The sequence below is a fragment of the Medicago sativa genome, chromosome 2, assembly GCF_051527215.1.
Source record: "Medicago sativa cultivar Bolivia chromosome 2, Bolivia_mono, whole genome shotgun sequence".
Lineage (NCBI taxonomy): Eukaryota > Viridiplantae > Streptophyta > Magnoliopsida > Fabales > Fabaceae > Medicago > Medicago sativa.
The window spans coordinates 17,064,958-17,133,116 of NC_140750.1; the positions used below are offsets into that span (position 1 = coordinate 17,064,958).

At 34.6% G+C, this 68,159-nt stretch overlaps 9 protein-coding genes across 12 annotated transcripts; 4 read left to right on the plus strand and 5 right to left on the minus strand.

The window, feature by feature from the left end:
- The first annotated feature begins 10,483 nt into the window (after nt 1-10,483).
- Nucleotides 10,484-12,761, plus strand: LOC146945054 (uncharacterized). The gene is made up of 2 exons (XM_085743436.1): nt 10,484-11,518; nt 11,774-12,761. Exons 1-2 carry the CDS (start codon nt 10,546-10,548, stop codon nt 12,547-12,549), a joined length of 1,749 nt encoding a protein of 582 aa, XP_085599562.1. The 5' UTR covers nt 10,484-10,545; the 3' UTR covers nt 12,550-12,761.
- A 1,735-nt stretch (nt 12,762-14,496) lies between these two features.
- Nucleotides 14,497-15,267, minus strand: LOC146945055 (uncharacterized). The gene has a single exon (XM_085748020.1). It carries the CDS (start codon nt 15,265-15,267, stop codon nt 14,497-14,499), a length of 771 nt encoding a protein of 256 aa, XP_085604146.1.
- Nucleotides 15,268-20,187: 4,920 nt separating this feature from the next.
- LOC146945056 (protein MEI2-like 4) lies at nt 20,188-24,190 on the plus strand. 2 transcript variants are annotated; one of them, XM_085743438.1, is made up of 9 exons: nt 20,188-20,709; nt 20,830-20,868; nt 21,138-21,162; nt 21,508-21,621; nt 21,711-22,126; nt 22,254-22,412; nt 23,312-23,602; nt 23,799-23,889; nt 23,984-24,190. In XM_085743438.1, exons 1-7 carry the CDS (start codon nt 20,557-20,559, stop codon nt 23,384-23,386), a joined length of 981 nt encoding a protein of 326 aa, XP_085599564.1. In that variant the 5' UTR covers nt 20,188-20,556; the 3' UTR covers nt 23,387-23,602; nt 23,799-23,889; nt 23,984-24,190. The 2 variants fall into 2 exon arrangements, with proteins under 2 accessions (XP_085599564.1, XP_085599563.1); XM_085743437.1 differs by having other exon boundaries at nt 23,799-24,190.
- Nucleotides 24,191-29,026: 4,836 nt separating this feature from the next.
- LOC146945057 (uncharacterized) lies at nt 29,027-30,563 on the plus strand. Its single transcript, XM_085743439.1, has 2 exons — nt 29,027-29,292; nt 29,519-30,563. The coding sequence occupies exons 1-2, from the start codon at nt 29,076-29,078 to the stop codon at nt 30,292-30,294; spliced, it is 993 nt and encodes a 330-aa protein (XP_085599565.1). The 5' UTR covers nt 29,027-29,075; the 3' UTR covers nt 30,295-30,563.
- A 3,123-nt stretch (nt 30,564-33,686) lies between these two features.
- Nucleotides 33,687-35,970, plus strand: LOC146945058 (uncharacterized). Its single transcript, XM_085743440.1, has 2 exons — nt 33,687-34,703; nt 34,975-35,970. The coding sequence occupies exons 1-2, from the start codon at nt 33,749-33,751 to the stop codon at nt 35,748-35,750; spliced, it is 1,731 nt and encodes a 576-aa protein (XP_085599566.1). The 5' UTR covers nt 33,687-33,748; the 3' UTR covers nt 35,751-35,970.
- A 339-nt stretch (nt 35,971-36,309) lies between these two features.
- On the minus strand, nt 36,310-37,156 carry LOC146945059 (putative germin-like protein 2-1). 2 transcript variants are annotated; one of them, XM_085748816.1, is made up of 2 exons: nt 37,063-37,156; nt 36,310-36,845 (listed from the first exon to the last, which is right to left on the minus strand). In XM_085748816.1, exons 1-2 carry the CDS (start codon nt 37,154-37,156, stop codon nt 36,310-36,312), a joined length of 630 nt encoding a protein of 209 aa, XP_085604942.1. The 2 variants fall into 2 exon arrangements, with proteins under 2 accessions (XP_085604942.1, XP_085604941.1); XM_085748815.1 differs by having other exon boundaries at nt 36,310-36,836; nt 37,045-37,156.
- Nucleotides 37,157-40,305: 3,149 nt separating this feature from the next.
- Nucleotides 40,306-41,884, minus strand: LOC146945060 (putative germin-like protein 2-1). Its single transcript, XM_085748819.1, has 2 exons — nt 41,723-41,884; nt 40,306-41,073 (listed from the first exon to the last, which is right to left on the minus strand). The coding sequence occupies exons 1-2, from the start codon at nt 41,832-41,834 to the stop codon at nt 40,547-40,549; spliced, it is 639 nt and encodes a 212-aa protein (XP_085604945.1). The 5' UTR covers nt 41,835-41,884; the 3' UTR covers nt 40,306-40,546.
- Nucleotides 41,885-47,923: 6,039 nt separating this feature from the next.
- LOC146945061 (putative germin-like protein 2-1) lies at nt 47,924-48,837 on the minus strand. Of its 2 annotated transcripts, none has more exons than XM_085748821.1 (2): nt 48,744-48,837; nt 47,924-48,505 (listed from the first exon to the last, which is right to left on the minus strand). In XM_085748821.1, the coding sequence occupies exons 1-2, from the start codon at nt 48,835-48,837 to the stop codon at nt 47,970-47,972; spliced, it is 630 nt and encodes a 209-aa protein (XP_085604947.1). In that variant the 3' UTR covers nt 47,924-47,969. The 2 variants fall into 2 exon arrangements, with proteins under 2 accessions (XP_085604947.1, XP_085604946.1); XM_085748820.1 differs by having other exon boundaries at nt 47,924-48,496; nt 48,726-48,837.
- Nucleotides 48,838-59,640: 10,803 nt separating this feature from the next.
- On the minus strand, nt 59,641-60,072 carry LOC146945062 (uncharacterized). Its single transcript, XM_085748021.1, has one exon. It carries the CDS (start codon nt 60,070-60,072, stop codon nt 59,641-59,643), a length of 432 nt encoding a protein of 143 aa, XP_085604147.1.
- Between the last annotated feature and the right edge of the window lie 8,087 nt (nt 60,073-68,159).

Below are 68,159 nucleotides of genomic sequence, written 5' to 3' on the forward strand. Positions count from 1 at the left end.
TACACACTCATCAAACAAATAACTAATACCTATTTGAATCTAAGAGCTAGAAAATACCTTCATTAATGGCTCAAATAATGTTTCAAGTTTTGGTGTCAATTCTCCTTGTGCTAGTGGCAGTGGAAGCAGCTACTCCTCCTGGAATTGCTAAAGATCATGAATATGGCCATGCAAGCTGCAAGATAAAGAAATACAAACATTGCTATAATTTAGTGCATGTATGTCCTAAGTTTTGCCCTAATGATTGTACTGTGGAGTGTGCCTCTTGCAAACCTATTTGTGTTGGGGGCACAAATCCTTCACATGATTATCCTACCCCTTCTACACCCCATAACTCACCTTCATCCTCATCTTCTTCATCCTCATCATCTTCTTCTTCCTCCTCTTCTTCTTCATCACCTAATAGCTCTTCTCCACCACAGAGCCAACACAATTCATCCTCTGCACCATCTTCATCCTCTTCCTCTTCATCATCGTCATCTTCTTCTTCCTCCTCTTCATCACCTAAAAGCCCTTCTACACAGAAAAACCCACCACCCTCATCGTCCACACCATCTTCTTCATCTAATTCGTCTTCCTCTTCATCATCTTCTTCTTCATCATCTTCATCTTCATCTTCATCTTCCTCTTCTTCTTCATCATCATCATCACCTGAAAACCATTCAACACCACAAAGCTCACCACCTTCATCCTCTACACCATCTTCTTCTTCCTCTAATTCATCTTCCTCTGAATCACTTTGCCCCAGCCAGCAGCTTGCCCTGCTTGAACAGCCTTCTGGGCATCCTTCAATGAAGCCATGCTAGCACCAGCCCTCCGGGGTTCTGCACCCTCAACAGTCAATCCTTGAAATGATGTCCCTTCAGCGGACCCTGCTTCAACACAAGAGAACGATGATACTTGGCTAACTAGATATGCTTCCTCACCACGCACAGTGACAATCTTACCATTCCTCATGAACTTGAGCTTCTGATGCAAAGTGGACGTGACTGCTCCAGCGTCATGGATCCATGGTCTTCCGAGGAGACAGCTGTAAGAGGCATTGATATCCATGACCTGGAAAGTAATCTGAAATGTCTCGGGACCAATGGTAATTGGCAAGTCCACTTCCCCGAGAACATCCTTGCGGGATCCATCAAAAGCTTTAACCAGATAGCTGCTACCCCTCAGAGAAATTCCATGATGGCTCAATTGCCTTAGTGTGGACTCAGGCATTACATTCAACGATGATCCAGTGTCCACCAAAACGTTAGATATCATATCAGACCCACAGTGCACCGAGATATGTAGAGCCAAGTTGTGGTGCTTCCCTGCTTCGGGGAGCTCATCGTCACCAAACCCCAAGTTGTTGCAGGCAGTAATATTACTCACTATCCCATCAAATTGATCCACAGAGACTTCGTGGTCAACATAAGCCTGCTCCAGTATCTTCATTAACACCTTCCTGTGGGCTTCTGAGCTCATGAGCAGAGACAGGATGGATATCTTTGATGGAGTTTGTAGCAGCTGGTCAACAATCTTATAGTCACTTTTCTTGATAAGCCTCAGGATTTCGTCCAGATTGGACTCTTCTATAGATTGGCCTGCTGGGCCGGGGTTCTTATCAACAGGAGGAGCAACTGGTGGAGTTATCGTGGCAATAGGTGTCACCACCTTCTTTTGAAACAAGGGTGGACGGACTTTTCCGCTTCTCAGAGTTGTAATTTCACCGGCAACACTGTCAACTGTAGCTGGGGATACCAGAGGCACCTCCACCCCGTTCTCAATCATGGTTGCATTGTACTTGTAGGGAATTGCTTTGGTAGAGGTATAAGATACCGGACCAGGTAGCCTGATCACCAAAGGCTCAACATTCTTTGCCTGAGATACACTTTCAACAGGAGAGTCATGGAACACTGGTACAATCACACATACATCACTGGTAATCAAGTGCTTGTCATCCATCAGACTCTGGATATCATTTTGCACAACACCACAGCCCATAGGATTCCGAAGACATTCCGGACAAGAAGCATGATCATGTTTGAACAGAGAAGCCTGGCAAAGTTTGACATGTAATGGCACCAAGGGAGTAACGACATTGCGGACATCCAATATGGGATCCTCTTGAGGAACAGGGACCCTTTCAAAGGCCTCAATCATGTTAACAGCAGCATGGTTTGGGAGCGGATTGTCAAGGACATGAGGAACACTATTCTCAAAAGTCAACCGTCCCTTTTCTATTAGGTCTTTCACAATATATTTCAGAGCAAAGCAACCTTCAACATCGTGACCTTGAGCACCCTGGTGGAATTCACATGTCAGATCCTGTCGGAACCTGGGAGGCAATGGATTAGGCGGAGGCTTGCCTGGTCTAGTAACACAGTGTCCCTTGGCCAGTAGAGTGGGGAGCAGCTCACCATACCGCATTGGTATTGGTGGAAAAGAAGGTTTGGGTCGGGGACCCTGTTGTTGCTGCCGTTGCTGTTGAGCAGGAGGCTGTTGTTGTACTTGCTGAGCGATGGCATTGACGGGCACTGGTGGTTGACCCGGTGGTAGAGGATATTGCTGGTAGAATGGTGGAAAGAAAGGATGTTGAGAGTACTGCATGTAGTGATAGGGCAGAGGTAATTGTGTAGCGGCTGCAAATGGGTTACCAGACACCATTCCTACGTCAGATTCTTTCCTCTTGTGATGACCGTTACCGTACTTCTTTGGCGCACTGGCTGAAGATTCACCTTTCTCAAGGACAATAATACCATCTCGGACAGCCTCCTCTAGACGAGTTCCCATTGTAACCATATCAGAGAAGTTGTTTGGGGCAGAGACTATCATTCTCTCCTTATATTCCTTCTTCAGAGTCTTCAGGAATGTTTGTGTTAACTCTTCCTCATCAAGTCGAGGAGAAACACGGGCAGCTGCCCCTCTCCATCTCTGAGCGTACTCACGGAAGGTTTCATCTGATTTCTGAGACAGAGCCTTGAGAGAGTCCCTATTTGGCCTCAGACGGGTATTGAATTCATATTGACCTTCAAAAGCAGCAACGAGTTCCTCAAAAGTATGGATGTTGTCTTTGCTCAAGCTAGTGTACCAATCTGCTGCATCATCTGTCAAGCTACTCTGGAAGCAATGGATCATTAGTGCATCATTATCTGCATAGTTAGCCATCTTTCGGACATACCGGATGACATGGTTGTGTGGACAAGAAGTCCCATTGTATTTGTCAAATTCTGGCTCTTTGAATTTCTTAGGAACCTCAAATCGGGATACCAAGCATAGATCACGAGCTTTAGCAGGAGCACCATTGTTTCCCCGGCTAGCCTTGACCTCACGGAGTTCTCCAGCCAACTCCCTTAACTGTCTCTTCATAGCCTCCATTGCGGGATCTTGTCCACGCGGAGTGTCAACATCAATCACCTGTTGCACAGTGTGTACAATAGGGTCGGTAACAACAGTGGTTACTTGAGGCATAGCAGTGGATACAGGAATCTGTCCTTGACCAGCAAAACTAGAGACACCAGCAGCAGTATTAGGAGAGTAGTAAGCTGAGAGGCCATAAGGACGGCCGTTGGGCATAACAAAACGAGCATCAGTAGCCACAGTAGACAGTGGGATAGAGGGAATCACCTCAGCAGTAACCGGAATAAAAGTGGCTGGTTGTTCCTATGCAGCCATCATAGCGGACATAGCATCATGAGCCTTAGCCAAGTCTTCTTTCATAGCAGCCAATTCGGCACGGAGCTGAGCATTTTCTTCTTCAAAATTAGCCATCATCCTTCTCTTGTGAAATCTTGTTTAATGAATTCTGTCTGGTTGGTAGACTTTGCGAATACGAGCCACTTTTCAGACTGCGGCGGACAAAACCAGGAGGCAATGAGCACGAGAGAAGCTTTTTGTGACCAATGAATGCATATGATGCATGAAACGTGTTAATGCATATGCAAAAAAGACTCTTTTTATGTTATCGAAGGGTTTTAGACAAATTAAAAACTTGTAAACATTACTAAACAGCAATTAACATAAACGAGAACAACCATCATATAGTTTTACAAGACAATTTCAACATAAACAAATGGAAATAACAACAGGAAATGGGAATCCTCAAGCATAGGAAGTGGAAGCATCATCCTCAGACTCAGACTTATAGTCGCAGTATCGTGCATAGAAGTCACGGGCACCCCTAGCCCTCTTGGAGTCTCTCATAAGCAACCTATCTTTTTCTTCAATCTCTCTCCTAGCCTTAGCTAACTCCTTCTTCAGTGTCAAGGCCTCATGAGTCTGCTGTTCATCCTTTCCATCCAAAGTCATAATCAAGTTCTCAGCCTCATAGTATCTAGTCTTCCACTGATGCTTCTCCCGACTCTCCATAGCTAGATGCTCCTGATACATCTCCTGGGTAGGTGGGAGTAGAGGCAAAGGCATGGTAGGAACAGATGCAGACACATATCTCATAGAGGGGTAAGGCATACCAATCTCCTCAGCTTGGTTTATCACCCACTGTGTATAGGCCTCATGAGCAATACCGGACCTTACACCCATGTGCTTCACCTCTTTCTTCCGAAGCTTGGACCAAGCTCCTATGAAATCCTCTCTTATGCCTGTGGGAGCATTAGAGTAGTGAAAGAAGTAAGGAGCTGTAGCAAGATTGATGGGCTTATCTTTCATCGGGAAACCAAATTGTCGCAAGGCGAGCTCCGGGTTATAGTTGATTCCACCCCGGGTACCAAGAAGAGGTACATTAAGAAACTTTCCACCACCAAAGATAATTTCCTTGACTCTAGAAGCGGGAGTGAGCCAAACCACTTCATTAGGAGTGAGAGCCATAATCCTCTGTGAAATAGACCAATTCTCCGTATTGGCGTGGAAAGACTCCGGAAGGTGCGAAGTAAACCACCTATAGAGGAGAGGCACACAACAAAGAATGTATCCACGACCCTTGCCGGAACGATCATGAATAGCATGGTATGTGTCAGCTAGCAAAGTAGGAACCGGATTCTTGGAGTGGAAGATCATAATAGCATTCATGTCCACGAAGCCATCAAGATTCGGAAAGAGAATAAGCCCATAGATGAGAAGTGCAAGAATAGCCTCGAGAGTGTCCTGACAGGTGGTATTGAGATTGGCTTTCCCAAGAAGATACTCTGAAGTGAACCCTCGAATGCGTGCCTTAGTGACAAGATTCTTGGAGACATCGGTGGTCTTGAGGTAGAGATCTTTAGCAATAACCAATGGAGTAAGAGGAGGCTCAAGTCCTGAGAAAGGTACCCCCTTAGCAATAGATAGACCCATCAAGGAAGAATAAGCCTCTAGAGTAGGCACCAGCTGAAAGTCCGGAAAAGTGAAGCACCGATAGTCCCGATCATAGAATTGCACCAGAGTGTGCACAAGCTTCTCATCCACATTAGTCTGAAGAATAGAAAGTAAAGCCCCGTAACGACGTCGGAAACCAGTCGGATCCTCAATCTTGAGTGCCAAATCTCTCAAACTAGCCAAATCCACTTCCTTGAACTTGTAGGAATTAGTCCTCTTCATTCCTACAATGTTTACAAATTCAACTTGTCTAAGCCCTTCGATAACAATGCATGGAAAAAGTTTATGCATGTATGCATGTATGCATGAATGCATGATTATGTTCAAGTTCGGAGAAAACATGGTGGGTTGAAGTTCAAAGTCGAGGGGTCATGGGTGGACACGGTGTCCGGTGAAACTAGGGCTTTAGGAGATAGTAACCGGGTTCTAAAAAGGTTCCCAAGTTGCAACCTCTCCGACATATATCATGGTGTCACGAGACAACACTCGCTCCATGATTATCCGTGGAAGGTCTAACTTGAGTGTAGTATCGCGTGACGACTAAAACTCGAGACAACACTCGGTTTAGCCTCCGCACTACGTCCTAAAAATGGCCATGGCTGGGTTTGGTTATCTACGGTTCATAGCGTCATAGAACAATTAGAAGTAAAGTGCCTAAACGTGAAAACACGCGCCGACAACATCACCCCCAAAATGCCTCAGCTATGTGGGATTGATCGCATAATCCAAAACACGAGGCAACCCCCGGAATGAATTGTCGATTATATCCCTCCTAAATCCTAAGTTCACTCAGCCCGGGTGCAGGACTTTTGATATTCTCACCCCACACGTTTGCAAGAAATTAAACATTTATTCACATAGGAAAGCAAGTAAAAGAAACAAGTAAAAATACAAGCGCAAGCGTGGAAATAAAGACTAGGCGTAACTTTCGAATATTTATCCCCAGTGAAGTCGCCAGCTGTTTTATCTTGGTTTTCGGGTGTCAAACATTGATTACGTTTGAACCTTTTAAACCGGTGATATCTTATTTTTTCTTGGGAAGGGAAAAAGTAAGCAAAACCCTTGAGAATCGAGGTCCGGGAGTTGTTTTCGCTACGGGAAGGTGTTAGGCACCCATAACGACTATAGTATCCTATAGGAACCGTCTTTAATTTCTACGCGCGCGCTTTATTTTAAAATGCTATTTTGAAAGTGTTTATACCTAAAAGGTATTCTAAGTGAAGAATTGGAGGGAGAAGAATGTTTTTGAATTTTTATTTTATTTGAATTGAAGGAATTTTGATTCCTTGCCTACGTACCCGTTTAAGGGATCAAATCCACCGTAGTTCTCTTCCAAAAATGTTTTTGTTTTTGTTGGTTGATTTTAAGTTTGAAAATTGGAATTTGAAGAATAGAAAGGGGCCTCAAGGGCATGGGATTTAGAAAATTGTGAGGTTGAATTAGTGATTTGCAAAAGAAAGTCAAAGTATGATTATTTTCATTGGATTTTTGATTAAGAAAATAAAAGGAAAATTCAATGGGGTTTTGGACCCCAAGGTTTATTAAGAAAAAAACTTGAGTGATATTGTTTATATTTTTTGGAAAATTGATTTTTCTAAGTATAAAGCCTAACCATTCATCTAAACATACAATCCTAAACATACATCTAAACATGCATATTCTAACTATGAGAATTACAGGGACAAAGTGAGTCAAGGACTATGACACATTCTTAGGCATATTTTACACTTTATTCATATACTAAAGTAATCACATAACTTGTAAAGCAAGAAATTCACAAATCATTTCACAAGACAGTAAAACAAACACAAATTCAGAGGCATATTCATCACAAAACCACACATCAATTATCCATATCACATGTCAAGGCATCATGATCAAATCATAGCAAGATTTCACAACATTTAACAAAAAAGAGTAAAATATTAATCAAGAAACATCACATATATTTTTATCAATTTTATCATGTAAAAAATATCAAAAATTCATCAAAGAACACGTTGGAAACACATAGTAACTTTTTAGGAATTTTTACAAGACTTTTTAGGCAAAGCGAGGGTGCATATAGCAATTTTTCAGCAAGAAACGCAGAAACAGGGGGGGTGCACGTATCAAAATGCCACACAGGCCATGGCAGTTGGGCCTAAGAACGAAATAGGCCGGGTTGGAGTTGGTTGGGGACGGGTCAACCCGGTTCATGGGTAGTATAAACCCCAAGAACCGGTCCACACACTCACTTTCTCACCCACACTTCTCTCTCTAGGTTATTTCTAGAGAGAGAAGCTCTGCAACACCTTAGGACAGACTTCGCCGGAGACGAATGAGGAAGATGACCGGAAAACACTCCGGTGCGGTGGTCGGCCGTAGCGCCGCCACACCGGAGTATATTTTTTTGCTTTTTTTCGAAAATTTTTACACGTCTATCTTCCTCTCCTTCTCCTTGTTACAGATTCGTACTTAGATTCCACAAATCAAGCTTCAAATTGCCTAGATCTACAAAAATTTCGAAGAGCCAAAACGGAAAAACGAAGAGCAAGATGATGTTTGTTACCTTGTTTCTGAATGCTGGAAGGTTCCAGAACGTCAATCTTTGCTTGATTCACGTTTTGCTCCTTTCTTTCCTTCGACTTGTCCTCGGATTCTTTTTCTTTCACGATCTGGACTTGTTGTTGCAGTATTGTTGAGACTTGTGATGAATCTCCTTCACGGATTCTTGCTCACTGTGGTTCGAATTCGTGAAGTTGTGATTCGGTTGTGAAGAACTCGTGCTGTTTATGAATTTGTGAACCTTGCTTTCGAATTTGTGTTGTTATGGATTGGATACTGGAATTTTCGATTCTGGTGGTGATGATTGTGTATGGATGATTCGGTGATGATGATTATGTGTGGATGATTTTTCTGGAAAAGTTGTTAGGGTTTGTTCTTGATGTTCTTGATGAACATTCATCAAGTTCATCAAGAGTTTGGTGCTTTGATCTGAAAATGCAGAGAGAGAAAAAGTAGAATCTGTTTGTGATGATTTTTTTGGAAAGTGTGAAATTGACTGGACTTTGACTGTGACTGGGCTTATATAGCTGACACATGTGACTGCTGGACCAATAAGCCACTGCCATGTGGCGTAACTAACTCTTGGACAAATGAAAAACTGACACGTGTACAGGACTAATGACTTGGACAAAGGACTAAAATGCAAATTTTAGAAATTTAGGACTTAAAAATAAAATAAAATGAATTAAAATTGGTAACCGGCAAATAACGTAAAGTGAAACGATTCAAATTGACAAAACGGACTAAAACGAACCAATGGCCTAAATGAGGTACTTTAAAGTAACCTCTCTCTGCCGAAATTTCGTGTGAAATGACCAAAATGCCCCTAGGGCTTAAAACGACTAAAAATGACTCAGATGCAATTTAAAAATGGATTTTTAACAGAAATTGAATCAAAGACTCATACAAGCAAAATTAAAAGACTCAGAGACAATTTTTTAGGATTTAAACAGAGTTTTGACACATGAAAAGACCAAAATGCCCCTAGGGGCAAAACTGACTCAAAATGACTTCAAATGCAATTTTTGGCAAGGGTTTCGACATAGAATGAAACAAAGACTTATTCAAACTACTTGAAAAGACTCAAACAAAATTTTGAAAGACTGAGAGACATTTGACATAGGAAATGACTAAAATACCCTTGCATGTAAATTTTGTAAATAACATTGAAATAAAATGCAGAGAAAGATGCAATTGATCAGAGACATATCAGATGACTTATAATGCAAGAAAAGAAGAATTGAACAAGTATTTTTAGGTCCAAAATCAGGGTATAACACATTGAAATAGATTTTTTTTTTTTGTTGTAAAAAGGATAACATTCATGACAATTGGAAGTGGTTGCCTGACCCTATTCAAGGATATTCAGCGCGTGGGACTTATCATTTTCTTACGACATCTGCTGACAAGTTTTTGGATAGGGCTGCAATCATCAAGTGTGGCACAAGCACGTTCCTTCCAAGGTTTCTATTTTTGCTTGGCGACTACATCGAGACCGTCTTCCTACAAAGGCTAATTTGGTGCGTCGGTGAGTGCTTCAACCTAACGATATCATGTGCATTGGCGGATGTGGCTATTCCGAGACGGCGGGCCACCTTTTTCTTGCATGCGACAGCTTCGATGCCATTTGGAATTTCTTTTACTTTGCTATGCCAGTGCCATTTGTTGTAGGCACTCGTTTCATTGTAACTTTGTAATTCTTGAGGGGTTCACTCTTGGCACGCCTTGTGTGGGGTGAATCACCTATTGTTTTAGTAATATATCTCATTTTGGCTTGTTTAAAAAAAGATAATAATGGTTAGTTTGGTATTTATATTTTCAGTTTTGATCAAAATCAAAAGTGCATAAAAAACACCATTCATAATTTTCAAACAGCGCAATAAAAAGAGTGGAAAGTGGCCGTCTTTTCGCTAGTTCTAGATAAAACTCAAAATTTTCTGATATAAGAGAGGATAACATAAAACTTAGAAAGTAAATGTGAAATTTGATGTGTATATTATTGGAGGTCTATTAATTTAGTTAACTCCTCCAAAAACAAGCTTATTTTCTATTTATTTTTGATTTTTCCCACAATATTGTCTATTCATCATAGACAATAATCCTCTCACCCTAAATTAAAAAATAGAAGTAAAATCTAAAAACTACATGTAGATATATGATAGTTTATGTAAAAATGTCTACTTCAAAATCTATGTAAAAATGTCTACTTCGGGTCTTCAAAATCTCGTTTTTTTTCTTTTTGGATACAGTCGCTGGCACGGCCTCTAGGTCCTAAATTGGAGGCCTCTTCAATAAAACCTCGAATTAACCTGAAGCTACAAAATTTGAAATTAAAAAAAGGCATCCCTTTTTTGTGGGTGCAACAACGGATATCTTTACTTCATTTTAAAGTGACATATACACATTACATAACCACTTTTAAAGTGAAAGAAGCAAAAGCTAAAGCTTTATCCTGCCTGTATTTGTATGAATAATGCCAAATTAAAGTGACTTGAGAAAAATTTAATCTCTCCTTAAGGAACGTACCATGTGTGAAAAGATGTTGTCACAAAGAAGAAAAGAGAACATTTTGAGAACTCTTGCCAATTGTTGTTATGATAGATTCTCTTCCATGCCTATAAAAGGCAATGCTCTTGGCAAGTTATACACACTCATCAAACAAATAACTAATACCTATTTGAATCTAAGAGCTAGAAAATACCTTCATTAATGGCTCAAATAATGTTTCAAGTTTTGGTGTCAATTCTCCTTGTGCTACTGGCAGTGGAAGCAGCTACTCCTCCTGGAATTGCTAAAGATCATGAATATGGCCATGCAAGCTGCAAGATAAAGAAATACAAACATTGCTATAATTTGGTGCATGTATGCCCTAAGTTTTGCCCTAATGATTGTACTGTGGAGTGTGCCTCTTGCAAACCTATTTGTGTTGGGGACACAAATCCTTCACATGATTATCCTACCCCTTCTACACCCCATAACTCACCTTCATCCTCATCTTCTTCATCCTCATCATCTTCTTCTTCCTCCTCTTCTTCTTCATCACCTAATAGCTCTTCTCCACCACAGAGCCAACACAATTCATCCTCTGCACCATCTTCATCCTCATCCTCTTCATCATCGTCATCTTCTTCTTCCTCCTCTTCATCACCTAAAAGCCCTTCTACACAGAAAAACCCACCACCCTCATCGTCCACACCATCTTCTTCATCTAATTCGTCTTCCTCTTCATCATCTTCTTCTTCATCATCTTCATCTTCATCTTCATCTTCCTCTTCTTCTTCATCATCATCATCACCTGAAAACCATTCAACACCACAAAGCTCACCACCTTCATCCTCTACACCATCTTCTTCTTCCTCTAATTCATCTTCCTCTTCATCTTCTTCTGCTTCTTCTTCCTCTTCCGCAACTTCCTCTTCCTCTTCATCTTCATCACCTAACAGCCCTTCTACACCACATAACCCACCACCGTCTTCATCATCTACTCCTTCTTCATCTTCCTCTTCCTCTTCTTCTTCTTCTTCTTCTTCCTCCTCCTCCTCATCTTCTTCTTCAGCCTCACACAAAACTGCTAGATGTTGGAACAAGAACTACCCAAAATGTTACAATATGGAACATGTCTGTCCTAATGCATGCCGAGGCGGATGTGAGGTTGACTGCAACACTTGCAAACCAATTTGTAGTAAGTCTTTATATATTTGTTTACATCTCAAAATTCGCATTGAAGGGTCCTGCCTTGCGTTAAACTTGGAATCAATTACATAAAATTTTGCATGAATTTAGTGACTTATTAGACAATAATGATTTATTAATATTTATAACTAGATAAAGTTAAATTCTAGACAAAAACTAGAGACAAATTTCATTTTTTTTTACTTCTTATGTCAAATAACATAACAACTTGACTAATTTTATGTTGAACACACATGAATTGCAGAGTGTGACAAACCAGGAGCTGTTTGCCAAGACCCTCGTTTCATTGGTGGTGATGGAATCACTTTTTACTTCCATGGCAAGAAAGACAACAACTTCTGCCTTGTTTCTGACAGTAACCTCCACATCAATGCTCATTTCATAGGTAGAAGAAACGAGAACATGAAAAGAGACTTCACATGGGTCCAATCCATTGTTGTTCTCTTTGACAATCACCAACTCTTCCTTGGAGCTCAAAAAACAGCAACATGGGATGACTCTGAAGACCGCCTTGCCCTCTCCTTTGACGGAGAACCCATGACCCTCCACGAATCAGAAGGTGCAAAATGGGAATCATCTAGTGTTTCAATTGTTAGGGCAACTTCCACAAACGACATTATTGTCGAAGTTGAAGGAAGGTTTAAGATAACTGCAAAGGTTGTCCCTATAACCGAAGAAGACTCGAGGATTCACAATTATGGCATCACCAAAGATGATTGTTTTGCTCATCTTGATTTAGGGTTCAAATTCTTGTCTTTAAGCAATGAAGTGAGTGGTGTGTTGGGCCAAACATATAAACCTAACTATGTGAGTCGTGTGAACATTGGAACAAAAATGCCAATAATGGGAGGTGGAAAAGAGTATGAAACTACGAGCTTGTTCTCCGCAGATTGTTCCGTAGCTCGTTTTGTAGGTAATGACGGATTCAACAATGATATTGCGATGGTGGAGAATTTGAGTCTCCCTAGCATGAGTTGCACAAGTGGAATTGATGGACACGGAGTTGTCTGCAGGAGATAATTTTGTTCTCTAAAAGAGGTCTCAAGTTTACCACGCGTGTGAAGTGATACTTCAATAATAAGAGGATTTTCTTTTTGTTTAAATACAATAATGAATCAAATCATCAAATAACTTGGATGATTTTATGCTTAACATTCGAACATAATGTACTATTGTATGTCTTACATGAAATAAAATATATTTATAAATAAAATATATTTGTAATGTTTATGTCAATGATCATATTGTTTACATGAAATTTATATATATATATATATATATATATATATATATATATATATATATATATATATATTGTTGAAATTGAATCAAAATTGATGATTGAAATTCGGCAAAAATCATGTTGCGATTTGAAGAAATCGTTGCGCGATTTGGTTCAGATTTTGGAGGTTTTGGCTCGTCTTTTTCGTGGCACGAAGAGGACAAATCATAACACGATTTTGGACAACGTTCAGTTCGTACTGTGTAAGAACTTCCAAATTCAGGCACGATGGTAAGGAATCGTTACACAATTTTCTTGGGACTTGTGTACTATACCTAAGGTTCCATTCTTTGTTTTAGAGTTTAAAGAGAGAGAAACTTGGGAAAGCAACTGAGGGAATTTTAGGATTGAGTATCTTTGGTGAGAGTTCTTACTTGGGTTGGGAAACATTTGTAAACACCTTGGGTAGTGAGATCTCATTAGAGGAAGGATAAAAAGATTGCTTTAGTGTTTTCTCTTAAGATTCATTGTGATTTGTGAGTGTGGGTTACTTGAAAAATGGATAGAAACCCAAGTTTACAAATCCTTTTGTTAGAAAAAAAAGCCACTTTTGTAAACTTGGGTAGTGAAATCTCAATTTTTATTTTTTAATGGAACATTTCAAAAATAGTTCCTAAATTTACAAACATAACCATGTGTTTAAAATTTATTTCAAAAATTGTGCTGACAACAATTACTATGAATGAAGCATCCACTCAAAGATTATCACTTCAAAGGGAATAAAAATTGGGACCAGGAGTCGCCAACTGCAAATATCATTGCAGAGCATTAGGGACAGTTGGCTCATGCTGCGAAAATTGGCGAACCAAGAAAGGGGTATGAAAGAGAGAGAAAGATTACAGAAAGTAGGGGTGTTCGCGGTGCGGTTTGATTCGGTTTTGAGGCTAAAAGTCATCCGAACCGCAAGAGAAATAAGTATGCGGTTTGGTTTGGTTCGGTTGACTTTTAAAATAAAATCCGAACCAAACCAATGCGGTTTGGATTTGATCGGTTGATGCGGTTTTTTTAGACAATATTTTTTTTGTTTTCAACGTTAAAATCAAATTAAAAAGATAAAACACAACATATTTTCAGCAATATTTTAAATTTCGTCCAACATTACAATTTTATTTCCATCCAAGAATGTTTCCAACTATGTAGACCAAATTAAAACGTGGACAAAAAGTAATCCTATATTGTAAGAAGTACAAAATACTAAAATTTTAATCATTCTCTAAGAGTTCAAGTAGCACATAAATACATTTTTGATAGAAAAAGCAAATAAGAAATTTAACAAGAGAAAAAATATGCCATTTTATTAAAGTTTCCATAGAATTTCTATGATTATTGATCTAGATGATATATATTTAATTAATGTTTTTCCTATATTGCGGTTTGGTTTGGTTTGATTTGGTTGGTAAAATAAAAACCGCCAACCGAACCAAACCATGCGGTTGAGTAAAAAAATGATCCGAATACATCCGAACCAAATGCGATTTTTTGCAGTTTCTGTTTGGATTGGTTCGGTTTGTGGTTTTTCTTTTGGATTGGTTCGGTTTTGAACACCCCTAACTTAAAGCATGAAGGTTGATGGTGTGAAAATTGTGAAGGTTATTTTCTCTAATCTTCGTGGAATATCTTTTAGGAGGTTTCCTTAGTAATTTTATATTTCAGCCTTATTTTTTTTTTTTTGAGCAAAGGCAAGATTAATTCATTTCATTAATAATAAGCGGATACAAGTAATCAGGAACATCATTAAAAAGGTAGGGGCTAGGATGAGATAAGGAAGCTCTAGCTATGTTATGAGCTACCCTATTTGCTTGCCTCCTGACATAGAACACAGAATAATTAATGTGGGATGCTAATAAGGTCTTACATCTAGAGATGATATCTCCAAACTCATTAAGAGGAGTAGAGGTGGAAATAATAGCATCAACAACTAGCTTACAATCAGACTCAAATATGACAGACGTCATGCCTTGATTGTCTGCGAAGGTTAAGGCTTCAAGAAGGCTTAGAGCCTCGGCTTCTGAGGGGGAAGAAAAATATAAAGAATACTTAGATAGACCATAACACAATGCCCCTGAAGAATCGCGAAAACAGATGCCAAGCCCTGTGATGGTATTGTTGTTGAAGAGGGCACAATCCACATTGCATTTTATCATGGAAGGAGGAGGTTTAACCCAGAGCTCAGCCTGAGGTATAATCTGGTTGGGCTGCCTTGCTCTTTGTAAACACTGCCATTCATGAAGTGAATTATGCGCTCGTTGAACGATCAAAGATGAGGGAGTGTCAATGCATTCCCATAATTTAGAGTTACGACTTTTCCACAAACTCCATAGAATCATAGATGTTGTTGCCTGGGTATGTGAGTCCAACCTGCTAAAAAAATCAAAAAGAAGAGATGTGAAATCGTTAGCATCACGCAGCAACTCTCGCACAATACCATCCAATCGGACATGCTCCCAACAATTCATAGCTTTTGGGCACACGAAGAATGAATGAATGTGGGATTCAGCCAAGACGTCGCAATGAACACAAGTATCGTCAATAGGTAAACCTTTCTTGATCAAACGGGTGCGAGTTGGAAGACAACAGTGAGCCTAATTTTATTATTTGTTTGCTTTATCTTCAGTTTGTTATTTTTGGCCAATTAGAGTTTGTTATTTCCCTATTTAAGTTTAACAGTTGTGGCCAAAGAGACATAACTTTTGTTCAATCAATAATATTTTAGAGGATTTTCTCAATTTCTAGTGGATTCCGAAACCCTATTTTCATAAGTTTGTCGCTTGCGAACTTGTTCTTGAATTTTCAAGGTAGGTTTAGCGCTTGTTAGCCTATGTTATCAGAGCAAAACTCTGTCAGATCAGATGGCGCCTCAGATGACGGCGTTAACCACAACAATGGCGTTGATAGCTAAGCTTGCGACATCATCAACAACAAATAAAATCAAAACAGGAGATGTGAACCAATTAAGGTTCCACGTGATAGAAACAATCAAATTATTGAGGATTCGACCACAAAGTTCAATCTAGAATTGAACGGTTATATTAGCGTGAGCAACAATGGCATGGATTGCGTCATCCAAACAGAGGCGACGCCGCAAATTGAAAAAGAAACAGGCGGCAATTGACATTGATGATGAGTATGGTAACTTTTTCGTTTCTCATGATCTTCAAACGGAAGACATCTTGTTAGAAGCTGAAAGATATGGAAATAAGATCCTTGTGACGGATGAATTACTCGATGGTCAGATGGTGGACGAATGGGAACCGATATCATGCGATTATGTGAAAACACCATTAGAGGTCTACGAGGAATTGCAAGTGGTGGAATACCTTGTTGATTATGAGCGTGTTCCTATAGCTCATGAAAAATCACCTAAGGAGCTGGATTTTGATACTTTGGCGCAAGAAGGGGAATCCAAATCCAATCAAATTCTTCCATTTGTGTCTCTAAGGGACAATTTAAGCTAATGAATTACAGAGTTAGAAAATTGATGATCACCCTGATATATGTCAAGCCACAGTTGGTATCCGTAACTTTTTTGCATTTCACTCAATGTGATCTAGAAGGGTGGTCTCCTGTTCATTGGAAGAGTCAACATAAATGGAAGCTCTTTATCAAAATAAGAACTCGGGGCCGAGTTCTTCATAGGTGGAGGGGACTGATGTAAGGGGGTTTCCTTAGGCTTTGTTTGCGAGTTGGGTTTTGGAGGGGAAGTGAGGGAAATGAAAGGCTTATGGAGAGGTAAACCCTTGTTTACGAGTTTAAAAAACAACGGAAAGGTTTTGGGGGGTTTAGAAAGGTTTCATTTGTTCAATTTTAAAGTTCCCCCAAATTGGGGGGTTTTGGGGGGTTAAGCATACAAATTGACAATTTTTCCCTCATAATAATTCAAATTGACAATTTTAGATATAACCTAATTATTACGATCTCTTATCAAAACAACTTTTTCTAAACAGCTTATTTATCAAAATCAGCTTATTACAACCTTTTTTCAAAAATCAACTTATTTATGCAAATTAGCTTTTAACGACCTCTTTTTCAAAACCAGCTTATTCAAAACAGCTTATTCATCAAAAACAACTTATTACGATCTCTTTTTCAAAAAACAACTTATTGAAAACAGCTTACTCATACAAAACAGCTTATTACAATCTCTTTTTCAAAAACAACTTATTCAAAACAACTTATTTATCCAAAACAGCTTATTACGACCTCTTTTCAAAAAACAGCTTATTCAAAACAGCTTATTTATGCAAAACAACTTATTACCACGTCTTTTTCAATGAAGCTTATTCAAAACAGCTTATTTATCCAAAACAGCTTATTACAACCTCTTTTCGAAAAACAGCTTATTCAAAACAGCTTATTTATGCAAATCAGCTTTTAACGACCTCTTTTTCAAAATCAGCTTATTCAAAACAGCTTATTCATCCAAAACAGCTTATTACGATCTCTTTTTCAAAACCAGCTTATTCAAAACAGCTTATTCATCCAAAACAGCTTATTACGACCTCTTTTTCAAAAACAGCTTATTGAAAATAGCTTATTCATCCAAAACAGCTTATTACAATCTCTTTTTCAAAAACAACTTATTCAAAACAGCTTATTTATACAAAACAGCTTAATACGATCTCTTTTTCAAAAACAAATTATTCAAAACAACTTATTTATACAAATTAGCTTAATACGATCTCTTTTCAAAAAACAGCTTATTCAAAACAGCTTATTTATGCAAATCAACTTTTAACGACCTCTTTTTCAACATCAACTTGTTCAAAACAGCTTATTCATCCAAAACAGCTTATGACGACCTCTTTTTTAAAAACAACTTATAAAAAACAGCTTATTCATCCAAAACAGCTTATTACAATCTCTTTTTCAAAAACAACTTATGCAAAACAACTTATTTATCCAAAACAGCTTATTACGACTTCTTTTCAAAAAACAACTTATTCAAAACAGCTTATTTATGCAAAACAGCTTATTACCACGTCTTTTTCAAAAACAACTTATTCATCCAAAACAGCTTATTACAACCTCTTTTCAAAAAACAGCTTATTCAAAACAGCTTATTTATGCAAATCAGCTTTTAACGACCTCTTTTTCAAAATCAGCTTATTCAAAACAGCTTATTCATCCAAAACAGCTTATGACGACCTCTTTTTCAAAAAACAGCTTATTGAAAACAGCTTATTCATCCAAAAGAGCTTATTACAATCTCTTTTTCAAAAACAACTTATTCAAAACAACTTATTTATGCAAACAAGCTTATTGGATGAATAAGCTGTTTTCAATAAGTTTTTTTTTGAAAAAGAGGTCGTATTAAGCTGTTTTGTATAAATAAGCTGTTTTGAATAAGTTGTTTTTGCAAAAGAGATCGTATTAAGCTGTTTTGTATAAGTTGTTTTGAATAAGCTGTTTTTTGAATAAGTTGTTTTGAATAAGCTATTTTGAACAGCTTATTGGACAATTAACAACATAAATAAGCTGTTTTGAATAAGCTGTTTTTTGAAAAGAGGTTGTAATAAGCTGTTTTGGATAAATAAGCTGTTTTGAATAAGTTGTTTTTGAAAAAGAGATCTTATTAAACAGTTTTGTATAAATAAGCTGTTTTAAATAAGTTGTTTTTGAAAAAGAGATCGTATTAAGCTGATTTGTATAAATAAGCTGTTTTGAATAAGTTGTTTTTGAATAAGAGATCGTATTAAGCTGATTTGTATAAATAAGTTGTTTTTAAAAAAGAGATCGTAATAAGCTGTTTTGGATAAATAAGTTGTTTTGAATAATTTGTTTTTGAAAAAGAGGTCGTAATAATTTGTTTTGCATAAATAAGTTGTTTTGAATAAGTTGTTTTTTGAAAAGAGATCGTAATAAGTTATTTTGGACAAAAAAGTTGTTTTGAATAAGTTGTTTTTTGAAAAAGATATCGTAATAAGTTGTTTTGTATAAATAAGTTGTTTTGAATAAGCTGTTTTTTAAAAATGAGATCGTAATAAGCTTTTTTTTATAAATAATCTATTTTTTAAAAATAGATCATAATAATTTACTTTTTATGAGATAAGTTGTTTTAAATAAATTTCAAGATAAATTACAAAGTATAACACAATGTATTGTTTTTAAGAGAAAAAAAAGGGTAAAATAGTAAAATTATAACATAAGCCCTTCATTTCCTTTCCTTGTTGGTTTTTTAACTCCCAAACAAGGGGAAGGTTTTCCCTCCTTTCTCCCTTCCCTCCCTTTCCTTCCCTTCCCCTCCTAAACCTTTCCTTTCCTTCCCCTCAAAACTCGCAAACAAAGCCTTAGTAATTTTATATTTCAGCCTAATTTTAATATTTGTTTGTTCTATTTTCAGTTTGTTATTTTTGCCCCATTAAAGTTTGTTGTTATTTCCTTATTTAAGCCTAATAGTTGTGGCCTAAGAGACATAATTTTTATTCAATCAACAATATTTTAGAGAGTTTTCTCAATTTCTGGTGGATTCCGGAACCCAATTTTCACAAGTTTGTCACTTGCAAACTTGTTCTTTTCAATCTAGATTTAGCGTTTGCTATCCTATGCTTCCGTGCTGTACTGCGTCACTTCCTCCCTTATCTTTCTTTTCACAACGCTTCTACTTTTCCTTTTAATCACTAGTAGCTACCAGTTGTACTGAAATGGAATCAATTGCATACTAGGACTTGTATTTTTCGATTCAAATAAGTTTTTTATTGTATTAGTTCATTAATACAATCAGTGGCATTCAATACATAACTCTCTCAACGTCCATATATGTGAAAATTTGCACTATTAAGGCATACATAAGAGTTTTGAATCTGCCAAGATTATTCTTGTAAAGGTTGAAACCATAAATCAATGATTTGGCATATATTCAAGTTGCAAATACTAATGAGGGTAGAGTGTTGAAATTGTTCGACCAGCTTCATCATAAATAGATGATGATTAATCTAGTAATAAACAAGGTGAAAAGCGGTCATCTTGTAACATCCTAAATCCCAAAACTCAGATTAAAAACATTTTAAGTAAATGGATGTAATTTGCCATTGCGGAAAATAGAGACTTTTAAAAACCTTTAACATACATTCTCATTTCTCAGTTTGTCTCAGGATATCACTAATCACATGCAGGAGTCACGTCACACATAATTAAGGTTAATTAAGTCATAGACACTACAAGAAAATCTTCAATTCGCGACACTTCATCTGCGACCCTTACCTTAAAACTGCCTCAAAGTATGCATTTGCGACAGTTTCTGCGACCCTTAAGCCCAACTGCCGCAGGTTTGATAAATATTGCGACCCTTACCAAACAGCCGCAGGTTTTGAGTTATACCACATTCACACTCTTTCCCAATTTATTCACTCCCCCTTTTTCAATTAATTCTTTTTTTGTACTGCTTTACAAACCCAGAGATGAACCCTTTTCTTCTTCACGAACCCTTTCTTCCCTGCATCCAACCCTTTCTTCTTGAACAAATCAAGAACCATTCCTTTTCTTCTTCAAACCTAGAGACCCCAAACCCTTCCTTCACTCGAACCCATCGTACCGCATCGAACCCTCAAACCCTTTATTTTGTTCCACCATGATGCCGTCCTTCCGTCCAACCCATCCGTCGTTGAAATCGTCGATCTGCATCACACTAATCACAAAAGCGCCGATGTTTCAATGCAAACCCTTTCTGTTCATCCGCTGAAACCCACGGTCGAATCCTCTCAAACCTGAAGTTAGCTAAAAAAATAGCTTATGAACAATAGAGAAGAATGGATTACGAAGAAGATGAAGAAGAAGAAGTAGGTGAAGAAGTTGAAGCTATGAAAGCTGTTTATGAAACCGATTGTGTCATTATTCGTTCCATTCCTCCTCACTTCCATTTATCCCTCAAACCCAGAACCGCTGATGTTTCCTATGATCAGGTTGGTTATTCATTTTTCCTTCAATTTTCGATCACCCTTTATCTCAATTTCGTAATTTTCAATAATTCATTCACGCCCAAATCAAAAATTTCATTTTTTTATTATTATCTTTCTCTGCAGTTTGTAGAAATTGTTCTCGAGGTTAAAGCAACATCAAAGGTATGCTAGAGTATTATTGTTTGCATTTTATTGACTTATTTGAGGTTAATTACTGGCATAAGCACTCTTGAGAGAACTTTTGAAAGCAACTTATCATATTATACTGCCTTATCTGAGCTTATCTACTTCTATAATCACTTTGAGAGGACTTATTGATATAGGTTATCACATTGAATTGCCTTATTTGAGTTTATTTGTCATTTAGTGTAAGTTTTGTGAAAACAGCTTAAAACATTGTTCACATTGAATTGCCTTATTTCACTTCACAGATGCGTGGACTGATTGCAGCTCAAGGTGAATTCAGGTTCTCAAGGAGAAACCCTCAATCTTTGTTCTTTTTGAATGGAACCTGATATTTAGTAAGAATGGAAACAGATCTGATACTGATACCAAAAGTTAGTTTTGCTTTTGTTTTTTCAAAGACTATATTTTAAAAAGGGTCTTTTTGTTGATTTTCTAGGTATAAACCACTAATGCCAATTTTAGTGGATTTTTTGCTTTTGTTTTCCTTTGTATTGATATAGATATAAATTCTTGTTATGATTGTGCAGAAATAAAGTCATAGACATGAATTGATGCAATACTTTGTTGGTAAAAATAACACATCCAATTATTCTTTGACTTTGTTATGTCATGTAGATTCTGATCAAGGAATAAAACCCTTTGAAGATAGTAAAGAAGATGATATAGTTGCCTCTCGGCACGAAAGCAGCCTTTTCTCAAGTTCTCTGTCAGATTTGTTCAGCAAGAAATGTGAGTTTTCTTTGCAAAATTGTATGCTAAAGTTTACTGTGAAAATTGTTGGCTAATCTGCTATTCTTTGTATGCTTCTGTTTGTGTAGTGCGATTATCTGCAAATAATGCTTTATATGGACATTCAGTGGATACAATTGCATCATATTATGAGGAAGAGAAGCTTTCTGACTCTCTTGAAGAACTTGAGGCTCAAATTATTGGAAATCTACTCCCGGACGAGGATGATTTACTTTCTGGAGTGACCGATGGGAACAACTACATCATCTGTGATAGCAATGGCAATGACATAGATGAATTAGACCTTTTCAGTAGTAATGGAGGTATTGATCTTGGAGATGTTGAAAATTCACCCTCTATTGAAAGGATTTCTGAATTCATTAGTGGAGTTCGTAATAGCTCAATCGCTGGAGAAAACCCTTATGGCGAACACCCTTCTAGAACATTATTTATGAGAAATATTGATAGTGATGTTAAAGATTCTGTATTGAAAGCACTTTTTGAGGTATGTTTTTTCTGATTTCTTTGTTCTTTAGTTTGTATAGACATATTCTTCATTTAGTACTTAATATTGTGGACTTTGATACTAACTTATTTTCTTCTTGTATTTGAATATTGATATGGATTTGAAGCAATTTGGAGATATTCACACTTTTGATAGAGCTTGCAAGCATCAAGGGAATGCTATGATATCATATTATGATATTAGAGCTGCCCAAAATGCAATGAGAGCACTCTATAATAGACTCTTCGGCCACAAGAAATTTGATATTCATTATTCTATTCCAAAGGTTGGATGCCGCATTTTTAATTCCTCGATGAAACTTACTCTTAGTTATTTTTTATATGTCTGCATGAATCAGTTGTGATAGTAACTACTAATAGTTAGAGATTGTTTCAATTTATTTATTTGAATTTATCTACTGAAATATATATTTGTAGATTGTTTGCGAGAACGTTATGGAAACAACATACGACATGTCCATAAGATGTTTTCAACTTAATTTTATAAATTCTGCATCATAGATGCACTTATCGAATGCACATCCAAAGAGTTTTACAGGATCACATGGTGGAATATTATTGAAGGCTGAACTTAATGAGTTCTCTTGCATAGGAGTATATTAATTTGGAAGATAATGCACTACATAACTATTTCTTTATGGTGTGAAGTTTGTATACTGTGATAAAGATTTACTATACTCTTGCATAGAAACATGATTATCACAATTTCTATGAATATACTTTATGCTGAAAGACAGGAACTGCTACATGCCTTGAAAAATAGTTTTGTAAGTAAGTGTAAATTTAGTTTGATACATGAAATGAATTGAGTGAAATGCATAGACCTGAGTTATGCACACTACTATAATGAATTGAGTGAAGCATATATGGCGAGAGGAGTGTGTTGTTGTGAGCTATACGAGGATTAGAAAGTTGCATCAAAAATTCATTCTTTTGATGATTAGTTGCATCATTATATAAGGCATTTATCGGACTTGAAATATGATCATTGCCTTTGGATTAGAAAGTTGTAATCAATGTATACTATGATCAGATGCATTGTCTTTCATGGTCAATTCTTTGTCTGTGCTTCAATTTTTTTATTTTTTTTGCTTTGTGTCTCTGAATGCATACAACTATTTTATGAGAAAAATAAAACGTGTTTCTTTTGTAATTGGCTTTTTAGGTAAATGTGTCATCTCATATTGTTGAAATGAAATTGAACTCTGATAGCCTTGAAATTGACACAAAAGCACCTTGAGCAAGACAAGAGGGAGTTACATGGTGATAATCAGGATGGAGAGACCACTGTTAACATGCTTGATAATTCATCTTCCATAAATGCTTCAGACGAGAAAAATTGCGTTCCAGTCATGGAAAATGGTTGCGATTGATAACTTCTCTTGTTTGGTTAGGAGAGAAGTTGTGCAGAGAGGCTGAAAAACAGTCAAGTCCCACAGCTTTAGGACAATTAAATGTAAGCTTCACAAACCTTCGTGTATCATTTATTTGAATCATAGGACTTGGGTCAGTTGTAGAGTTACCTCTCATCTGAAAAAAAAATATCACCTGCATAATATAGGTTAGGCGTATGTCTTAACTTTGAAAGTAATGATAGAAACACTCACTTTAACACGCTTTTTTAAACTCACACTCAACATGATTCATTATAGGTCCAATAGCCAATTAGAAGTTTGACACGTGTTAACTTATGGAGATGAAGAAGGGGATTTGTTCATGGTTGGAGATGTTCCTTTAGAATAAGTAAGAACTTTGTCTCTGAAGAACAAACTATACATTATGTCTTTTGTACTTTAGGATTGTCTGATAGGTTGTTTTCTGGTTACTTGTGTTTAAGGATATGCTGTTGAGGATTGTTTGTTTGGAAGGGGGAGAGCTATTAGACATGATACTTTCAAGGTTGATTGTTTGTTTGGTAATATTATTTTGAATGATTACCCACTAGTGTATTGGTTTTTCAATGTTTAAACTATGTACTTTATCTATTGTTTTGATTGCTACTCTTGAAAGAATTATATGAATGAGATTTTGATATTTTTAGTTATATATTTATGTATTTTAAGTATTTAATAATATATTTATTTAAATTGGCAACAAAAACTGCCCCATTCAATTTTATTTTTTTTTTAAAAAAATTAACATTTGCGACTGTTGGTGAAGGGTCGCAAGCCCTTTTTTTTAAAAAAAACTTAACATTTGCGACTTTTGGTGAAGGGTCGCAAGCCCTTTTTTTTAAAAAAAACTTAACATTTGCGACTGTTGATGAAGGGTCGCAACACCTCCTGCGGCAGTTGGTGTGACTGTTCTATGAAGGGTCGCAAAAGACAGTTGCGACCCCAACAAATGTGACTGTTGGGGAACAGTCGCAAATGTACATTTGCGACCCTTCTAACAGTCGCAAAATGCAATTTTAAAAGTCGCAAAATGCAGTTTTTCTTGTAGTGAGATAATTTAAACCCAAAAACATGAGCTGCCTCAAACACGGGAAATTGTCCCAAAATATTTAGACATGTCCAAGCATAAACTAACGATAAAGTATTAGACAAAACATCCTTTATTATAAAAGCTACACTTGCCAAGCTGGCATGTTAGCCCTTGATCCATCCTCATTTTCCCTCCCTAATACGTAATTAATGTTAATCAACTCAGTCAACCACTCCCTACATCTCAGTCGTAGATCTCATAACCTTTCATCTCTGCTTTTATGGTTGCAATGAATAGTAATTATTACCAATAGACGACTATGATCATTCACATTTAAAACTTTCAAATCTCACTTACCACCAATCAATTAATTAGCGTGCTACTGTTGTTTAATGTCCATGCACGTTATTTTGGTTTTTTCAGAACCGAAACCCTACAAGTGTTATCTTCCTTTAAGACTATCCTATAAGTTAATGACATGTTATTTTTGTTTAGCGAGGACGGATCCATGCCACTGTTCGTAAATACCTGGTGCCAACGATTCAAAAAATGGTTGAAGAATGAGGAACATATAAGCTAGAGAATGTCATGGTAGGATTTAACGAGGGGAATTACAAACTCTTGCCACACAAGTACAAACTTAACATGATGGGAAATACGAGATTTACTAAGGGGAATGCAAGCAATGTGCTTCGGAACGTGTTTGAATTCATGTCCTTCAAAGACATTTTGATCTCTCAGGAAGAGGACGTGGTTGCTGGTATGAAATCCTACCTTTTAGTTATACGAATTTGTTTTTAGCGGTTTATGTAAATGATAATGCAATTTTTTTTGTTGTTGATGTCCTTGGTCATGTAGTCGAGAAAGATAGTGTAAGAGAAACCGAGAAGAATGGAAGAAAAAGCAAAGTCATTGATGTTAACATCGGCGAAATTTTTTTCATACCCAGGTTATCTCTTTTACCATCTGATGTTAAAATTCCTTTCAAATTTCAAAGAAGTCAGTTTCCAATATCTGTTTCATTTGCCATGACAATCAACAAGAGTCAAGGGTAATCACTTAAAAATGTTGGAATTTATTTGCCGAGTCCTGTGTTCTCGCATGGTCAGTTGTACGTTGCAATTTCCAGAGTCACTTCAAAACATGGTTTGAAAATACTAATCTTTGATGGAGATGGAGAGAACACTAATACGACCTCAAATGTTGTTTATCAAGAAGTCTTTCGGAATGTATCTTGATGGTTAATGTTCAAACTTTTTTGTTATGTATGCTACCATTTCATTTTGTTGCTATTGTTGTCTTAGAAGGGAACATATTTTTAAATTGTTATAAAACTTCTATTAACTATATATGTTTACATTATTGCAACTAATTCGATTAACATCTACAAGGTATGACCCGTATGGTAGCACGTGTCAAGAGTCTAGTATTAATAAATCCTTTGATGTCACTATGAAAGTGAGGGTAAATAAATCCCAATAATAAATATTATTAGCAATAAATTCAGTTGAGGATAAAACACAAGACTAGTAGCTTGTTTCACAAGTTATCATTAGTAGTGTTAATTTCATTTGTAATTTCATCTTAATTTGATGGCTTAATTGTATGTTTGATCCCTTTTGTTTATTTTAGTTTTCAAGTTGGTTCCTTATGTTTTAAAAGTTTCAAGTTGGTCCCTTACGTTTTAAAAGTTTCAAGTTAGTCCAAAACGTTACTCACGTTGGAATAAGTTAGTCCCTCCAGTCACTTAACGTTTAAAGATTCAGGTTAACAATATGGGTGTGAAACTTAACTTATTTATAAAATCAGTTTTAAAACATTTGTTTAATTTTTTTTTGTTTTATTAAACTCAACATCATGTCGCGAAAGGGACTAACTTATTCCAACGTGAGTAACGTTTTTGACCAACTTGAAACTTTTAAAACGTAAGGGACCAACTTGAAACCTTTAAAACATAAAGGACCAACTTAAAAACTAAAATAAACATAAGGGATCAAACATGCAATTAAGCCTAATTTGATTTACATTTAGTTAACTAGATTGTTTTGATGAGCTGGCAAAGATAGCTGCTATATAATCTCTTTCACTTTTTTATTTTTTTTGAATAAGCTCTTTCATTGTGTAATCCTAACTAACTTTTTTCATAATGAATTTTTCTCCTCTTTTGCATCTTCTTCATTGTTAAGCTTTGCTTTGATGGTATCATAGCAGGTTTGAACCTGCTCTACTTTCGCTAAGCATAAACATTGCTTCAGATTCAGATCCTTTTCATCTTTCTTGATCGAAATTCGATTTGATATCGTTTTCGTTGAAATTTTTCTTGTGTTCTGTGTTTTTCATAAATTTTCGTTGAAATTGCGATTTTTTTTCTTATTGTTCATTCTTGCTTAAGAATTGAGTAATCATGGTGAGAAACAACAATATTCAGAATCAAGATCAAGGTCTTGATCCGTATTTTGTTCATCCTTCAGAAAATTTATCCACTATTAGTGTAACACCGCAGCTATCAGGTGACAATTATTATGCTTGGTCTATGAAGATGCGAAGAGCATTAGCAATGAAGAAAAAATTCAAGTTTCTTGATGGTTCAATTCCAATTCCTGAAAAATATGATTTGAATCGTGCTACATGGGAAAGATGCAAATAACTTGGTACATACTTGGATTATTATTTCGATTTCTCCTTCAAATGTGTTGCAAATATTTTTTGCCCATACTTTTTAATAATCCTGGCTCCGCCACTGATATGGAGTAATATTAAACCAAGGATAAATTTGACTAGAAATCACCCAAGGATAAGAGAGAGTTTACCTTGGGAATCAGAGCACCACCCCCGTTAATAGATTGTACTAAAAGTGTATATGAATTTTTTTTTAACTAAAAGTGAAAGAAATAAACAAAAGAAGCGGGTCAAATTGTAGTTTAAAAAAATTATCTTTGAACATGTATGTAAGAATCCTTTTAGATAAGAATATATAAACTGTTTGATGGACCGTTTTAGGGTGACGATAGAATAATTGTATCATATCATGTCTCAATTCAATGTTTGATGATACAACATGATCTGGTAAGTTAATCTTGAAATTTATCATATTCAATCTCTATAGTTAAAAATGCTTATCTTGAATATGAGTTGGGTTAGAAACCAGCATGATAAAATTTAAAAATCATTTTCTGGTTTACCCCTATAAAATTTAATGTAAAATATAAAATTTTAAAAATAAAAAAATATAATTGAAAAAAATTATATTAAATTAATTAAAAATATTAATATTAATAATTAAATTTTAAAAATATGTATGATTTTGTCACAAGGGTAGCGCTCTCTCTCTCTCTCTCTCTCTCTCTCTCTCTCTCTCTCTCTCTCTCTCTCTCTCTCTCTCTCTCTCTCTCTCTCTCTCTCTCTCTCTCTCTCAGATATATATATATATATATATATATATATATATATATATATATATAATTGGAAAAATTGATATTAAATTAAAAATGTTAATGTTAATAATTAAATTTTTAAGGAAAATGTTAACTAGTGCCCCTGGGGGCACTGATTAAGAACTTTAAATAGTAACTTTTTATAAAAGTTTGTGTAATCAGTGCATTGAAAATTGAAAACTTTTAAATTTTAAAAGAATAATTACTTTATTTAGTATGCTTAAAGAGTGCCCCAGGGGCACTCGTTAACAAGACCCAATTTTTAAAATATGTATGATTTTGTCATAAGGTGGTTTTGTCCTTATCTAAAATATATAATCGAATTGTTGTGGCACAATATGTTGTGGCACAACATATGTTGTGGCACAATAACTCATTCCACTATATCAAATCCCATTGTTGTATTATAATTTTAACTAGGCCTATGTCGTCTATTTTTTCTCCCATTTTTCGGTGTTTATTCTTTCTTTTTACTATTTGTTTTCCCTTCATTTATAAATCTTATTAAAAATTAAAGAATTGCAACAAAAAAAAAAGTGGTTGAATACTTTTTTTACAAGAAAGTGGTTTATTACTTAGAACTTCATTCACGTTATTGGATAATAATAATAGTGGCACAGCCTATCTTTAAAAAAAAAATATAGTGGCACAGCCTCAATTTGTGCTCTGCAAATAAACGGAAAACTTGACGCTACAAAATATTTTTAAACTAAAAAATAATTCACCCTTTATTCTGGGTGCAACAATTCCTATCCCTTTACCTAGTTTTAATTAAAGTGACATACAATAATACCATGCATGTATGTATATGAGTAGTGTATAGCCAAAATAAAGTGTCTCCAACTAATTTTTTGTTAAATGAAACATCAACTAAGTTTATATCTTAAGGAATAACCATGTGAAAATAGAAGACGTAGTCCTAAAGTTTTGGAATTATAGCCGTCTGTATAGCTTCTTAATGTCATGATATATTCTCCTCTATACCTATAAAAGGCAATGCTCTTGCATTGTTTTTCTCATTCATCAGTTTCCAATATCTGTTTGAATAAAAAAAACCTAGAAAATCTTTCAATGGCTAAATTAATGGTTCAAATTTTGGTGTCAATTCTCCTTGTGCTAGTGGCAGTGGAAGCAGCTACTCCTCCTGGAATTGGTAAAGGTCGTGAGCAGGGTTATGCAACCTGCAAGATAAAGAAGTACAAACATTGCTATAATTCGGTTCATGCATGTCCTAAGTCTTGTCCTTATGATTGTACTGTGGAGTGTGCCTCTTGCAAACCTATTTGCTGTAAGTCTTTATATATATATTTTGTTACATCTCAAAATTTGCATTCAAAGTCTTGCATTAAGTTAAACTTGGAATAAATTACATCAATTTTTGCATGAATATATGGTTTACTAGATAATAATATTTACAAGTAGATAAAGTTGATTTCTTGAAAAAAAAGTAGAGATAAATAACAAAGTAAATTAACTACTTAACTTATTTTATGACTAACGCACATGAATTGCAGCGTGTGACAAACCAGGAGCTGTTTGCCAAGACCCTCGTTTCATTGGTGGTGATGGAATCACTTTTTACTTCCACGGCAAGAAAGACAACAACTTCTGCCTTGTATCTGATTCCAACCTCCACATCAATGCTCATTTCATAGGTAGAAGAAACGAGAACATGAAAAGAGACTTCACCTGGGTCCAATCCATTGTTATTCTCTTTCACAATCACCAACTCTTCCTTGGAGCCCAAAAAACATCAACATGGGATGATTCTGTAGACCGTCTTGCCCTCTCCTTTGACGGCGAACCAATCACCCTCAACGAATCAGAAGGTGCGAAATGGGAATCATCTAGTGTGTCCATTGTTAGGGAAACTTCCACAAACAACATCATTGTTGAAGTTGAAGGAAATTTTAGGATAACTGCTAAGGTTGTTCCTATAACGGAAGAAGACTCGAGGATTCATAATTATGGTATCACAAAAGATGACTGTTTTGCTCACCTTGATTTAGGGTTCAAATTCTTGTCTTTGAGCAATGAAGTGAGTGGTGTGTTGGGCCAAACATATAAACCTAACTATGTGAGTCGTGTGAATATTGGTGCAAAAATGCCAATAATGGGAGGTGGAAAAGAGTATGAAACGTCAAGCTTGTTCTCTCCAGATTGTTCTGTTGCACGTTTCATTGGAAACAATGGATTAAACAAAGATATTGGAACTGTGGAGAATTTGGCCCTCCCTAGCATGAGCTGCACAAGTGGAATTGAAGGAGAAGGAGTTGTCTGCAAAAGATAATTTCATTTTCCAAAAGTGCACGCAGATGATTTAATTGTCTAAAGGATATTGGAACTGTTGGAAAAAACTTATAATTTTATTAATAAGAATAAAGTATCAAATCATCAAATAAATTGAATGATTTTGGTTTAACCTTAAAAAATTGTGGATTCATGTCTCTTTATTTTTTCTTGTTATGTACTCATGTCTCTTACGTGTAATGAAAGATATTTATATGTTTTGTTTTAAATGTTTATCTTGTCGAATGCAGACCACTCTAAGTTTCAAAATGCTTTTTCTTTTTTTACATAATTTTTTCTTCATGACCAATATTTTTAGACGAAAGGAAATAGATTAAATAAAAATAAAGTGTTACAAAGACTTTGGGGTCGCTATAAAATTGGAGATCCGACTTTCACAGTGAAAATAGGTCTATAGTAAACTAAAAACACAGTTTTTCAGAGGAATATTGACAAATATTTAGAACTTGCAATTTTTATGTTGTTTTTGAGACTTGGAACTGAATTTTTCCAACTTGTAATGTTTTCGAAGCCTTTTAAAATCTTGATAATCTTGATTTCATGCCTTCCAATTGTTTCACGAGGTGTTTTGTTTGCCGAATTGCATGATTTATTGATAAAATGACTCCAAACACATTTCTGAAATTGCCCTTGAAACCATGAACAACTTCTCTAAAACTCCTCTATAATTACTTCAAGTGTTAAATATGTTTTTAATCCCTATAAATATATCAATTTTTCATTTTAGTCCCCCAAAAGTTTTCAATTTTCACTTTTGGTCTCTCCTTTTAAGTAAACTTCTTATTTTTGAATAAAAATTTGTAGAAAAGTTTATAATATTATAAGAATCTATCCCTAAATAAATTATAGTTTTTTAACAAAATATGAATTTTTATATTTTTGGCGGTTAAAAATTCAAATTTAATTCATGTTTTGTTAAAGTTTTTTTTAGAGTTTTTTACAATATTCTGCACATTTATGCCTAATTTCATTAAAAAATACATGAATTGACATAAAATAAAGACCAAAAGTGGTGATTGAAAGTTTTACTAAGCCTAAAAGTCAAAGAAAATTTTTAGAGAGACTAAAATGAAAATTTGATATATTTATAAGAAACAAAAGCATATTTAACCCTTACTTCAAATGTCTACTAAACTAACCGAAAAACATTTTAAAAATAACATAATATAACATGACATCAAGTACATAATGTAATTTTTTATCATTCAAGTAATTGAAATCAAGGAGAGAGCTTGACCCCAAAAAAAAAATCAAGGAGAGAGTACTTATCTAAACAGAGTGTCTCTGATTTCTTTTCTGGTTTGGATCCAACATATGTTTAGATAAATTGAAGTTGAAATGATTATGATAATATGCATTATCCTAAGTTAGGGATTATAAGAGTGGATTTATCGTTAATTGTAAGGAGCCAAAGGTTATAACTACAGTGTGATCTTTAAAACACTTGCCATGCCAAATATGGAAAATACGCAGGCATTTTTGGTTCAAAATATTCAGATTGAAAAAAAAGGAAAATTCTATGGTGAAGTCATAAAAATGACTTTTCTGGTGAAGTTAGCACTATAGCATCAAAAATGCAGTGAGTAACACCCCATTGTTTGTACAGTGGCATCAAAAGTTCAGTCCCCATAGTATCATCAATTCATCAAATTAACAAGACTACACTTAATTAATCTAATTGTATCCTACTTTGTTTTAAGTGTAACACCCCACAAAGTGTAACACTTAAGACTATCACATAATATCATCAACTCTATTTGCATGTTAAAAATGCCAACGATAAAGTAGTACCTGTAAGTTCAAGATGTTGCAAGAATTACTAGATGAATTACTATTGATCATTAATCAGTAATCAACAATTTAAAAATGAATCAAACATTAAGATAAAAAATAACTTTTCCAAAAAAGTCAGTTTCTTGACTTCACCATAGAAGCTCCCACTATATAAATACATTTTCCGGTTACGTAAAAATTTATCTTTTAGATTTATTCAGTCAATGATGTATGATGCATATGGTCTATAATATAGATAACATACATCATTTAATGAATGAATTTATAAAATTAATTTTTGTATATAATAGTGATCGAAAGATGTATGTACTATAATCATGATTCAAAACCCTCTCGAAAGATGTATGTACTATAATCATGATTCAAAACCCTCTTGCAAAAAATTATTCCACCAAATATTTATTTTGGTTCTAATGAATAAGGTCCTAAGGAGGTCAAATGTTTGATTTTTACTCTCCTCTAAACGAAAACTTGCAATGCTAATATTTGACATTTAAAAAAAAAACTGAAATTATGGGTTAAATTTTATTATACCACCAAAAAATAATCAACTTTGCTGTTTGTTGGTGCTGAATTATATACCTTATATAACTATTTTTTAAGGGAGTGAGTTTATTGAGTAAATAATCGTAGGAACTCATACAAGCTAAACATAATCAGTTGAAGAGGAATACGACTACAATAAAAACTCAGTAAAATAAAATCCAAGTAAAGTTGGAAGAAATAATTTGACAACAATTCTTTCAAAAAATATATATAATATTTTAACAAAACATAAATTTAATATGAATTATTTAGCACCACCAATAAAAATTTATATTTAATTCATGTTTTTTTTAATTCTAATTTTTTTGGGAGAGAATGTCATAATATTATATCAATTTTTGAAAAATTTCATTAAAAAATATGAAGGTTGAACATGAGTTGACTAAAAAGTATGAACTATTTTCATGGATGAAAATTTAGATGGACCAAAAGACCAAAGAATATTTTAGAAGACTAAAACCAAATGTTGATATATTTAAGGGGACCGTTTACTCATTTAACTTTTTTTTAAGTGACTAAAATCTACATTTTTTCCTCGGAAATTAATCTAAATTCTTTGTTTTTTGTGAGGGTCAAAATGAAATTAAGTGGAAATAATTTCATAAAAATCCCATTTCCTTATTTACGGGTTAAACAAAATCCCTTTACCTCGTTTTGAAGGGGTGACGGCTAGCGTTTAGACACAATAACTCAAAATTTTATTATCATGTTTATTTTTGAATTATTTGTTTTTTGTGAGGGTCAAAATGAAAGCCTATCCCTTTCCTTATTTCCGGGGTTAAACAAGCCTATCCCCTTTACCTCGTTTTAATCAAAGTGACATGCAATTCTCTGATGACTTTAGAGTTATAGAAGCAAACCAATAGCTTTATCATGCATGAGTAGTGTATAGTCAAAAGAAAGTGACTTCAACTAAATTAATATCTGAAGGAATAGCCATGTGAAAATATGCTATTTTTAGCCACGTGTATAGCTTCTTCACGTCATGATAGATTCTCTTCATGCCTATAAAAGGCAATTGTTCTTTGGCAAGTTATTCAAACTCATCAAACAAATAACTATTTGAATCTAAGAAGAGCTAGAAAATATTTCCAATGGCTCAAATTATGATTCAAGTTTTGGTGTCAATCCTGCTTGTGCTAGTGGCAGTGGAAGCAGCTACTACTCCTCCTGGAATTGCTAAAGATCATGAGTATGGTTATGCAACCTGCAAGATAAAGAAGTACAAACATTGCTATAATTTGGTGCATGTATGCCCTAAGTTTTGCCCTAATGATTGTACTGTGGAGTGTGCCTCTTGCAAACCTATTTGTGTTGGGGGCACAAATCCTTCACATGATTATCCTACCCCTTCTACACCCCATAGCTCACCTTCATCATCATCTTCTTCATCCTCATCCTCTTCTTCTTCATCCGCTTCTTCTTCATCACCTAATAGCTCTCATACACCACAAAACCAACACAATGCATCTTCTACACCATCTTCATCCTCTTCATCATCATCGTCGTCGTCTTCTTCTTCTTCCTCCTCTTCATCAAGCCCTTCTACACCAAAAAATCCACCACCTTCACCATCTACACCATCTTCATCTAATTCGTCTTCCTCTTCATCCTCTTCTTCATCTTCATCTTCATCTTCTTCTTCCGCTTCTTCTTCTTCTTCATCGTCGTCATCACCTGAAAGCCATTCAACACCACAAAGCTCACCACCTTCATCCTCTACACCATCTTCTTCTTCATCTAATTCATCATCCTCTTCATCTTCTTCTGCTTCTTCTTCCTCTTCCTCTTCCGCTACATCCTCTTCCTCTTCATCGCCTAACAACCCTTCTGCACCACATAACCCACCACCGTCTTCATCATCTACACCTTCATCTTCCTCTTCCTCTTCTTCTTCTTCTTCCTCTTCAGCTTCTTCTTCAGCCTCACACAAAACTGCTAGATGTCAGAACAAGAACTACCCAAAATGTTACAACATGGAACATTTATGTCCTAATGCATGCCCAGGTGGATGTGAGGTTGACTGCAACACTTGTAAACCAATTTGCAGTAAGTCTTTAATTTATATATTTTTCATCATCACAATATTTGCATTAAAGGATCTTACATAAAACTTGGAATCAATTACAACAATTTTAACATGAATACAATGATTTATTAGACAGTGATGATTCATTAACATTTATAACTACATAAAGTTGAATTCATGACAAAAAATTAGAGACAAATTTCATATGTTTATTTATTTCTTACTTTAAATAGCATAATCAAGTAAACAAACTACTTAATTAATTTTATGTTGAACACACATGAATTGCAGAGTGTGACAAACCAGGAGCTGTTTGCCAAGACCCACGTTTCATTGGTGGTGATGGAATCACTTTTTACTTCCACGGCAAGAAAGACAACAACTTCTGCCTTGTATCTGATTCCAACCTCCACATAAATGCTCACTTCATTGGTAGAAGAAACGAGAACATGAAGAGAGATTTCACTTGGGTGCAATCCATTGTTATTCTCTTTGACAATCACCAACTTTTCCTTGGAGCCCAAAAAACAGCAACATGGGATGACTCTGTGGATCGTCTTGCCCTCTCCTTTGACGGCGAACCCATCACCCTCCAAGAATCAGAAGGTGCAAAATGGGAATCAACTGGCGTGTCCTTTGTTCGGGAAACTTCCACAAACAATATTGTTGTTGAAGTTGAAGGAAGATTTAAGATAACTGCTAAGGTTGTCCCGATCACCGAAGAAGACTCAAAGATTCACAATTATGGCATCACCAAAGATGATTGTTTTGCTCACCTTGATTTAGGCTTCAAATTCTCTTCTCTAAGCAATGAAGTAAGTGGCGTATTGGGCCAAACATATAAACCTAACTATGTGAGTCGTGTGAACATTGGAGCGAAAATGCCAATAATGGGAGGTGGAAAAGAGTATGAAACAACAAGCTTGTTCTCCCCTGACTGTTCTGTAACTCGCTTTGTTGGTAACATTGCATCCAACAATGACATTGCCATGGTGGATGATCTTATGCTCCCTAGCATGAGTTGCACAAGTGGTGTTGATGGCGAAGGAGTTGTTTGCAGGAGATAATTTCAAAGTTTAACAAATGAAGAGAATTCTACTTTTATTTATAGCAATAAAGTATTTCCAGTCATCAAATAAGTTGGATGATATGGTTGTTTAACAGCCTAAGGTTATTTATTCACAATTGTATACGTGAAATAAAACATATAAAAATATTTTTCTTATAATGTCTATCTTACCTTATCATTTGGACTTGATTATATACCTATTTCTCTTTGAATTTTGACGTTCCTTTTCATAATTGACTACCAGCAATTAGTTCATTTGGAAAAAAAAAAAAATCTATTTACTCATTTGTAGTTTGTATAATCTCAAATTTTCACTCTCACATTCAAATCCTTCAACAAAAATTTATACTACAAATTCAATAACCAAAACATTAATTAACATGCCAACCACTTAACACTAAGTTCAAAACGAGAGATAGTAAAATACCATGGACAATATGGAAGACCAACAAATAATGGAACATACAAACAAAAAAGATATCAAATACACACCCCAAATCATTAAACAAACTGTGTAAAACAAGAGGAAGAAGTGTAATTAATTTTCTGTCATGATCCTAAAACTTTGACTGCAAATAGTTGATGGCATTCTTGTCCAGCTGAAAAGCCTTAATGAGCACTTCACTAGCTATCTCAGGTGTAGCCCCAAACACTGCATTGCCAATAGTGATAGCTCCCGGATTTTGACTACTAAGAGCAGCTATCGCGATAACATTATCATATCCGATATTTCTTTGATAGTGAATGAGCCCTATAGGAAACACAAACACATCTCCCTTATGTAGAACTTTACTAAAGTGGCGGTTTTCTGGATTGGAAGTGATGAATCCAACTTCTAATGTACCTTCAAGAACTGTGAATATTTCAGTAGCACGAGGATGTAAGTGAGGAGGGTTAACTCCCCATGGTGCTATATCGACACGTGCCATGGAGATCCCTAGTGTGTTCAATCCTGGAAGCTGAGCTGCGAAGACTGGAGTTACTCTTGACCCAACAGCATTAGTAGTGTTGCCTGCTATGTGAAGGCCACTAAAGAAGAAGTCATTTGCCTCGACAAGTTTTGGATCCTTGCATACCGAATTTCCTAAAATTGCATAATTAATTAAACGGGAAAGAGTGTTAGCATACCGAATTTTCTAATAACGAACTTACTCACAGAATTTCCTTTCAACACTTTTATTGGTTGGTGGAAAAAGTGTTAGCATTTTAGATTCAAGAACAAAATGTGAATTAGTTGATTGTTGTTAACTCGTAAAAAAATACATATATATGTGTACTTGTAAATTATATACCTTGGCCTATAGGGTTTGTCACGCAAAAATCTTGGAGAGTAGTAGCATCAGCTGCAAAAACAGCTAAAAGTGAAAGAGCTAAAACAGGCAACAAGAATGAGAGATTAGCCATTTGATAAGAACTTTGTAACTCGAAATTTGAAAGCTCTGGAAGAGTTTTAAGGCATGAATTTGTACTATGAACTGTGGTATTGGTGGATGGATATTGGTTTGTATTAAGGCATATTTATATGCAATTTTTACATGTTGGCTGTGAGTCCAAAAGCACAAGTACGCCGTCCTAACTGAAAACTGAAATGGTCATCTTTTGAAGTGGTCATTTGGTTAGTCCTTGACTAAATAATCTTAATTGATTAATCTAGCTAATCATGATCAACATCCAACACATCCATTTGTCAAGAATATTCTTAAAAATAAATGTCAGTGAACAATAAAATAAGAGTAATTTGACTTGTATTGCATGGCAATGGTATATATTTTGCATTGGAGCTAGTGTTTGCATGCAAAAGGGACATAATAAAATAGGTATTATCTATGGACTCAAATTGCATTAGTTTTTTGTTTGTTTGTAACATTTCATTAATGTTACTATCATTGGACACTTCCATTTGTCATGAAAATATTCGCACTATATAGCAGTGTTGTTCCCCAAAGGGAAATGCTTAACTTCCCGAAGAAATGCATAGATTCACGATGAAATTGGCTTGTAGCAACAAAAAAAAAAAAATTAACACCACAACCTCATGTATTCCACAAAATCGGACTTTAAGCCAATATACATTAAACACATACTCATTCATGATTTTTCAAGAGAAAATATTCGCATTATATAGCAGTGTTGTTCCCCAAATTACTTGGTTACTACTATTGCCTAGTCAAGGGCCGTATAGATACAGGGGTTTGCTAAGTTAGACCAACAAAAAATATGAAGGTTCAAGTTAGCAAAAGTGCACATTTTTATTTGGCAAAAAAATTAATATCCACTAGTGTAAACCAATTTAAAGTAAGTGATAGTTTAGTAAATATCCCTCAAGCTATTTGTTATAAAATAAAAGTGGGTCTAAGTTAGCAAATTGGTGCAAGTTAACAAATATGTTTTAATGAAAATTACTAAAGTTACCCTCAAGCTATTAGTTTTAAATAAGGTAAAATGCATCTAAAGGTCCTTTAAGTTTTTCATTTTTTCCAAAGTGATCCTTTAAGTTTCAAAAGTCCCAAACAAGTCCTTTTAGTTTTTGAATCATCTCAAACAAGTCATTTTAGAGGATGATGGTGATGATTCAGATGATAGCAACAAAGAGCATTATCCACCATTTGCCATACCTAAAAAGATGACTAATTTTAAGTGGGTGTTAGGAGCCAGATTTGGTAACAAAGATGAGTTCAAAGAAGCAATTACCAACTATGCTATCTACAATAGGACTAGTTTGAAACGATTCAAAAACTAAAAGGACTTGTTTGGGACTTTTGAAACTTAAAGGACCACTTTGGGAAAAACGAAAAACTTAAAGGACCTTTAGATGCATTTGACCTTTATATAATAAAGATGAGGGATATTTTTGTTCAAATGAAAAGGTGCATTTTTGCTAACTTGGACCTTCATATTTTTTGTTGGTCTAAGTTAGCAAATCCCATATATATATATATATATATATATATATATATATATATATATATATATATATATATATATATATATATATATATATATATATATATATATATCCGAGACATGAATTCCAATTTTACTCAATACAAGTGTTTTTCTATTTTTGTTGAGCACAAGCAGAGTTCATCATTACCTCTAACCCTTACTTTTATTTTTGTTACACAGTAGTGAAACGCACGTGCCCGTCTTTTCACTCTTTTTATTGTAATAACGCGTGTAGATTAATTACCAGAGAAGAAGAAAACCATTGATGCGAAATGAATTTTCAAGGTAAAATTGAATCTAGATGGCACAATTTCAAAACACAAAGCAAGACCGGTGGCTAGAGGCTTCATGCAGAGATATGATGTTGATTACAATGAAGTATTTGCACTAGTGGCAAGACTAGAAACTGTGAGATTGGTTGTTGAATTAGCTAGCAGTAAGAAGTACATTGGTGAGTTGCTTGAAAGGTTTGATATGACATATTGTAATACTATCACAAACTCATCTGAAACAAATGCTACGTTGGATGAATGTAGCAGTGAAGAGAAAGTAGAAGCTACTGAATTCAAATAGGTAGTTTGATCTTTGAGATACCTATGCAATAAAAGACCTGATATATGCTTTGCAGTAAGTATCATCAGCAGATAAATGAACGATCCTAGGAAATCTCATCTCACTGCAGCTAAAAGAGTTATATGATATGCGAAAGGTACAATGAAACTTGGTTTGTTATTTCCAACTGAAAGCAAAGAGGGAAAGGTTGAACTGATAGGTTACTCAGACTCAGATTGGTGTGGAGATAGAAGGGATAGAAGAAGCACATCTGGCTACCTATTCAAGTTCAACAATGCTGCAATATCATGGTGCACTAAGAAGCAACCAATGACTGCATTATCATCTTGTGAATCTGAGTAAATAGCAGATACATTTGCAATTTGTCAAGCAATTTGGCTGGATACACTGATCAAAGAGCTAAACTGTGAAGTGGAGAAGCCTCAGAAGCTGAAACTTGATAACATATCAGCTATTAACCTAGCCAAGAATCCTATGACACATGGAAGAAGCTAACCCATTGAAACTAGGTTCCATTTCATCATGAAGTGATGTATTATCCAACTGAAGTGCAGCTAGCTGATAGATTCACGAAGGCATTGAATCTTGACAGACTTGTTTACTTGAAAGATAAGCTAGGTCTCATTGATTGTTAGGATTATGGATTAAAGGACGTGTATAAGTTGTGGTTAATCCATAATCAAGTTTAGTAGAGTTAGTTTTGATTAGCTTTACTTGTGGATAAGTTTGTTAGTTAGTTACATGGTGACTTAGTCTCTAAGTCATGTATATAAATAACTTGTAAATATCTTTTCATTAATCAATGAAAGCCATAACAAACTTCCAACATTTTCTTCTCTCTCCATAACAAAACTCTCATTCTCTATTCTTCTTTCTCTCAATATTCATCCATAGATGAAGATTACTTGCAAAGCAAGAAAGCAATAGTTGCGCTAATAAAAGTAACATACAACATCAAATAGAAAATATAGACTTTCGTTTAGGGAAGGAAAAAAATCTATTTAATCATTTTTGGTATGTATAATCTCAAATTTTCACTCTCACATTTAAAGCCTTATACAAAATTAAATAACCATATACATTGTTTAACATGCCAAAGCACATAACACTAAGTTCAAAACGAGAGATAGTAAAATACCATCCAAAATATGGAAGAACAACAAATGATGAAACATACAAACAAAAAAGAAATCAAATATACACCCCAAATCATTAAACAAGCTGAGCAAAGTGTAAAACAAGAGTAAGCAATTCAATTAATTTTCTGTCATGATTCTAAAACTTTGATTGCAAATAGTTGATGGCATTCTTGTCCAGCTGAAAAGCCTTAATAAGCACTTCAGTAGCTATTTCTGGTGTAGCCCCAAACACTGCATTTCCAATAGTGATAGCTCCTGGATTCTGACTACTAAGAGCTGCAATGGCAACAACATTACAATTTCCAATATTTCTTTGATAGTGAATGAGCCCTATGGGAAACACAAACACATCTCCCTTATGTAGAACTTTCTTAAAGTGGCGGTTTTCAGGATTTGAAGTGATGAATCCAACTTCTAACGTGCCTTCGAGAACAGTGAATATTTCAGTAGCGCGAGGATGTGAGTGAGGAGGGTTAACTCCCCATGGTGCTATATCAACACGAGCCATGGAGATTCCCAATGTGTTCAATCCTGGAAGCTGAGCTGCAAAGACTGGAGTTACTCTGGACCCAACAGCATTAGTAGTGTTGCCTCCTATGTGAAGGCCACTAAAGAAGAAGTCATTTGCCTCAACAAGTTTTGGATCCTTGCATGCTGAATTCCCTAACAATGCCATAATTGATTAAACCCGCAAAAGTGTTAGAATCCTGTAAATAAAATCTATGAGTTCTAATAAAAGGTTTGTTTGGTTCAAGGTTGTCAAAATCGGTATTTCGCTTCAGGTCGAAAGAGAAGAGCAAAATCGACAATCATAAAATCGCAACCAAAATCAATGGATTTTGCCAAAATAATAATAATAATAATAAATATATATTATAAATGGTATATAGTCATAAATGACTTTGTTTATAAGAAATAGTAAAATCGCAATCAAAATCGATTGATTTTGCCTATTTTTGGATTCTACTATGTATTTGGGTCGTTGAAGGTGAAGAAAGTCGCAAAATCCTGGATTTTAGGATTTAAGTTGGGATTTTGACATCAATGGTTTGTATGTGTTGCTCTAGCACTTCCCAGTTCCAACTTTATAATAGAAGAGGGGAAATGATGCATACATATCACAGTTTATGATTTCAATTTATTAACTACATTTTAGATGAAAATGGTGACCTCAATATGAAACACTGAGTTTGCTCAACAAAAAAAAAATTGGTGTTGAAAGAATTTTAGATTCAAGAACAAAATATGAATTAGTTGATTGTTGTGAACTAGTAAAAAAACACTCATATATGTGTACATGTAAATTATATACCTTGGCCTATTGGATTTGTCACGCAAAAATCTAGGAGAGTAGTAGCATCAGCTGCAAAGACAGCTAAAAGTGAAAGAGCTAAAACAGACAACAAGAATGAGAGATTAGCCATTTGATAAGAACTTTGAAACTCGAAATTTGAAAGCTCTGGAAGATTTAAGGCAGGAATTTGTACTATGAACTGTGGTATAGGTGGATATTTATATGCAATTTTTACAAGCTGGCTGTGAGTCCTAAAGCACAAATACACCGTCCTAGCTGAAAACTGAAATGGTCGTCTTTTGAAATGGTCATTCGGTTAGTCCTGGCTGTGTGGCCCAGATTTAATGTCACGGTGACTTAATGTCACCCAAGTATTTTCCTTAGTACTCCTATATCTTTGGACTCAATTGCATTAGTTTGTTTGACCAATCTGTAGAAGTGTCTTCAACGTATCTTACAATATTATTTTTTTTGTCAAGTAGCCTAGAGAAATTCATCTTAAAGGTGAATAAGTGGAGTGTTTGGGGTTCGAACCCCGGCCCCTGCATACAAATGCATTATCCTTTACCAAATGAGTTAAGCTGATGGGAACATTGATATACTTCCTGTTGCGAATTCGATGAGAAAACTCACACCAATAACAACTTGATGTGTGGAGCAAGGGATAATTAAGCAACCAAAATCAAAGTGTATGGAACAATTATAAACACAAGCCAAAAGTAGAAAACAACAGCGAGAGAAAAGGAAGAGAGAACACAAAGAATTTGTTGACCCAGTTCGGTCCAAATTGACCTAGTCTGGGGGAGAGAGCAGCCCTCCGTTCCACTATATGATGAGTAACGTTACAAAAGAGATTTCAATGGGTTACAAGAATAAGTCTCCCGCCTAATTCTACCCAAGTCCCAGCCTCTTCCCGTAACCAAGAGACTCAATCCTAATAGTGTTTCCCAAGGTGAATCAACCTTCAAACCCTAGTTTGTTGCCAAGAGACAAACTCTATACAAACCCTAGTTTGATTTCTAAACCCTTGTTTCAGCCCCCTCTATCTCTCTCAAAATAGTCTGATACAAGGCCTATATTTATAGTAAAAGAAACTCCCATAAAATTGTAACAAATCTGGCCCAAAAATACGTTTCTGAAAAATAACAGCACGCGAAATCGGCCACCGATTTTCCAAATCGGCCACCGATTTTTCCCGAACAGAAAGCCTCCCAAAAGGCAGCCAAAATCGGCCACCGATTTTCCAAATCGGCCACCGATTTGTACTTTCAGCAAACATCAATTTTGGCCTCCAAACTCCAATTTTGAGTCACTTTCACAACAATCTCCACCTTGACTCCAAATTAGTGATGATGCCCATTTAACATCAACACCTTGCTGCTCTTTCCCTTGCTTCCCACTACGCCGAGTAGCTCCACAAGTTTACACCTTAATCTCTTCAATCATCGGAATGCCTTCCGCCCCTTTGAAGATCCTTGTGTCCAAACTACTCAAGGAATTTTAGGTAGTTCCACAAGTACACACCTTAACCTCTTCAGCCATCGGAATGTCTTCCGCCTTCTCGAAGATCCTTGTATCCAAACTACACTAGGAATTTCAGGTAGTTCTACAAGACTACACCATACCTCTTCAATACGAGACATCTCCCGCTTCCTTGAAGATCACCTTGCATCCAATCACCCTTGGACTTTTAGGGTAATTCCACAAGCCGTGCTATACATTCTTCAACCTCCGGAATGCCTTCCGTCTTCATGAAGAAAACCCTTGCTCACCACTAGAGCATAGCACCCAAGGTCCTCCATAGTCGTACCACTCCTGGTGTGTTCAACTCCACCTAAAGCTGAGCTTCCAACCTCTCAACTAGCAAATGAGTACATCCCACTATGTCTTCCTTGAACCTCCACCTCAACCGGTAGATCATAAGTATTCTTACCACCGCCTCTCCAGGCTGATGTTGAGTGTTTAACGTCTCTCCAGACGACCACCGCTCTACCAGGCATCACCCCCAAGGTGAGAAACATCACCTTCATCCTCTAAACAGCACACCATCAAAGCACCTGCATCCTCATAACCCTCAGAGACAATTTGTACGGAATTACCAATCTCCGGACAATCCTTCTTGAAGTGACCCATCTTGTTACACTTAAAGCATTTAAACTTTGTCTTGTTACTACTCTTTCCTCGGTTACCTCTACCTCCACCATTCCCTCTTGAAACACTTAGGCCTTCCCCGTTTTCATCAACTCTCAAGTCCTTCGACTTAGTCAACTCCTTGGTTCTCAAAGCTGCTTGAACTTCTTCCAAGGTAACAGTGCCTTCTTTTCCATAGAGCATGGTATCTTTAAACGATTCAAAAGATCTAGGTAGAGCACACAACAAGAATATAGCTTTATCTTCATCCTCAAGATTCACCTCAATATTCTCCAAGTCATCAAGGATTTTGTTGAACTCCGTAAGTTGCTCCATGATGGCCTTTGACTCCACCATCTTGAATGAGTAGAGTTGTTGCTTTAGGAATTGCCGATGAGCCAAAGACTTTGTCATATACAAAGATTCCATCTTTGCCCACATCGATGCCGCGGTTGGTTCCTTTGCTACTTCTCTCAAAACTTTATCTCCGAGGCACAAGACAATGGCACTCCTTGCCTTGTCCACCATCTCGGTCTTCTCCGCTCGTGACATGGTGACCGGTAACACACCTTCACCCTTCAAAGCTTTCTCACACTTCTGCTGTATTAACACCGCTTCCATCTTTACCTTCCATAACCCAAAATCGTTATCTCCGGTAAACTTCTCAATATCCCACTTTGAACCCATGATACTTGATTATCCTTTGACCTTTGCCCCACGGTGGGCGCCAATTGTTGCGAATTCGATGAGAAAACTCACACCAATAACAACTTGATGTGTGGAGCAAGGGATAATTAAGCAACCAAAATCAAAGTGTATGGAACAATTATAAACACAAGCCAAAAGTAGAAAACAACAGCGAGAGAAAAGGAAGAGAGAACACAAAGAATTTGTTGACCCAGTTCGGTCCAAATTGACCTAGTCTGGGGGAGAGAGCAGCCCTCCGTTCCACTATATGATGAGTAACGTTACAAAAGAGATTTCAATGGGTTACAAGAATAAGTCTCCCGCCTAATTCTACCCAAGTCCCAGCCTCTTCCCGTAACCAAGAGACTCAATCCTAATAGTGTTTCCCAAGGTGAATCAACCTTCAAACCCTAGTTTGTTGCCAAGAGACAAACTCTATACAAACCCTAGTTTGATTTCTAAACCCTTGTTTCAGCCCCCTCTATCTCTCTCAAAATAGTCTGATACAAGGCCTATATTTATAGTAAAAGAAACTCCCATAAAATTGTAACAAATCTGGCCCAAAAATACGTTTCTGAAAAATAACAGCACGCGAAATCGGCCACCGATTTTCCAAATCGGCCACCGATTTTTCCCGAACAGAAAGCCTCCCAAAAGGCAGCCAAAATTGGCCACCGATTTTCCAAATCGGCCACCGATTTGTACTTTCAGCAAACATCAATTTTGGCCTCCAAACTCCAATTTTGAGTCACTTTCACAACACTTCCCCTGCATACAATATTATTTCCCCTGTTATAGTTTTATTAGTTATGAGATACTTCATGAATATACGTGGACATTGATATACATCAGATATGGTGATCGTTGATACTTCATAAATATTCATGGATAAGTATCCTAGCTAGAAGTATTTTAAAGCGTAATATTAGATGTTTAAATTTACACTTCTAATTTAATAGTAAATAAACTTGAAAACTAAAACATATTTAGCCATATATTATGTATGAATCTTTGAAATTTATTTCAAAGACAATTTGGAAAGGAAAAGTATATTTCCATGAACACACAAAAACGACAATTGATTAATCAAACAAATGAGTTCAAGTGGTTAACGAGATCTATCAAAGGATGAATTATTAAGGAGAACCTGAGTCTGGTTCTTGAATGGAACAAATCTTGATCAAACTCTAGTTGCCTCCTAATCGGAAACCAGATTACTATGAATCATTTTCAATGACAACCGGAGGGTTAACACAAAATAAATGAGATATATCATTGTGGTTTATTCTATTTAAGATGTGTTGCGGAGATGACCATATCTAAAGGTGTAACGGTTCGGATTGGATTGCTTTTCAGTCAAAAATATGTCCAAACCGGTGAAATCTTCATTGGCTTGGTTTGGTTCGGTTTTCACTTTTTTTCAAAAAAGGAACCGAACCAACAAATCAGTTTGGATCGGTTCGGTTAATCGGTTTATTTGAAAATACAATTAAAAAAAATTCATATTATATTCTCACAAATTTGTATTTCATGCATAAAACATATTTCATACTAAAATATTTCATGGAACTTTGTATTTCATATTTTGTCTTCTCATGTTATCTATTTTTCAAACAACTTATTATAACTAACTGTTCACTTATGTAAACAAATTAATTACAACAGGTGAGCTGCTCAGAGAAACGTCCTAGGTGGAGTCTCAAGAGCACTCTTAAGAAGTAAAGGAATAATACACTGTTTTCACTGCTTAGAATCTGTCCCATCAAACATTCAAGTGTTCCCCTTTTATAGCCCTCAAAGTGTTGGTTTAACGGGCCTTTCTCTGATCATTCAAGGCCCATTGAGTTGTGATCCAGAGCCTTCTATTGGTTGTCTGCTTTAAGTACGGCCGCGCGTGGACTAGGAAGCGACTCATCCGTACTAGGCGTGTGGAGTTGAGACGCGATGATCGTCCGTACGTGACATGTGGAATTAAGTTAAGAGGAGATGAGCTGACTGGCTTGACTTGAACAATCAGACCAGTGTTGACTGAAGGCGTACTGAGCTGGCTGGCTTGACTTGAACAATCAAATGGGAATGGTCTAACCATACCAGTCCACTAACCTTACTCAACATTTCAAAGGCATAGAAAATGATATATTTTCAAAAGTTTGAAGGCATAAACATGATAAAACTAACCAACATATGAACCATCTTAGCGGTGATGAGGAACGTTAGGTTAGGTCATAGGTGCGGTTGAGGGCTAGGGTTTCTTTTTTAGTGGAAATGAAATAGAGTCTGAGTGATGAGATGAGATGATGATGGAAGAAAGTGAATGGATTAAGTAGTACTTTATGTTGGCTTTAATTTTGGGTCAAATCATAAGTGTGTCGGAGGAGAGATAATAATAGTAAAATTGGGAGTGAGGTTAGCATCGGTTCGGTTCATCGGTTTCTTGGATCTCAAAATGAAAAACCGAGAATCAAACCAAACAAGATCAGTTTATATTGGTTTGGTTCGGTTTTAAACCAAACCAAACAAGGTCGGATACATTTTCGGTTTGGTTCGGTTTGGACATTCGGTTTCGTCAGTTTTGTCCGAACCACTTACACCCCCATATCGATATATTATACAAAATATAAGATAATTTAAAATAATATGAAGTATTAAACTAATGATATTAGTTGACATTTAATTAAAAAACATGGTAAAAAATAAAAAAAAATACAGAAAAAATAAACACTTTAATTAGATTAATTGGGGGGACCATGACCTAATTATACTTTATGAAACATTATAATATACTTTAGTTGTAGTGTATAATTTTTTTTATTGAAAATATGGGAGGGGCGTCCCTCCGCCACTGTTTAGAATGATATGAACTTAGCGGATACTTTCTATGTATTTTTATAGAGGTTTTTGTAGAAAATCAGTTCAAAGTTTGATTTTTAGGTTGAGGTTTTCGTTGTTTTGTTTTTTAAGTTTTTGGCGCATTGAAAATATGATAATTAGTTAGTCTCTTGTAGGAAATTCAAAGCTTTTGTGGGACGCCATTTTAAGGTAATAAAAATATTATCTAACACACCCCTCAAAAATTATCTAACACACCGCAGCCACGCTCTAAGTACGTGCTCGCGCTTCGTAGTTCATGGCATGTAAAATATGAAGAAAAAAATCAATTCAAGTTTTTGAAACTTTTTGCTATTTAGAGGAAGGTACGTTGAAATGAAATAATCGATGCTTGGAAAGAGAACTACAACAAAATATATGAATGAGAACAACTGCAAACAAAGGGAAACGTTTAAAATCTTTAATCAATTTTACACGAAAAACAAAAAGAATAGAAAGATACACACTTCTAAGAAAGAATCAAATGTATGATACTAAATTAGTACCATAGGAAATAAGGAACACCAACAAATTCATAATGAAACAAAGTGTAAATGAAAATTAATGCCCTCGGAATATTCTAAAACTTCGACTGCAAGTAATTGATGGCATTCTTATCCAATTGAAAAGCCTTAACGAGCACTTCACCAGCTATGTCAGGTGTAGCCCCAAACACTGCATTGCCAATAGTGATAGCTCCTGGATTCTGGCTACTAAGAGCAGCAATGGCAACAACATTGTCATATCCGATATTTCTTTGATAGTGAATGAGCCCTATAGGAAACACAAACACATCTCCCTTATGTAGAACTTTACGAAAATGGCGGTTTTTTGGGTTTGAAGTGATAAATCCAACTTCTAATGTACCTTCAAGAACAGTGAATATTTCAGTCGCACGAGGATGTGAGTGGGGAGGGTTAACTCCCCATGGTGCTATATCGACACGAGCCATCGAGATTCCTAGTGTGTTCAATCCTGGTAGCTGAGCTGCAAAGACTGAAGTTACTTTAGACCCAACAGCATTAGTAGTGTTGCCTGCTATTTGAAGGCCACTAAAGAAGAAGTCATTTGCCTCAACAAGTTTTGGATCCTTGCATCCCGAATTCCCTAAAATTGCAATAATTAATCAAACGGAAAAAAAATGTTAGAATCTTGTATATAAAATTTACTTATGAGTTCTAATAACCAACTTATTCACAAAATCTCCTTTCAACACTTTTTAATTATTGTTGGTGGAAAAAGTGTTAGAATTTTACATTCAAGAACAAAATGTGAATTAGTTGATTGTAGTTAACCAGTAAAAAGATACTCATATTTTTGCTTGAAAATTATGTACCTTGGCCTATTGGGTTTGTCACGCAAAAATCTTGGAGAGTAGTAGCATCAGCTGCAAAAACAACTAAAAATGAAAGAGCTAAAACAGGCAGCAAGAATGAGAGATTAGCCATTTGATATGAACTTTGAAACTTGAAATTCGAAAGTTCTAGAAGAATTTTAAGACTGGAATTTGTACTATGAAGTGTGCTATTGGTGGATGGATATTAGTTTGTATTAAGGCACATATATATGCAATTTTTACATGTTGGTTGTGAGTCCAAAAGCACAAAATATGCCGTCCTAGCTGAAAACTGAAATGGTCATCTTTTGAAATGGTCACTAAATAATCTGGCTTAATTGATTAATCTAGCTGATCATGATCAACATTAAACACTTCCATTTGTCAAGAATATTCTAAAAAAATAAATGTCAGTTAACATTAAAATAAGAGTAATTTGGATGTGAATTGCATGGCAATGGTATCTTTTTGCATTGGAGCTAATGTTTGCATCCGAAAGGGACATAATAAAATAGGTATTGTTTTGTTTCGTTTTTTTAACGGGATGTATTATTTTGTTTTGAGGACAATAAAATACTATTTGTTGCATGTGGAGTATATCTTTGGACTAATGCATTAGTTTGTTTGTTTGAAACATTTCGTTAATGTTACTATCATTGGACACACATTCCCGAAATTTCCTTCTTTTTTAAGGAATTCCCCAAATTACTTGGTTACTACTATTGCCTAGTCAAGGGCTATATATATCCTAGACAGGAAGAACAAAGTGAACAACAATTTACAATTTTACTCAATACAAGTTTTTCTTCTATTTTTGTTGAGCACCAATGGAGTTCATCTTTACCTTTCCCCCTTACTTTTATTTTTATTACACAATAGCAAAAAGATGGGCACTCACGTGTCTGTGTTTGTGCTATTTTTATTGCACTAACGCGTGTAGATTATCAACGAAATAAATCATTAAAAAAAGTTATTTTTTAGTTGTATCCAAATAAGCTAAATTATTTTATAAGAAAAAAGTTATTTTTATTATGATAATAAACAAACATAAAATAAATTCTGATTTTTAATAAAATCACTAAAAAAATAATCTACAAAGTATTAAATGTCAAAATCACGTGTGTTTTAATCTGTAACTAACGGGTCCTATGAGCCTGTTGGTTATAACTTTTTTAAGAAACAAAATCACTTGTTTTACCTCTAAATTTTCTTTTTAAAATCACTTTAATAAGTATTGTATCCATTTATTAAATTTTAACAAAAATCAACATCTAAGTTAAAGAGTATTGTATATGTTTGTTACATTTTTTCAAAATATATTTTGTATATAGGCAGTGGCGGTGCCAGACAAAAAACTTTGGGGTGGCCGCCATCAAAATAAACTAAAATATATAAATCATATTGCATATAACACATTTAAGTTGTAATAAACCAAAAATCGATCATTTAAAATTTAAACTACATAATATATAAAGTCGATCATTAAATACTTAAAGAGACATTTTACGCTTTCCGAGTGACTTGAAATCATCAATAATTGACTCGAAACTAATACATGCACTAATTCCCCTTTCAATATAAATTGACATGCTATCGGCTAGAAACTCAGGTTCCATCTTGTTTCTCAATTTAACAATATGTAATGAACAAGAATGATTGAAATTGGCAAAGGAGACAAAGTTAAGTGTACTAGACAAGAAAAATGGGTTTATTAAAGTATCATTTACAATTCTGCCAAAGTAATTATGCAAATTCTAGGGTATAAAAAAATTTATTTTTTTTAAAATGGGGTGGCCAAGGCTCCCCCTTGCCACCCCCTGGTTCCGCCAGTGTATATAGGGAAGAGAAAATAAGTATAAAAAAAATGGAGATAATTTTGTAACAAAAAAATTCCTTTCGTATAGTTGTATCCAAACAAAGTAAATTTTTTTAAGAAGTGGTTTTTATTTTGATATACAAACACAAAATCGATTCTTCTTTTTTATAAAACCACTTAAGAATAATATTGAAATTATTGAATGTCAAAATTATTTTTTTAATCCGTAACAAACAAGTCATATATTTCATTTACATTTACTAAAAATAAGCTTTATGATGTTCAAGTGCTTTTATCTCACCTTGGTTCTATTTGATACAATAGAACCACTTTTCTATGAAATCTTTTAAGTAATCAAATGAAAATGACAATTGTTTCAATATTTAGCTTAAAAAAATTAATAAAATAAATTCAAATTAAAAAACTAATAAGCACATTTCACTTATCAATAATATACAAAAAATTTAAAAGAAATATTTATTACTATAAGCCTTAACAAAACATGGGAAAAAAGATTTCACGATACAAGTTAATGTCATCTTTACCGTTTTGTGATATTTTGACATACTTATTATCAATTGAATTTGTAGCTGCCATGACTGCTTTAGAAAAAGCCAAAGAGTTTGGATGGAGTAAAGTTTGGCTTGAGAGTGATTCTCATCTGGTTATGCAAGCTTTCAATTAGAATCTTGATCAGGTACCTTGGAGTTGGAGCATAAGAAATAGGTGGATGAACTACAAGTTTTTTTTATTAGAAGTATTGATTTTAGATGCTCTCATATCCTCGTAGAGCAAAATGCTGTTGCTGATGCTCTGGCTTCTAATGGCCAGAGTTTGCAGAGCTTTGCTTCTCAATGGTGGCTTAATCCCCCTACCTTTCTTTTGCCTTTTTTGTTTAGGAATATCCAAGGGTTCCTTTCCTTTAGAACTTCCTTCGTGTAAATAGGTTCAGACCTTAATCTTGCTTTATTGTCTATTTTTTTTTTTGGTTACATATTGTCTATTTCATTTGCTTTGATTAAACAAAACATATTTATAATCTACCCTTTTATAATATTTAATAACAATTATTTTAATATTCCCCTCAAAACAAAAACAAAAAAGAACTATTCTAATAATGTTTTTTTTAGATGGACGAAATGGCAAAACCATCATATACTCGCACACACAAAGTGGAGATGCCGAGGTTCGAACCCCGTTCATGACGTCCCGCAAACAATTTCAGCATTTTTTGGCTAAGACTTATTGGACCTAATAATGTTTTTATTATTAATGTCATCTTTATCATTAATTTTTTTTCTTATTTCTAAATGCAAATGCATTTTGACGCATAACATGTGCTTCGACGCTCAGTCCGTACATCGCACAGGCTCGTGCTTAGCGCGGGTTTATCGTTGGTTATCTCACATATAGGATCATGTGCATAGTGGCAATTAACATGTGCTAAAAAAATAGTTTGAGAAAATAGATTTATACCAAGTCAAATAAAATAATAATAATAATAATAATAATAATAATAATAATATTTTTTGCTAAATATGACACAGTGTGTTTGTATTTAATTTTTTTTTAAATATACTTGAAATTTACATCAAATAATTTCACCCAAAGAAAAAGGATACTATTAATTAATGGCCCTCGTTTACTTTGGTTGATTTGTTCCTGCTGCTTCACAGACCAAACTGCTGCTTCACAAACTTGATCAGAGTGGGTTTTCGAATCCATTTCTTTCCTTTTAAAATAGTTTTCAGAATGGACAGTGTAAAAGAGACACTCCACATGACTTTGTTTGTGCAAGGAAAATGTAAACTACTACCTCCGTCCCTAATTATAAGACCCTTTTGAGAAAAATTTTTGTCCCTTTTTATAAGACCCCTTTGATATTTCCAAGTACATTAATTAATTCTTTACCAACATACCCTTATTTATTTTGCATCTTTTTCTTCAATCAACAATAAGAAAAATGCTATTTATCTAGAAAAATGGCATCAAGAATTTTTCAAGACACATGTGGCAAGTTTTAATTGCATGATTTATTTGTCTACTTCCTATTTTTCAGCCACACCTCCTTGAATTGTGGCAAATAGTGCATTGTGATTGGTTGCTCTTTATTCTCGAAGAATTCTTGATGTTTTTTTTTCTAGAGATATAGCATTGCTCCAACAATAAATATTATGTTGAAAACGTAAATTAACTCTCTCTCTTAAGGATAAAATTGTAAAAACAATAGTAATTATATACACATTTAATACTACAACCAATTTTCTTAATCTCCGTAATTTTTGCAAAAGGCTCCTATATTTAGGGACGGAGGTAGTACTAAATTGTACAATATTATTTGTTTTATATGGTGCCTGTTTAGTTACCACCTTTTCAATCTCTTTTACCATGTTTTTTTATTTTTATTTTTGAAGTATCTCCCTTACCATGTTGGCCAGCTAGTCACATGGCATCAAATTTTTAACGGTTAGGAAAAAGTTAATTGGGTAATTACATTAGACGTGTAAAAAAAGTGAATTTATTATGCATAAAATGAAGTTTAACTCTTCATCTACACTTCTTACTATATGATATGACCCAGTTACAAACCACCCCCTCCGCATCATTTCAATTGTCGTTTTAAAGTTGTACGTAGTTTCAAAAAAATTATTAGTTTGATTGATTTCAAATAATAAAATTAGTATGTATTTCGAACTTGCTCTCAACCCATGTTGCCGACTTAATTCACGGTGGTCCAATAATCCATAATCCTCAAGCAAGAAAGGGAATTTCATTGGTACATCACCGCACAAGAACTAGCATCCATTTGAATTGTTCATCTAACGACTTCCTGGTATTTTCGCCAAGTTTCACAGGGTTCGTTACAATCTCAATCAATCCAAGTTAATACAAAGAGTAGCGGGGAAGGGATACCTGAACTCTATCAAATATGGAGTTGAGATTCAACTTTTCACCTCCTTTGATCAGGATGTGCATAGGGATACTGTAACATCCTAATTTTTAGGATATTATTATTTTAATTATTTATTATTTATTTGTGTGTTTAATGTGTTTAAATTGTTGGGTTAGTTGGTTTTTATTAGAGATTAAGGAATTACGTGTATTTTAGTAATTTCAGAGTGAATGGTATTTTAGTAAATTAGAAGTGGAAGTTAAATAGTGAAGTTAGTCGTAACTTTGGGGAATTAAGCGAATGGATATGTGTAAGTAAAAGGGGGGTTTAGAGTGAAATAAATATGTAGTGTTATTTTTATGAGTAAGAATAATAACTAAACCCAATAAGAAATAGGTGAACCAAACTATGAATATATACGAGTGATAGTCTTCACAGTTTAAGGTTAAGAAATCATTTGGTAAGTTTTACAAATAGAGGCTACAGAGAGAATAGAGCAAGAGAGAAGAGAGAAGGGTCTAAAGGGATAAATAGGAGAAAGAGGAGAAAGCTTGAAGAGGCAAAGAGAAGAGGTAGATTAAAGCTTAGGAGGCTAGCTTATTGGATTAAGATCTAATAGGGTTTATGAACAATTAAGTGGTTGTAGATTATGTGTGTTCTTAAGTTTTCATGAATTTGTTGTTGAATTAAGCATAATTTCGTGCTCCAATTACTGTGGTTATTTTGAGTATGTGAAAAGTGTTAAAAACAAGTTGTCGATGTGTGAGAATCTATGTTTGATTATAATAAGTTGATGTATTTGAGTTTTTAGCTTAATTGCATAGAATTCATGAAGTTGTTGATGAATAATTTTAAAATTGTGTTCTATCTTCTTGCTATGACATTGTGTATGTGAATGTTTTGTTCCCATGATTTTTAAGTGATAAGTTCATGGTTTAAAAGTGATTATTTGATATTCTTGGATTTTATGGAAAAGTGAGTATGAATCATGAAATTGGATGTGTAGTTGGTGTTTTAAAGTGTAATAAGTGTTTATTTAAAATGTATTAACTATGGGTAAGGTTTGTACAATGATTTTAGGATGAATGGGGATCAAAAATGAGATTTTATGGGAGTTTTGGAGGCGTTCTCGAGAGGGAAAACTCATTTTCTGGGTGACCAGAAAACAAGAGCTCGCTGAGCCACCTCAATAGCTTGATGAGCGAGCTGTGCAATGACAGCATCCGCTGTTCTGCGCATTTTGGTCCTTTTGGGTGTTTCCGAACATCTATGGGCATTCGTTTAGTGATGTTTTGTTGATGTTTTGATGCTTAAATGTTAGGTAACCAAAGTTTGCTTAATATTAAATTGGCTATGTGATTTTAGAGACGAAATAGAATGGAACTTGAAACATGAAAATGGTTTAGAATGAAATAGAGTTTTTCTAAATGAAATGATGTTGTTATGCTTGAAGTACTGAGATGATAGACATAGAGATAACATGTAAGAATTATAAGGGTGTATGTGAATATGAAACTTAGGTTATGTGAAATGTGTGAAAATAGACAAACTTAGATGAATGATGAAAATAAACAGACTTTGTGAAATGATGAATAATGGCATGATTGACTTGTAGTTAGTTATATGATGATGATGATAAGGTGATGACTAATGGTTGAATTGGTTAATGATATGCAAATTGGCTAAATGAAGAGATGTTGTTTATTGATGTGTTTATGATAACATGATGATGTTGATGTGATAAACATGATCATGAGATAATAATGTGATAAACATGATGATTACTTTGGTGATGATGAATTGTTGATGTAGGGATGTATTAATTTAACGATGCAATGATGTGTTGGCGTGGTGATATATTATATAATGGTGTGAATTATATAATGATGAGTTTTGTGGTGTTGTGCATTGTTGAGTCTATACTTGAAGTCCATGCATTCATAGTTTTGTAATCACGATGCTAAGAAATCATGATGCGGATGGAATAATTCGGTAACATAACTCCGAATTATTCAAATAATCTTGATGATGATGGATCACTCGATAGCATAACTCCGATATCCAAAAATGGTACCACATGCATGTAGTGTCGTATAGAGCATTGCATGCATATGAATCTATGTGAGAGTCGTGTATTTGATTATGTGAACCTATAAGTGAAGATGTGTACATGGCTATGTGTGTCCTTGTTATAATTATGTAACTGTGATGATGGTGATGAAGTGTAAATGATGTATATTCGACTTGGTGATAAAATGCCGATGTGAATACTTATCTTGTGATGATGATTTGAGAGTTGGTGTATTTATTTAATTGATTGAATGAGATGACGTGTGTTTATAGTATTGCTAGGAAATGAATATCTGTATTTGTGAATCCTAAATATTATGTATGAGTTCATATATTCTTTATGTTGGACGTATATTTTACCCTCTAGTAACTTTTTGGTCGCCTGCATCCTCGTGGTGTAGACGTGCAGGTTGAAGTCACTTGAGTCGACGTGAGTGCCCGAGGACGGGTTGATGCCTTCTCGTTTTTAAGCTTACATTTTTGGAGTCTTAGTAGCAGTGCTTTAATTAGGTGTCAAAGGTTTTATTTTATCTTCTGGATTTATGTTTTGAGGAACCATTGAGTTCTCATTGATGATGTATATGAGATTTGATATCTTGACTTTGTGATGTTTTGAGATGTATTTCTGATGCGACTGTTTATGAAATTGATAACTTTTGCATGTTTTTATTTAATGATGATGTATGACCTTGAACTTATGTGAATAACTGTAAAATTATTATTGAAATATTGTATGTTGAGTGGGTGTTATATATACTCCATCTTATCAAATTCAGGGAGAAGGAATGCAAAAACTCTCAACATTGTCATGCTTACTTGGAGATTGTGTGTCACACATCTGACCCAATGTTGTTTTCCACTCTATGCAACATGCAAGGGGAGTTGAAGGGATATTTGTCCAGCAAAAAAGAGATTATGCAACTTTATTTATGCAACAAAAAAAGTATTGTGCACCGTATTTGTCTTATATTGTGTGTTATTTCATGCTCACTAGCTGATCACATAACATATATAGCTAGAAATTCCGCAATGTATAGATTTAAAATGCGAGTTTATACATAAAATATAACATGTAAATTACGAACAGTAGTTTTTATGAAATTTTATTTAAAATTAATTTGATTTTGATTAAAATTATAGGTTTAGATAATATATATATACACACACACACACACACACACACACACACACTTTAATATATTGTAACAAATTATGTCTATCTTTTTCAATTCAATCCCAATCTTATAGATAAATATTTAATCAACATTATATATCAACTAATTGCTCGATTTTGTTCAAACTTAGCAATAAACATAACATAAGCATTTTCTTACACATATTAACAATAGTTTTGATAGTGATGAATTTGGACATACCAATTTAACAATAAACATTCACACATATATATCTTTTTTAATTGTGTTTGGTGGAAAGAGGGTAATAATTTATTTTTTACAAAGGAAACAGAGTAATATTATTGTTGCTATTATTATTATTATCCCATAAGATAATACTAAAACACATAACATATTGGCAAAAGTAGGAGGGAGAATAAGAAATCAAATGCCCTTTCTTCATTTCTTGACACCTAAACAACAACGAAGAACTAACCTTATTCAATTAGTTTCATAAAGAACAACGATAGCTTTTTCACATGAGCCATTGGGAACTGATTTAATATATTATATTAATTATTAACATATTTTAATTGTTCCTCTCTCTATTATTATTATTATTATTATCCCATATCAGCAAAAGCATACAGAGGGAAAATAAAAAATCAAATCAAAATAATAACAAATATGAGTACAACTATCAATATCAAATGCCCTTTCTTTTTAACTTAGTAAAGAAGTTAAAATTACATGGATGCACAAAGTCATTTCTTCACAACTGAACATCAATGAAGAACTTCATCTCTTCTAATCTTGTTCAAAAAGCATTTTCATTTCAGCCATTTGTGACTAACATCGTTCTCTTCAACTCGTCAACTCAAGGTGTGTTAATTTTTTATTTCATTTTCTTGTGCTTTCTTTCTTTTCTTTTCTTTTTTCTTTTCAAGAAGTAGAAATAAGACAATGGATAATACACTGAACACAATCTGAACTAATTTCCCCCTATTTCAAGAAGTAGAAAGTAGACACATAAAAGAACTATCTTGATGTAAAAATATGATTTTTCCTCTCTGTGTATGTTTTTGATCAACTTGGTGTAAGTTTTTTCTTGTTATGTTTGTTGTTTAATGTTTTCTTATGCATTGTGTTTCTTTTTCTATCTTCTTAAGGTGAATAATTATTGTTAGCACTTTGTTTCAGTTTTTCCTCTTTTTATCAAACCCTCAGTTTTTTATTTTTCCCTAACTTTTTTTGTTTCAAGAAAATTTGGGGTTTTTGTTTTTGTTACACTGTTGTTAGAATTGGTTAATTTAGCCTATATAGTGTGAAACTATCATAAAATGTGGTTTAACATACACTAAATATATCCAATCTATAGATTGGTAAAATAATCACATGATTTGGTTTATGTATCAATGGGCATGTGTGTTTTGTGCTAGAAATTGAACAATACATAGTTAAAAGTTCACTCTATCGTGTTTTTATATTGTGAATGTGAATAGGATTTGGATTGTGAATGTCAATAGAAGTATGATATTATCTGCTTTTACATTCCTAATAGGTGTGAAAGAAATGGACTCTGTATCAATGAACCTTGCTGCTTGTGTAAAGCCAATTACACGAACTCTTTCGATGTTTGAGCTCAAGATAACTCCAATTGACGTGGTTGTTAAGGACAAAGACACTATTGACACGAAAGTTGTTCATTCCCAGTTTTTTATGCTCAAAAAACAGTATGTTGGTGAGACCACCACACTGAATTTCCCAGTGAAAATCCATGGCCCTCTTCCAAAAGAATTCATTGTCGAGATATATAGTTTTCTCTCATTGATTCTTACTGCACCCAGAAATGTTGCTGCAGTTCCTCACACACATATAGTCCTATTTGAAGAAGAAGAGTATTATCATTTGCCTGTTGAAGTATTTGATTTGTAACATGAAAATTTTCAGAATATATCTATCTATTTTCGAAAATTCTCATTTGTAGCTTAAGGTTAAGGGAAGAGTTTTTTGCCAGCATGATAAAAATCTTCGGCTAGTCAAAGATCTTCAATATATATATATATATATATATAACCATAGATAAAACATAATTCAATTACATAAAACACGTAATAAAAACAACATAAAACATGTAATTAAATAAAAATATATAATAAAACAACTTAATTCAACAATATATGTATGTATCTGTGTGTGTATATATATATATATATATATATATATATAACCATAGATAAAACATAATTCAATTACATAAAACACGTAATAAAAACAACATAAAACATGTAATTAAATAAAAATATATAATAAAACAACTTAATTCAACAATATATGTATGTATGTGTGTATATATATATATATATATATATATATATATATATATATATATATATATATATATATAACGATAGATAAAACATAATTCAATTACATAAAACACGTAATAAAAACAACATAAAACATGTAATTAAATAAAAATATATAATAAAACAACTTAATTCAAATATATATATATATATATAACCATAGATAAAACATAATTCAATTACATAAAACACGTAATAAAAACAACATAAAACATGTAATTAAATAAAAATATATAATAAAACAACTTAATTCAACAATATATATATATATATATATATATATATATATATATATATATATATAACCATAGATAAAACATAATTCAATTACATAAAACACGTAATAATAACAACATAAAACATGTAATTAAATAAAAATATATAATAAAATAACTTAATTCAACAATATATATATATATATATATATAACGATAGATAATACATAATTCAATTACATAAAACACGTAATAAAAACAACATAAAACATGTAATTAAATAAAAATATATAATAAACCAACTTAATTCAACAATATATATATATATATATATATATATATATATATATATATAACCATAGATAAAACATAATTCAATTACATAAAACACGTAATAAAAACAACATAAAACATGTAATTAAATAAAACATAGCACATCACGGATCATCTAAATTAATGTCTTCGTGTGGTGCATCCAAGAGTGCCCTGATCTCTTCGTAGTTCATGGATCGGATCAAACTTTTATGAATTTTTTCAACAGATCTGACCAACAAAGCATCCAACTCGATCAGCCCTTTAGTAATGTACTGACCAAAGATCGAGTACATGGTTCTCACATTGTCGTCATTCATGAGCTTCATCCGGCTGAACCACACACTCCCGACTGAGTCGGTCGATGGACGTCGATGCTCAAAACCGTCAACTCTTCGTGTGTCTTTGTAGTTGAGTTGGCGGTTGATTTGGTCCAGCCGACCTTTCAACCTAGAGAGGGTGACATCAGTTCGAATCTTGAACAGATCGGGTGGTTTCCCCCTGTTGTAGTAAACTGCGTCTAGCTTGGTGTTTGGATGAAAGACAAAGTTTTCCATGTTTTTTGTGTATGTGTGGTTTACTGTTATGAAAAGAAGGACGCCTATTTATAGAGGTTTTTGGGCGTCCTTAACCATAGAAATTGTCGGTGCAATATGGACCACAAAAAAAAATCATGTCCTGAACATTTTTGGATTATATAATCTGAAACTTCCCTTACCCTACATAAAGTACGAAGTTTCTCTCATTTTCACCTAGTATCGAATAATTTCGGATTATATAATCTGAAAATCGAGGGTATGAGTTCGAATTATATAATCTGAACAAAGACAGTTTCTTGACCGGTGGTCTGCACCACATAAAACACGTTTTCAAAGGTATTACCAGCATTAATGGTTGTTAAAACCCCTTTGAAACTCGGTTTTTTGACTCAGCATTAAGTGTAGATACACTATACGCAACCATTCCCCTATAAATAGCCTCCAAAATTTCACCATTTCTCACACCATCATCTCACACTCTCTCATCCTCTTCCTTCTACAACAATGTGTTTTCATCGTTGACCTTTCATAGAAAGAGGCTACTTTGAAAATTCAAGGATTGTATGAATGGTCAATGGGGATGGCGACGCGCTACAAAGAAGTGCGATCAGTCTGGGAGTGAGGTTGGTCTGTCTAGGTGCAAGGTTGACCATAAAGGTCTCTTTCGTCCTTGAAAAGACAATTATACCCCTGCGTGAGTTAAGTCCCGCACCACTGACATGTGCGCGAGTTAACTCACGCACGTTGGCCGGTGGTCATAGCTGAAGAACAAACGTTTTTTGGTTTTTGGTCAGTTTTTCAACATTCAATCTACACGTTTTTTTTACCAATTTTGCATGTTTTTTTGACCACATTAATGGTATTTATAACCTATACCACCATTCTCACCTATAAATACCCTTTCATACTTCCCTATTTCCTCACACCATATCATACTTCCGTATTTCCTCACACCATATCACTTTCCCTCTGTCCTCCCTCTCTCCTTCTATTTCTCTTCTTTCTTTTTTTTTTTTTCAATAGTCTCTTTTAGGGCAAAAGTGATCAGACTTCTTCGGGGAAAAATAGTGAGTAGCCGACTTGGGGAAGTGATCAACCTTTAGGATAAGTTTAAATTTGCTTTTTTCCCATAAATATTTTACCGTGGGTAAAAAGAATCTTCTTGGGGTAAAAAAAAACCATATTTAAATTTAGCCCAAGGGTGGATGATGTATTTTCCCCAAGAAAGCTGCTCACTATTTTACCCCAAGAGGGTAAAAAGAAAATAAGTAGATTTAGTGAATTCGAATAAATTATTGTATCAATTATTGTATGAATTCTATTAATAAAATGAGATGTTGTTATATGCCTCAATTTTGTTCATTCCTTTTTATTTATATTTGCTTTTATTTTCTAATTTTTTATTTAATGAATAAATATTAATCTAGTTCATTTCCTTTTATTTATAGTATTTATTTAATGAATAAATTCGAATCAATATTTATTTTAAGTTCATAAATAAATTAGAATAAAGTAAATACATAAATAAATTAATTTTAATAAAGTAAATAAATTAGAATAAAGTGAACAAATAATTTAGAAAATAAATAAATTAGAATAAAGTGAACAAATAAATTAGAATAAAGTGAAAAAATAAATTAGAATAAAGTAAATAAAATAAATTAGAATAAAGTAAATAAAATAATTTGAATATAGTAAATAAATTAATAAAAGTGAGTTAAGAGTCCCCGTGAGCTTAGCTCAGTTGGTAGGGACATTACATAATTTATGCAGGGGCAGGGGTTCGAACCCCGGACACCTCACTAAGCTACTAGACCAAAAAAAACTCCACATTTAATTGTGTGAGCTCTAGCCACTAAGCTACTAGACCAAAAAAAAAAATGAGCTCTAGCCACTAAGCTACTAGACCAAAAAAAAAAGTGAGTTAAGTCACTCTTGTTGTCCGAGGTTCGAACGCCGGACACCTCACTTCTCCTATCTCATAGATTCCTTCTTTTAAATTCTTAATTGAATCTGTTAACCTAATTTATTATTCTTGTTGTTGTTGTTACTTATGATTTTGACCCTGAAATTAATGATGTTTTTGTATGTAAAAACTGATAACCCTTACCAATTTTGAATTTTCAGTTATACATATGATTTTGTTCTAAAAACGGATAAGTTTCTGTGCATCGCTATGTTGAAGTCACAGTTGATGGCAACAATAAAATTAGATTGAGTGTGTCCTTGAATGTTTTGATATTGCAAATGCATTTATCCGTGTCTTTTTTAAGGACTAAAATGCTGGATTAGGTCGGGCTGTATGTCAGACTAAACTCATTCTGTAGGTTCCGAACAGTAACCATTTTTCCTTGGTTGATTCTTCATATGGGTGCATAAAAACGCCTATTATAATTATTTTTTTTCCTAAGCACATTGTTGTCAAAATCCCTACTTAAATCTTAAAATCCAGGATTTTGCGACTTTCTTCACCTTCAACGACTCAAATCCATAGTAGAATCCCAAAATAAGCAAAATCCATGAATTTTGTCCATTTTTTTAGATTTATGTATAACAATTTTGTGGACTTTAAATTGGGTCATTTATGACTATATACGATTTATAACATATATTTAGCATTATTTTTGTTTTGGTAAATTCCATCGATTTTGATTGCGATTTTAAAATTTTACAATTCCATCAAAAGTAGTTTAGTAAAATTCTTCGTTTGATTTTTTTTTCTTCTTTTTTTATGTTTTATATCAACTTAACCGCGTCGTCATCTTTTTTAAACCTTACATCATAGCTCATCAAAAGTAGTAGCAACACCGCATTACAAATTAATTAATTGTTTGTATTCTATATGAACAAAATAAACAATGCATATACATCACAACCGTCGCATAAAAAACAATGGTTTGAGATGTTGTGAGGTTGAATTGAAGAAGCGATGATGACATGAGACCGAGTCCGAGGTGGAGAGGAGCAGCGGCGTGCGAAGTAAACCCTAGTTTGACTTTCAAAATAGAAAGTGAATATTATATAAGAAAAATAGTCATGCATGATAAACCAAGTCTCAAAGAGCTTGTAAAATAATATTAAAAAGAGAAATTCTTGCATGGTCTCTTACCTAACAAGTTATCTTTAGTCACAACCAACCAAAACATGACATATCATTATTTCTAAATTAAAAATAAATAAATAAATGAAAATTGAAATAATTGTTTCTCTGAGTGTGTAGTGGCCAGACAGTTTTGAAGATGGTTTTCATAAATAATAGGAGAGAGAATCAACTTGTTTCAATTTTTTATTACGTGTCCTATTTTTATTGGTTGTAACTAAAGATGATTTGTTAGGTAAGAGACCATGCAAGAATTAACTATTTGTCATCAAATTAAATTGCGGCTGAACGAGTAACTCGAGGGTTATCCCAATCCCTGTTTCAGTTATGTCCCTGTTGTATCCCATATTTTTTGTCACAGTTCTTCTTTTGATTAGGTCAGACCGAACCCATTGTGTTCGGGCTATGATGGGTTGTAATACAGGGTTGGGTCACAGAATAATAAAATTGAAAAACTTAATATGATATAGTCTTTTTGGCATTTGGATTCACAATACATCCAAGGAAGAACAAGTGTTAGAAACTTCCTTTCATGAATATGAACAGATCTTTGACTTTGGAAACTACTCGTTATTATATCTTTCTATATATGCTTATGGTTATTCTATACTATGATTTTGGAAATTACTGCTGTTGCTTATACACATGTTTGTGTTTATACTACGGTCTTGTTTTGACCTTGCTCACACACTCTCCCTTCCTTGCTGTTAAATCATATTCCTTCCAATCTTCATTCATTTTCATCAGAGCATATCCCTTTAAACATGTGTGGAATCTTACTTCATCTAGAAATAAACACAACCTCATTCTAACTCTATGAGAAACTAAGTATATTTGAAGACTAGAGATGGTTTGGGGGGGGGGGGGGGGGGGGAAATGTTATACTTATATGTGCCATTGTGGTCGTGGACAATAAAACCCATGATTTCATATTTCTTAAATGTATTATGTCTGCCTCTTTTCTTCTGCTAAGGGAGCATGATATACAGGCTATATCCATAATGGTGTTCTTTCCTGGTTGTTTAATCTATCTAGTCCTTAAATGTGTGAGATAGTATTACTATAGTCCTTGAACATATTGAAATTATGTAAATACATCCCTGAGTGTGTCTTTTGTTAATAATATTACAGACTGAACTGGCTAACAAAAGAAACATCGAACTAATAGCTGTTTTTGTCACTTTGATCATCAAGATCATATTACTCACTCGATGCATTTTACTATGAAAAGCTTGTCACTTAACATCATTTGAGATTCCTAATCTACATTTTTATGTTGGAGTTGGATCAGTTAACTAGAACTTCGTGAGTGGTCGTCATCCCCTCCCAGAATTAATGATCTAGTTTTTTTTAATGTAAAAACCGCTAACCCTTCCCAATTTTCTATTAGACCTATGATTTTGGTTCTAAATTTACGCAGAACATGTTTAGTCTCTTCAAAGTTTTGTTCAAATCCTATGAATAGATATTTTCCAAGCATGCAAATTGTGTGCCCCTAACATTCATGCTAAGATATCAGGGTCTCCCTTGTCCCTGACTATTTAAAAGATATCATGGAGACATGGAGTGTGATTAGGGGTTTGTGCTGGTGTGTTGAAGTAAAGTTATCAATTGAGTATACTCCTCGTGAGCAATACTAGATTAGTTTCTTGATGATGCTTCGTATGTAATTCCAACTCGATGATGAATTCATATCCTTCCCTACCAAAAACACTAGTAGATGTATTTGGTTTTCCAGAATCAAGAGGAAATCCATGCTTCCTAAAGCATACACCAATAGTATGGTGTATGCTTAAAGATTTCCCGGACCATCCATTACACGACTTTGTAAAATCACGGATAAAACACATTGATTCACATCGACTTTGATGAACACAAGTGCAAATAGGCGTTGATCGATATTAAGTTCCTCCGAAAGTCATTTCATCTTAGTAAAGTAATCTAGCACAAATTTTGAATCTTGCTTAAGATTGTTGATAGCAAAATGTAGAGTAGAAATTCGAATTCAATCATCTTTGGCAAACCTTTCTTTTATATTAATCCAAATATCAATAGCATTTTAGGAAAACACGATTGTTTGAGAATTTGGCTCATAAACTGGGTTATTTAATTCAAGAATGGATTAATGATTGCATAGTTCCCACACACAATGATTCAAATCTAGAAGATTACTAGTAATTGGTATAGTACCATCAACGAAATTAGATAACTTGTTCTTGGTGCCAAGTTCTTGTCGAATGGAGCTAGACCAAGAAAGGTAGTTAAGAGCCACTGAATTTGGACCTTCACTTGGATGAACATAGCAGATTGAATCGATATTAGAAGTTGGAGGTGGAGATATCACTGATAATAGCATGATGTAGAGAAAGTGCGAGAATCAAGAATAAAATCCAAGAAAGTGCTGGAATGGAATGGAATTCAAAAGAAAGAAATAGGACTAATACCGTATTATGAATATGCAAATTAGAAAAAGAGTGTCACTTTTCCCACCCTACTGCCTTCTCGCGTGCCCTGCAAAAATTCCAAAAATACCCCTGGTCCGGATTATGCTTTCCGAACCAGATTGTTAGTAACTTCCGGAATATAAAATCCAGACCATTTGTTGTGCGCTTTTTGTGTCTTTCTTTGATGTCAAGGGTCTCTGTTGACCGTTATTTGAACCCCACACAAGCTGAAATGCTATTGCAGGGTTCATAGGAACGGTCAACAATGACCATGCCACCACCGACACCCCTAAAAAACTAAAAACATTTGAAGAAAATTGCAGAAAAGAGGTGAAGAGAGTTCCGGAAAATATAATCCGAACAAAGACGATATGAATATTTTGTGTCTTTCTTTGATGTCAAAGGTCTCTGTTGACCGTTATATGAACCCCACACAAGCTGAAATGCTATTGCAGGGTTCATAGGAACGGTCAACAATGACCATGACACCACCGACACTCCTACAATACTTAAAAAATTTGAAGAAAATGGAAGGAAAGAGGTGAAGTGAAGAATGAATGTATTTGTTGAAGATGGAAGCCTATTTATAGCCTTAAACAAGTCCTAGGTCATTAATACAGTCAATGAAAACGTGTTAGTAGTTGTAACCGTCCAACCACTAATTGATGGCACTCTTTCAAAAGAAGCCAAGCTCTCTTTCAAAAGAATCCAATGCTGAAGCATTCCGGATTATACATTCTGGAATGTCCTTAGCCCTACAAAGAAGTGCAAACGTTCCCCTCGTTCACCATAAGAGCACCATAATCGCACTAATCTGGAAAATATATTCTGGAATTAAAAGGTGCATTCCGGATTGTATATTCCGGAACGCTTCAGTGCCATGGTCGGTGGTCTGCACCACACGCATTTGTCGGTGGTCAAGTCAAAAAAATGTGTTTTACCACGTTTTTTGACTGCATTAATGGTTTCTCAACCATTTTTCACCCACCCTTCCCTATAAATACCATTCCGAACCCCACCATTTCTCACACCATTCCTCTCCTCCTCTTCTTCCTTCTACAACCATGGTTTTCCATCGTTGGCCTTTCATAGATAAGGGCCTCGTTGAAAACTTTCAGGGTTTGTATGAACAGTCAATGAGGATGGAACCGCGCTGCAACGAAGGGCGGTTCATCTGAGGGTCATGTGGGTCAGTGTGGTTATTAGCTTCGCCTGTCGGGGCATAAGTCTGAGCACCCCCCACCTCCCTTAGGGGCATTTGTTTCTTCTTCCCGCCCTCATCTTCCCTCCTCCTCCGTTTTTCCTCCAATAGCCAAGCTACTGCTATGTCCTATCACATTGCAGTGGTTAGGCTCTTAAGAGATTAGAATTAGGCTCTTAGGAGATTAGAAATAGATTTAGGATGTTATCTAATAAGCTTAAAAAGCTTGAAAATTATTGTAATGTATTGTTCATATATTAATAAAATGAGTTTTTTTATGTTTGTGTCTTTTTATTTATGTTTTTTATTTTATTCGCAGTTTATTTTACGAATTGTAGAGCTTAAAATTGCAAAAGTTCTGCTAAAATACTAATCCGGATTTTAAAATCCGGAGACATCTGAAAATTACTAACAATACATTCCGGATTACGAAATCCGGACTAGGGGTAAAATTGGAAAAAAATAGGGCGCGCGAGGAAAGCCATAGGATGGGAAAAGTAACACTCTTAGAAAAATTGAGAGCTCAAATGCATGCTAGGAGTAAAGTGATTTTCCTTACTTCATTCAATGATCTAGTAAATTATTTCTACAGGTAGGTAGTCACCGTCATAAGCTAAGCTATGTCTGTTATAAGATAGAGTGACTTGCATAACAAGTAACTGAATCTAAGTAAACTTCTTTGAAAAGTATAACTACTTCTAGTTGTCTTTATGAGTCTCATCAATTTGTGAGATTGAGTTATCTTCACTTGAATCTAGCTTATGTAATATTGCTAAAACACTCTTAAAAAAAAAATAAGAAGGTGTAAGTTAACAACTTCACATTTGGTAGCTAAGAGGTGTTAACTAAGATTTTGTTAGAAACATTCAGGTAGTTTTGACTGTCACTTGTTACTTGCCGGCGGGTGTGGCAACCACAAAATGACAATTTTTTCCTTAAAATAAAATTTTAACCACGACTTTGGCCATAGAAAAAAGATTAATGTTATAATTCAAAACAAAAATGTAATACTCCCTCTGATCCTTTTTATAAAAGATAAATTGGTCAACTAAAGTTGATGTATTTGGTTCATAATGTGGACCAAATACAATAACTTTTGCTGACCAGTTTGTTTCTTTAAAAAAACGGAGGGAGTATCTTTAATGAAATTTGATCAATTTTAAATTGAAAAATTTACAAAAAAAAATCTAAACAAATTTTAAGTAAAATATTTGCACCCACACTCTTAGTGCATGCTCGGGCTTCATAGTTTATGGAATGTAAATATGACCCAAAAAAAAAAATCAATTCAAGTTTTGGATTTTTTCTGTTATTTAGAGGATGGTGCAGTGAAATGAAATAATCGATACTTGGAAAGAGG

Excerpts from the sequence above, each read along its gene's own strand:
- LOC146945062 (XM_085748021.1), bottom strand. The coding sequence starts at position 60,072 with ATGGAAAACTTTGTCTTTCATCCAAACACCAAGCTAGACGCAGTTTAC.
- LOC146945057 (XM_085743439.1), top strand. The coding sequence starts at position 29,076 with ATGGCTAAATTAATGGTTCAAATTTTGGTGTCAATTCTCCTTGTGCTA. Across the intron at positions 29,293-29,518 it reads CTCTTGCAAACCTATTTGCT|CGTGTGACAAACCAGGAGCT; the intron begins GTAAGTCTTTAT and ends CATGAATTGCAG.
- LOC146945054 (XM_085743436.1), top strand. The coding sequence starts at position 10,546 with ATGGCTCAAATAATGTTTCAAGTTTTGGTGTCAATTCTCCTTGTGCTA. Across the intron at positions 11,519-11,773 it reads CACTTGCAAACCAATTTGTA|AGTGTGACAAACCAGGAGCT; the intron begins GTAAGTCTTTAT and ends CATGAATTGCAG.
- LOC146945055 (XM_085748020.1), bottom strand. The coding sequence starts at position 15,267 with ATGAATTGTTGGGAGCATGTCCGATTGGATGGTATTGTGCGAGAGTTG.
- LOC146945059 (XM_085748815.1), bottom strand. The coding sequence starts at position 37,156 with ATGGCTAATCTCTCATTCTTGTTGCCTGTTTTAGCTCTTTCACTTTTA. Across the intron at positions 36,837-37,044 it reads GACAAACCCTATAGGCCAAG|GAAATTCGGTATGCAAGGAT; the intron begins GTATATAATTTA and ends ATGCAATTTTAG.
- LOC146945061 (XM_085748820.1), bottom strand. The coding sequence starts at position 48,837 with ATGGCTAATCTCTCATTCTTGCTGCCTGTTTTAGCTCTTTCATTTTTA. Across the intron at positions 48,497-48,725 it reads GACAAACCCAATAGGCCAAG|GGAATTCGGGATGCAAGGAT; the intron begins GTACATAATTTT and ends TTGCAATTTTAG.
- LOC146945060 (XM_085748819.1), bottom strand. The coding sequence starts at position 41,834 with ATGGCTAATCTCTCATTCTTGTTGTCTGTTTTAGCTCTTTCACTTTTA. Across the intron at positions 41,074-41,722 it reads GACAAATCCAATAGGCCAAG|GGAATTCAGCATGCAAGGAT; the intron begins GTATATAATTTA and ends TGGCATTGTTAG.
- LOC146945058 (XM_085743440.1), top strand. The coding sequence starts at position 33,749 with ATGGCTCAAATTATGATTCAAGTTTTGGTGTCAATCCTGCTTGTGCTA. Across the intron at positions 34,704-34,974 it reads CACTTGTAAACCAATTTGCA|AGTGTGACAAACCAGGAGCT; the intron begins GTAAGTCTTTAA and ends CATGAATTGCAG.
- LOC146945056 (XM_085743437.1), top strand. The coding sequence starts at position 20,557 with ATGGATTACGAAGAAGATGAAGAAGAAGAAGTAGGTGAAGAAGTTGAA. Across the intron at positions 20,710-20,829 it reads CTGATGTTTCCTATGATCAG|TTTGTAGAAATTGTTCTCGA; the intron begins GTTGGTTATTCA and ends CTTTCTCTGCAG. Across the intron at positions 20,869-21,137 it reads AGGTTAAAGCAACATCAAAG|ATGCGTGGACTGATTGCAGC; the intron begins GTATGCTAGAGT and ends TTCACTTCACAG.